Here is a 72,089-nt window from a genome sequence, read left to right on the forward strand (position 1 = left end):
TATTTTAGAATCTCGAAATTAAACTAATAGAATATATTATTTTAAGTGTAATTAAATGTTATATATCAATAAGATAGAAAATACAAGTCTTATGAAATAGTATTAATATTGTTTAACAACAATTATTGTTTTTTTTTTATTTTATAGAAATATTTTAAATACAACAGTAATACATCGTTTGATTATGATTGTTCCTAGCTCTGTGATTTGAAAATCTGATCACTCGATATATTTTTCCTTTTTTTTTATTGAAGGGAAGGGGCGACTAAATAAAAATAATTTTAAATAGTAATTATATTTATTTTTAAATATGTACAGAAATATGAAATCTTTTTACACGAGCTTTTACTTTTTATGAATCAATTATACTGAACCACTGAAATTATACCTGGAAATATTATTAATTTATTAAATTAAAAATATGGTGATTATTTATCTTAAGTGTTACCTTCTAAATGATAAAATTGACGTCACCTTGACGCTTTTTTTTCCTAATATTGACAACACTTCTAAATATCGATTTCTCTGTGAATATGAAGTGTAGCTAATTTATTCAGTTGATTCTAACTCATTGTATTTCTTAGCCATGTTTTTTTCTTTTTAAAGTGTAAAATGATATTTTCGTAGTACTAGCCAAAACATTTAATGTGTTGAAAATATTTTTAAAAGTTTATATATAATTTAAAATAGAGTATCACTACACTATATTATGTGGTAATGAATGATTTTGATAATGACATTTTTTGTACCATATAAATCAAACTCAAAAAACTACGTAATATTATGTTATATTATATTATTATATATGTAATTAAATTATATACAAATAAACTTATATTTCAAGTTAATCATTTTTTTGATATGATCATTTTAGGCACCTATAATAAAATTATAAAAATATTAGTGAATTAATTTGTTTTTTTTTTTTTTTTTTGGAGGGAGGCTTAAGTCCATTAGTCCTCTTTCATTAAGTGCGCCTTTGATATCAATGTAACGATATACATGTTATTGATGCGTTTATGCCGCACTTTGCGATTTCTGTTTAGGTCAGAAGAACGCAGAAACGTAGAGTATGAGTATATACTCATATGTATATAAAGCCTGGGCAAGTTTATGATAATTTTTAACTGAGTTAAATTGATAGAATACATTTTGAAAAGTTAAAAGTTAAAAGTTAATAGTTAATCTAATTTTTTTTTAACTCAATTAAGTTATAAGTTATATGGAAATTTTCCATTAACTTATTAACTTAAGTTAAGTTATAGTTATTATTTTTTTTTAATATATAAAATAGCCAGTAAAATAGTTTAAAATTATAAAATTCATAAATATTATTAAGCCCAAAAAATAGATTTACTATATATAAAATAACTAAATTTTGAAAATTAAAATACAGGTGGAAAGAATTAAGTAGTAGGTACTAAAAGATAAATAAAATTAAAATATAAATTTTTAATTTATTAAAACAAATTTTATACATTTTTAAACAAGTAAATGATATCAAAATGGAATTTTTTTTTTTTTTAAATTTACTTAATTTGGGTATGATTAAAAGTAACTCGTTATTTATTAAGTTAATACCAATAATAATCAGATAAGTTAAAAATTAAGTTATTGAAAATTAATTTAAAAAAAAGTTAAGTTAAAAAGTTAAAATTAACTTAACTTTAACTTTTTAACTCGTTTATGCCCAGGCTTGCAAATCATTGATATAGCTAATCAGTCGAGTTTTGTTCATGAAGTAGAAACTACAGTTATCTTTATATTTTTAAGTAGCATATTTAATTTGATTTACTATAGGTATAATAACCTACCTTATAGATAAATCATATTATATTCAATCGCTTCAACTCGTACTCTGCTATACCTGTAATCTTCAAAATACTACCCATAAGAACAGGATTACTCAGGTTATAGAGTACTGTATAGTTATATTAATGTTTAGTCATATGAATAAACCTTATAATACGTTGCTATAATATCGTTTCTATTGTGTTAGTTTATGAACGCAGGTCATACGTTTCTAGGACCTGTAAAATATAACTTAGAAAACTTTATTTGTATCAGTTCATCAACTAGGTTCTTAAGACTGGTTCGTGTAGTTGGAATAGATAACCAACTACTCCTAAATTGGATAGAATCAGATATAAATATCGGCAGCTACCTGGTTTAGGTCTAAAACTATATGACTTAGTTTTTTAGAATTTAAAAGATTTGTTTACCATATTTATAAAAATCGTTGGGTCATTTAAATTATAAAGCCCAGAACATTACTATATATATTTAATGGCAAGATAATAAAATGTATAAAAATAAAATATGCATTAATCTAAATTAATTGTTGGTGTAATATTCTTATTCACACATCACAATATACATAATCTGACTAGTTATTCATTGTATACTTGCATCAGAATCTATAATGATTAGATTATGAAAACATCGACAACATGTATTATATTTTTTTTTAATAGCATGTTTCATTAAGCTCGTGGGAGGCCGTCGACTGACCGATAAATACATTCAAAGAACTCTACCAGCTGATTCAAGGGGAGATTGTGAGCTGTATTGTGAATACGAAAAAGAATTTCGTTGCGAAGGATTTAACTTCAGGTTTTTATTTTTATATTATTACTATTTTTTTAAATAACTATTTTAATTATGATTATGTATTTTTTTTTAAATCTAAAAAGTTATTTTTGAATATACACAAAAATATTTAGTAGGAAATTAAATCAATAATATAAATATAAATTTGTATAAACTACGAATATATATATATATATAATTTAATTGAATCTAATCTTCAAATATCTTTAATGAATTATTTTTAAATATCTACGAGTACCTATATAAAATAAAATATAGTTATATAAATAGGAATAAATACAATTTTTAGTAGGATTAAATGATATATATTGTACAGTTTTTAAAAATTAAAGTATCACTAATAATTTGTTAAATAGAATATCAGTACTTAAGCAAAATAAATGATTATTGAAAAATTACATTGGTATAAACTTAAACTTTTCACATGTTTAATATATATTCATTATCCAGCATTGTGCTGTTTATAAGGGCCATTAAAACTGAATTTTTTAAAAGATAAATGTTATTACAAATTAAGGGGAGGGGGTGCACAGCTATAATAATTAAATAATAATTTTATTATATTATATAATATAGAAATTATCTGTATCGTTTTTACCACACTTTTCTTTTATTTCTCTATAGATACGACATGCACTTGGATTCTTATAGCAGTTGTCAACTATCATCCGTGCCGTCCGACAAGTTAGACTTGTCCTCGGACTTTCAGTCGGACCTGGAATACGATTTTTTCGAAAAAAACGTAAATGCTTCACCCATCTGTCGGTACACGGAGCTGCCCAATCCGTATGGGCAAAGGCGTACATGGGGTGGACCCGAACAGGACCTATGGCAAGATATCAGTTCACAATGGCCACAGGGCAACGAAGTGGCGTATGGTGGCGACAAAGTGTTCTATGATCCGTTGAAACCTGGCGTACAGGAATTTTTCAATGGTAAAGGTGGTGGGGGCGGCGGGGGCGGTGTGTCTTTAATTAGACCCCCCGACCTATACAACAACGATGTCCGATTCCTGTTCAATAACATACAACCAACGTTGACACCAACGATATTGAATCGAATTCCCACATCGATTAACGGTTAGTATGTTATAACAAAAATTAATACATAACACACCTACCTATCCCACAATCGGACAATCGCATTATTTCATTTTTGCGGGAGGGGGGCGATACGCAAGAGTGACGTTCAAATTTTGGGTTTGATCGCGAAAATTTGTGCTAAATATTAGCACAAGAATAATTCTATGTAGGTTACATACATTTGTCATATATTTATATACTAAGGTCGAAATATACACTTTGTATTTAATTCGATGTATTATAGTATATAACTATATATGTAGTATATTTGAATACATTTTATCATTTATAATTTATTAAATTATTGATCAATTAATTGATCAATATTAAATCAAAATGTTTATTTATTGAATATCTAGAATAATAAAAGCAATGTATTATTAAAAAATGTATGATCATTTTGATAATATTTGTGTCATACTTATTAGGTACCAAGTGTTAACTTAAACTTGGGGTTTATAAAAATATTTTCAAATATGTCACTTGTTAATTTGTTATAGTATTTTGTTTCTTGTAAGTATATTTATGAATCTATTAAATTTTTGTCAAAATTTATATGACCATAATTTATAAAAATTTCACGATACACATGAAAAATGATTAAACATTTTTCCGATAATTATTTATTTTTAGTTTATGTATTATATTATAATTGTCTGTTGTGCTTACAAAGTCACGTGTATTGCGTTATTTTGAATTTTTGAAATATTATAATTATTTATTGATTTATTGATGAGATGCAAATCATTTTCTATAGAATGTTTTATAAAAGCCAGAACGGGACACCATTTACAGCAAGGAAATATTATAAAATCAATTAACGCTCCGTCTCTTTACGGTTGTGAGAACATGTGTGCTAACGAACAGACATTCACTTGCAACATATTCAGTTACAGGTAAGGTAAAAACGAACTAACGTATAAACTTAAATAATACGGTTAATCGTTTTTACCTACAGATATAGTTTTACATCCTCTATGGACAATTGTCATTTGGGTGATAAAATGCTTAGGCAATTGGATATTTTTCAAGATTTAGTTCCAGATAGGGATTGCGATGTATTTGCACGAAACGAACTCAGTCAGCCCGGATGCCAACCCGCAAAAAACTGGGACACTGGTGAGATTGTCATAGATTTTTGTTTATCACTATAGTTATAATGTAAAAAGTTACATTTTTTAAGTTGGGGAAAAAAAATTAATGAAAATACAATTTGTATTTGTTAATAATAAATAATATTATAAAGAGTTCGTATTTTTTATTCAAGACAATATAAAGTCTTAGATATTTATTATCTATGTATGGATTTTAGATTGTTTTGAACGAATTCGTAACGGTTTAACGTTGGAAGTGTCCATAGTGAAATTCTCAGTGCAGACGGAGAACTTGCACGAGTGCGAGCTCATTTGCCTCCACGTAAAACACTTCACATGCCGGGTATTCAGTTTCCGGTATGTAAACGACATTGTGTGATAACACTTTAATAATGTGTTTCGTCCATCACATATATATTAATATATAATACCATTATTGTCACCATGTGACTAACTTATCTGATATATTATATTATCCATGTGCCTTGCAGCCGAGAGTCGCCCGTCACTGATAAACGGTCAGACAACTGTTACTTGACCGATTACCCAGTACCCGAAATAGACCCGGTTAAACACTTCGTCGAAGATTCTAATTGCGATGTCTACAACCGGGGTAGTTACGGTCGCGGGTGTGAATTAGACAAGGTTTTGCCACATTCCGGGTGGCCTTTGGTTCCGGGACAAGACCTGACGCCCACAGTGCTCACCACGTATAGGCCACAGTATGGAGTGCCTCCTCCGTTGACTCCGTCATTATATGGTCCAAAGTACGGTCCACCATCACCTCCACTACAATTCTTTCCCAATGTACCATCTGAGTCACCGTCACCAATACCATCGCCATCGCCATCACCATCACCGCCGTACTATCCTGTTAATCCTCATTCTTCACCTTCACCACCACCACAGTACATCCCTCCACCTACCACTCTATCACCACCCGGGTATTATCCAGTCACGCCGACTGTCTTCCATACAACCACAAGACCCATGGGTACTTACGTGCCATCCATGCCACCAACCACGTTCTTCCAAATGCCGGGAGAATATACCCCTGTGTCTGCTAGGCCGACAAATAAGGAACCCGGAGTCCCAGGAGGTGTATATAACGACTTCTTTAATCTGAATGGACAGAATCCCACCCAAGTACCAACTGTTTACGGGACGGCAAAAAAACGTAAGAAAAAAAAATAAACTTAGACATAATATAGCTAATATATTCTAGATTAATTTTTTTCACTCACATTTTCATAATCTTTGTTTTTAGTGTGTTACATTAATTTCGGAAGTACTGCCAGACTGTTACCACCAGCCATCAAAAAATCTATGACTGTCGAGTCAGAATACCAATGTAAGATGGAGTGCAACAAGGCCAGGGAAAACCAATACTTTCGGTGTTCTACACTCAGCTACTTGTAGGTACAGATTTTCTTGGTCTTAACACCATACGCTCTGGTGACTAGACTATATTATAATATAATGATGCAAGTGCATTTTTCACATAACATTTAGTATTTTACGTTATTAAATTTTGTATAGCGGAGGTCATTGCGAGTTAAGTGACATCGAAATGAGAGATTTGAAACCAAATCAACATTTTAGTCTAGATCAACAATATTTGTTGTACACATGGGATTTCAACGAAGTCCATTGTTTCAGTACACCAGCTGTAGCTAAATTCCCAAAGACCAATGGCTGTGAGAAAAAATTTTTTTTCAAAATCGTTTAACTTTTAAATACAATTTCTTTTTAATTCTATAAATAGTACCGGGTGGAGTAGAATGGACGTGGATGAGATTCACCGTTAACGGACATCCGTGTAAATCTGGTTCGTACTGCACCGAAAATGTCAACATGGGAATATGGTCTTGTCCGGTTGATCAAGGCGATTGGGATTACTGTTGTCGGCCCGATCATAAATGTGGTTATTCCGAGGGGGTCAGTTATTCGTGGTAAGTCAACAGATTTTAGATCGAAGATTATAATATTCTTTGTTTAAAGAAAGATTATATGAATAATCATGAAAATAGTAATATTTATTTTTGCGATGCGGTGAATTTTAACTTAATTTTTCTCTTACGTATATTATAGGTGTCACGTAGGGAAATCCACGGATCAATGGCGACCGTGTAGCGACAAGTATTTTCCTTCTATAGACGGGCCTCCACAAAATTGGCCTATGATTTACATCCATCACACTGGTCCACCGATCGGCCAGATCCCTTCTAGCCCCCCACCTCAACGCGGTGACAACAACAACATCAACAATTACAACGGACAAAACAACAGTACGAAAATTGAAGAAAACCACGAACAGTCACTGGTAGATAAATTTCTGTCGATATTCAAGTCCTCCTCGACGGATATCAGCGTCAACGTAGTAGCATCACCCGAACCTATCGCCGAGGCCGACACCTCCACATCGAAAATTGCCAAAAACGATCTTGACTTGCTGCCCGGTTTCCAGGTGGTAGACGTCACTGGTAAGCCACAGTCGACTAATGAACTGTACTCGTATCACGGAACTAACTATAACATCAATCGTCTTCGGAATAGATTTGTTCCGAAAAGACCTTCTGTAAACGTTTAATGCCTGCATGACAATGGTAAATGTATGATGATCACCGGCGGACACTTAAGTCTTACACAACCGTCATAAAGTCACGTCGAATTGTACATAATTTATAATTAGTATTAAACTGTCCAATAAAATACTTGCTGAAAAACGGAAAAGCCATATGGGTAGCCTTCACGCTCAAGCATTCTGCTGCATTATGTTGTACGAAGATTAAAACGTATTATTTCATTTTGTACACTACAATCTCACGTTTTCATTACTTCATCTTTATGTAACGCATTTTTCGACTTACAGCCCGTAAGTGTAATAAACTTCGGGTATGCTTAATGATTTATAGAGCTTGAAATATAAATCCCAAGTAACAATCATGACAGATTGATTTTTTTTTAATATAGTGTTTATTTATAATTGTTTTCTTTTGAAAAATCAATTACATGCAATTTTAATGTTTATATTTGAGTTACATTTGTTGATTCTTATGTGTGTTAGGGGTTAATGTTAATCAATTATTGAATTTCAAATGTCAACTTATATTTTTATATCCTTATATACCTAAAGCAAAATATTTAAAAAAAAAAAATGTTAGTATGTAAAATAGCAATGATAATAAATAGTTATTTGGAAAATCTCCGATTGAGAATAGTTAAATAATAAATATTAAATTATTATATTCATATTTAAATATATTAATTATATTCAGAAATAATGATATATTTTATATTTGTAATATTTTTACATGATTATTGTATTAAAAACCAAAATATAAACTTAACAATTTCACTAAAGATAATATATTATAAGCAGTATAAAAAAATATTCGTTACCTTTAAATACAACGATCAATTTAATTGTCGTGCTAAATCGTTAAGTTATAGTTTAATACCTCAATTTATTTGTCTATAAATTAGGTATTTATTTATTTCTTGAAATAACATAATTTTATATTTAAACATTAATATAAATGTAGGTCAGTTTTAATTCTCGCTATTACGCACCAAGTACGAAGGTATTCAAAAACGTTAACCTAGTATCAGTTATTTTTAAGTTAAATTAAAGTATTCTAAATATTTAGAGGAATCTGTCTAAAGAATTGAACTGTAAGTACTTGTTAATAATTAAATTTAAGCTTTGTAAAATTTTCACGAGTGTAAATAATCAAAATATTATAGTTGAGAATAAATTCAAATCAATACAATTATAACTTTTCATATTTGTATTTATGGTACCTTTTTATTATAAAGTCATATAATATATTAAGTTGAAAAATTGTCCAACTCTACTTTTTCAAATTACTTATATTGCAATCCAGAGCTTTTTTATGTTTTACATTTTCAATTACAGTGGATACTTGACTCATTTTCAAACAAGAATTTAAACAAAATAGTACATTGAAAATTCGAATTAAAACCAACTGTGTTTATGTATATTGATTTTAACATTTGATACATTTTGAAAATGAAATGACACATTTTATACTCATTTGATAATAGTTTTCTCTGTATATACCATAACATAATATTTTCTACATTGAATCATTACAAATGCTTGAATGTTTGATACAGATATATTATTATTCACTCTTTTCAAAACTATGATAGAGAAAACGGTTAGTATAATATTATACAATTTAAAAATAAACATTTGTGTACACAGATTTCTAAAAAAAAAAAGTTAGATATTTTAAAATTAAAGACTCTTCATTACTTGTCACCACCTGCAGTTTCTTTTATAAAGTACCATCATTTACATAGCTGTTCTATATTCGTAATTTATATGTATCTGCACACAATCAGATATAATATGTTAAATACGTTATTCAATATTTGAATTCCATTTTCACTGTTTTCAGTAATACCTATACAAATATATACATACATACATTTTATAACAAACAGAGAAAATAAGAAATTTAGATGAAAACTTGTGTGAAAAAAATAAACTCAAGAAAATATTTCAATCAAAAATAAACTAATTAAGTTTAAAGTTATTCAAGTTTTATTTAACATTGTCTGACTATTAGTCTATCTAAGAATTTAATGATTTACATATTTTTGTAAATTTCAAAAGAGTGATGTAGGATTTTGAAATTTTTATATTAGATTAAATCAAGAATTATATGTATTATATTATTACAAAAAAAAAAATAAAAAAATCATGATCTTCGATTTATTTTAGGTTTTTTTCACTAATTTAATTTAAATGATATGTATAGATAAACAATTAACTAACAAGAGATTATAGTAAATTAAACTATATTTAAAACGAATAATATGTAAATTTACTGTAATATTTAAATTTTAAATTTTACTGATCTATAGTGATAATTATGAATTTTTTATATTATACGCGTTGCTAAAAAGCTAAATAACAAATCAATGTGTACCCTTTTATGTGTAAAATAGTTATTGATTATATGATAAAATTTATTTATTTCAAATTTTTCCGTTTAATTTAGTTATGCTTATTTTTGTACGATCGTGCCTATATGGAAATCAGTCTTGTAAAGTATTTGAATACGAGTATTTACCTTTGAATTAGCATATAATACATATAAATCATAGAATTAGATACTTAAAAATAATTTACTCGTGTTATACTAAGAATAATATTCACGATTAAGATCCTTATTTCTTGTATTCGAATACCTACTATAATTTTTACCATACACCACACTTAGGGTAGATAGTACAATAATCAATTATGATACTCATAAGTGTATGTTCATATTATATTAAGCTCGAAACGATTAGGTAAACTGTATAAATATATATATATATATATATATATAGAGTTAAAAAAATGTATTTTACAATTTAACATGTATTATACACGTTTTTAGCTGAAAATGTTTAATTATTCGTAAAATAAATTTACTTACTGTAAGGAATGTATTAGTAATGTATTTTAAATATTTTTTTCATTAAAATAAAACTCTATTAACTGCAGTATAAGTACCTATCTTAAAAATACTTATAAAAGTATCTTTTACAATACGATAAGCCATGAATTGCCTACTGATGAGAAGTGAGAACGGTAAAACGAAACGAAATCATCTTATTTGGAACACATTAGAACACAAAGTTTGAACAATTTTTTAAGAAAACAACAATATGTATTACGAAAATATTGCCTCGAGCGTAATTTATTATACTATATTATGTGTATCACGTCGAATTTTACTCTTCTTATTGGCGGGTTTTACTTTGACTGAGATTTTTTTTTACGATAAGTGTTGCGAGGACGCAAGCGGTCGCTCCACAACGTCCGCGGTTGCATGCTGGCTGCGGTTTTCCAGCCTCTGCGACCGCGTTTGGCCGACTTCCGGTCGCCGCGAGACGACTGGTTCTTATCGATGCGACTGCCGCGGGCCGCTGCCGTCTTACCGACGTGGCGACCACCGGGTGCCGTCTTACTGCCATTACGATCACTGCCGCGTGCCAACTTCTGGCCACCGCGACTGCCGCCGGCCATCAATTCGTCGGACTCCTCGTCTTGGGCGATTTGCAAAACGACGGACATATCGCTGTCGTCACTCCGGCTCCGGCCACGGCGGCTCCGACTCCGACCACGGCGGCTCCGACTCTGGCTGCGACGGCTCCGGCTGCGGCTGCGACGGCTCCGGCTGCGGCTGCGACGGCGACGACGGCTACCGCTTCGTCTGCGACTGCCGCGCATGTCCACGTTCTCGGATTCGGCGTCGTCCGCCGCTGCAGACGGATTGTCGTCCGCCCCTGAACCCAACCGAACGGTGGTCACAGTCGTATCCGCCAACGGCATTTCCGATATCTCAACCAGCTCCTGCGGGAGTACAGGTTCCGACTCGGCTTCCGGTAAGTTGAGTTCCTCGTTAATCGGCTCCACCGTTTCCGGTTCATCGAATGCCAATAGTAACGGGATGGTCGTTACGACATCTCTGGATTCGTCCGCTTCGACGTTAACATCGATGGTGTTTCCTCCGTCCATGTCAGAAAACAAAAACGATAAAAACGATATAAGTAAAAATATGTAAACAAAAAAAAACCCGTGAATGAACGCGAAGCGAAAATACAGTCGTTGAGTCAAAGTTGTTTGTAACGTACTATTAGTGACATCGAACCTAGGCAGATCACCAAGGCGATGTGCCACCGTGGCGTGTGTTTATGTTTTCATTTAGGCCAAATGTATAATTATTATAGCATAGCATTTCTTTATAATACTGTGGATGGTTTCTACAAAAGATGTGCGTTTCCCTTTTCTTTAAATATTCCATATCTGCATTAAATAAGATACTAAATACGATTCTACCAAAAAAATATACTGTTAAAAATTATAATGCAGTTAAGTTATTTTAAAGACTAGGTATATAATGTTGAAAAGCAATGTGTCATACATATTATCAAAATTATTTTAGTATTATTATATTATAAAAATAATTAAGCAGTAATAACGAACCATGAGTTAGTAAAATACAACATCCTGATATAGAAAATACAATATTTAAATTAAATAAATAATAGATCAGTGTGTTGATTTTACAGTGACGATATGTGATTTTTTTTCTTGTGTGTGCATAAATACTATACCTAAGTAGTTTAAAAAATGTATCTATGCTTTCAAATTTAACGATGCTTTAATATGGCAAGTTTAATCTAGTTTGAACTTAAAACTGATAAAAATAAAGAATATACTACTAATAATCATTTATAAGCAATAAATTAATGTATATAAAAGTAATCGAGAAAAACGAAAACAAAATTAAAGAAAAATGAGAATATTATTATCGTAGATAATTTACATTTTCATCAAATTTTTATATGATTTATTTTACACATTTTAATATTTATAAATTATTATTTTGACTCTATCAAAGTTATTTATAAACATATAAAATTTTAAATATTTTTTTATTTTATTTCTGTAAATGTTGTCATGACTATTTTCATTTAAAAATTAACAAAAGATAACACATAAGTTTTTCTTAAAGTTGTAACATTTAGGTTGGTATTTTTTTAAATGTAATGGTACCGGTACATAGTTAATTATTGCTACAGAAATAATTTTATATTAAAATATACAGTTTTTCAATATTTTATGGTATTTTAAGTAAACTTACTGTAGGTATAACAGCTTTTAATATCAACGTGGTATGTATTCATAGTACCTACGAGTTGGTAGGTATCGAAGTTGTTTTGGTGAAATTGTGATTAGATATTTATTCATTTGACAGAAACGTGTATTGATTGAAAAGGGAAATGTAAACTAATTTAACCTTTTATTTTTAGTGAAAACAGTTATTGGTGAAAAAGAGAAAAGTATACTTATAGTGTGCATACTTAAAAACAGTTATTCTAATATTTTTGCACGTTTTCTAAATATGGTGTAACATGTTTTTGTCGTTGTACATTTTAAAAGCAATCTTTTTGAGAAACGATTTTTTGATTCAGATCTCAGATATTTACTTTATATACATATATGTAAATATATGGTCTAATATTTAGTTTTCGCAAGTTGTACGTGTAAACTTTTAAGTACTTTAACAAACCATGATTTTAAAATACCATATAAAATGTGCCAACAACAGTTGTGTAGACTAAATAGGCTATCTATAACGCCGCGTGGTTAAGATTGTATCATGGAAATAGAATATAAACATTATTTTAAAAACTGAGATAGATAGGAAATGTCTGTAAACATAGGAATTTGTCACAAATGACAATAGGGCAGGAAATGCACATGCTTTTTTTAGATGTTGTTCAATAACTATTATATTCGTTTTATCCAATTTAAACTTAGGATTATAAAATATCAGTATAACAATAAAAATATCAATAAAACACTGTAGTATTTTGTTCATATTATATGTATTAAAAAAAAAAAATTGTCAAACGACATAATAAATTATTATAGTATATAATGTACGTGCGCTATTTTGCATATATAATAATAACATTATCTCTAGTACCTATATTATAATATAGTATATTGTGTTGGCGTTTAAGCAACACATATTAATAATAATGTATATTATATTATGATAAAATAGTACAAAAATAATAGTAATAATAATATTAAGAAAAATATTTAGAATAATAAGTATAAAAAACAGTAATGTACAAAAATCTTATAAATATAAAAATATATAGTAGAGAGAAAAGAAACAAACAATATCTATATATACTTACCTACATTTCGTATTAAGTTACAAAAATGAAAATAAAATGTACAATTATATAAATATATAAATAAATAAACAAATAATAAATAATAATTTACAGTGATAAATTATGGCGAAATTGTATTCTGATCACTATGATAATATTTTAATTGGACGGTATACAATATACACGTAGTCGATATGATTATCACGCGCAGTAGTGGAAAATCGTCGAAAATAATCGAATCGATGAGAATTATAGTACAAGTCGTCAGCGAGGTAAATAGATGCGTTTGTCAGCTGTTATGATATTACAATCTGGTATATTTTTTATGTATTGTGTAGTATATTATTATTAGCTGTGTGTCGGTATTTTTCATTTTCAATTTGTTTCTCGTCACCCTCCCCCGCGATTTATTTTTCTGTATCCTCGAATTGACAAGAGGCTACGTACAAACCCACACACATACACACACATAATTTTATAGATTTTAAATTGAGCGTCGTGTCGTATGACGATAAACATAAATCACTTTTCAGGTACTAGCTGTAGTAACGAAATAATTTTAACGAGCTATACAGTTGATTATTGAAATGGAATCAACTTTTAAAATTAAGTCTAATTAATGCATCGTATATTACTGTTGATATATCGTTTGAGCATACACAAAATATATATGATAAACACATTTTTAATATAATCAGAGTTATATTTGAGACAGGATTTAGAAAATGACAATATTTTTAAAATATCATAAAAGAATTATCGTTTTCAAGTGCAGTCTGTAAACTCGGTATTACTGTTCATTTATCGATTTGTTTACATTTTTTATTTTCAATTATTATTCATAATTTATTGCTCTAAAGATATTTCGATAAGCGATACATATTCCGAATAAATTAAAAATCTAATCATTAGGTATATTCAAATTCAACGAAATTTTTTCTTTTTCTTTAAATTATTTATTTTAAACTAAGAACCAAATTTGTAGATAAAATTAAAAATGAAGTTTGTTTTATAATTCATTCCATTCTATTGGTAAAGTACCTACCGTAATTTTTTTGTTTTCAACATTATACCGATGATAAGTTATTTTATATGGTGACTTCTTGTCTAATGTTTAGAGTAACTTGATCCCATTACTTTTGTTAAACAACTAATTGGTCAACACTGAATGCATAATACGTGCGCGCGCGGTTGTGATCGTCGTATTAATCGATAATAATTAATATTAGGTATTGTGATTATTGTTTAAAAATATAGACGCGCGATGATGTGTGGCCTGCTGACATACGAGGAGGGATTCAGGATATTTTATTATTATTTTTTATAATAATTACTATTATAATATAGTACCTTATAGTGGTACGACCATAAAATCATAACAACAACAACTACAACAACAACAAAACAATAACAATAATAGTATTGACGATTCGGCGATGACGTGTCTACTGTACGCCCGTGATGGTCTGCAGCCACGGTTTGTAGTACGTAGTCCTCATGTAGACTCCCGGAAGATACGGTGCGGCGCACTTGATGCCGTGTGACACAGTACCGATCAGTGTCCAGCGCCCGTTGTCTTTTTCGATCATCAAAGGCCCGCCACTGTCTCCCTGCCACGAGATAAAACGCAAAAACAAGAAAAAAATAAGATTAACACGACGATTAACCAGACCCTGTGGGAGGTTCTATTATAATGTGCATATCGTTGAATTTGAATTCGTTCTATATATTATAGAGTTGTTTTGTCTATAATCTATGTGAGGGATATTACTCGTAAGCGGCACGCATAAGTTAACGGTTGTAAAATATTTGAATAGAGCTATAGTAAAATTATTATTTAAATACTTATTACACTTCTACTGTCGAGCAGTTTTATAAATATTATATTATTTCTTTTAACGATTTCGTGATTTTAAACTTCATTTTAACAAAATTAAATAAACGTGTCAATATGTTTTCGTTAAAATCATTAATTATATTACACAGGAACTTGTAAGCTGAGATCCATCAGATGAACATTTCAAATAAATATTTCACTTAAGTAGAACAATGGCCAATAATAATATGAAATAATGTACTATACAATTTTAAATTGAAATATTTCTACACTCTAAAAGTATTTGTGTAATATTTAAAATAAATCTTCGAAGTAAACATCGCAACCTTTGTTTTATAAAAGAAATTATTTTTCGTGGGTTAAATTAAAATGCGTGTTATTCAAACTTTAAATCATACAACTGTATTTTCTAAATAATTGAAATAGTGAAATTTCCTTTTTCAATATTACCTAAATAATTTTAACTCATTTCAACATAATAATTGAAACATTCCAAATATACCTAATTTCGTCTCAATTTTAGATTTTAAGTCTACTACATCATAAACTATACAAACGGAACATACTTCGCAAGAATCCCTCTGCCCGTTGGCGTAACCGGCGCACAAAAAGCTGCTTAGTATGGTCTTTGTATGTCCTGCTGTCTCAAACATGTCCTGGCATACTTGGTTTTCAATTATAGGAACTTGTACTTCTTGCAGGATACTCGGAACTCCACCTCCTGTTTGATAATAAAAATAATAATACTATTAATATTACACAATGACAACGGATAATAATAGGGTCATAAATATATTCATCGATTCAAACAGAGCTAACTTTTTAAGGGGTTATTACTAATATTTTATATTACATAATACTCTGTACTCATAACTATGAAACATCTCTACTGACGATGTCAAATTAATTTCGAAAGATATCTAATAATGTCCAATAATGTATTTGTATATGTATTTGATTGATGTCTGGTGATTTTGCGTTGCCAAGTTCACAATGGTCACTTTATTTTATTATATTGATATGTTTTTTGGTTTGTAATCGTAAATTATGGCCTTACGGGTATTCTCTATACATAATTATTATGGATACATTGGTATTTACGTGTTAAAAAAAGTAACAGCACTACATGCGGCCGAGTTAATTAAGTAGGTAAGTATTTAAAACTCTCTAGTTATTTATTTTAAAATAAAATTATTGAAAAAAAAACATTTATACATACTTATAAGCAATTTAAAACTATAAGTAACATATTAAAATTTAAAAAACTCATTTAAGTCATTTAAGCAAGTGCATAATATGTAACGCAAGTGTACGTAAGATCTACAAAAATCTACCTAATCATATGTGTAAAGACTGGCTAGATTTTAAACTTAAAATCTAATCGTTACTTCCCTTTCTCCTTTTTATATTAATACTTATGTCTAGAGCTATAGAGTAGGGGCTATGGAAATATTAAACGATGTCTATTTTGAATTCAATAAAAAACATTTTTAGGTTTTTCTATATTATTATACGAACGAGTGATTTACGAAGCATTGTAGAACACTGTTTATTGTAATATGTAAATATAAAAATATTGTTCGTAGTGAATCCTTACTGGATGTGTTGAACGATATCGTTTGACTAAAGCGTATATTATCGAAATAATTTGAAAATTGGTTTCACAATCGAATTAAGCATTTCACGTCGAGTATAATATTATATACATGTATATTATTTACTTACTAATAATATGCGATTCGTTCTCGAACGTCAAAATCAATTGAATTTTGACAGAAAGATCAATATTTTATTTAACGAAAATCAAAACATACCAAATACGTTTAAATAAAACTGTTACGTGAGAGAGATTTCAATATGCTCAATTCGATTATACCTTCCATAGACCACTTGTCAGGATAGTTATTTAGACATTAATTTTTTTATTTTATAAATTTTGTTGACTATTTTAATATTATTCTGATTTAAACATTGTATTATACAATTTATTATATGAAAAGATTATTCGTGCACATTATAATGTGTTAAGGTTTTTTTTTTTTTTGTAGTGTACAGATAATTTTTCAGTTAATTCAAAAACATCTCTTCTGTGTAAGATAAGTTCAATTGCTGCATAAAACTAAATGAGTGGTATTAAATTTAAATTTCTTTGAATAATTAATTTTTTTTAGTTTCCGTTATTTTAATGATTGCATCAAAATAAAAAAAATTGAAAATAAACTGATAAAATTGTATAACGGAAAAAATGGGTAGTTATACTGTCGAATTAATGTCGGGACTGTCACAGGATAAAATCGCCAAATTAAAAAACGGGACATTCCAGTCTTAAATCTTAATTCATATAGATTATACAATTTATATAATCTCTATTAAACAAGTATCGTTTGAAGTAATTTTTTTTATAATTATTTAAACAAGCTTTGCGTTGAGAACAAATATAAAAATAAATAAAGGCGTGTATTAATATTATTATACTTTTTTGTGGGGTTTTCTTAGCGATCGGGATAGATATATTAATTTTCAAAAATAGAAAATATGTTAAAGTATATCGATTGTTTTTTAAGACTCTCACTCTTCATATGGGGGGAGGGGAGAAAGCTTAAAATTGAATTTTAACGAATGGCATAATATGTGATAATTTTTTTGGTGAGTGATGACAACAAGTGCCCACCACCGTCAAAACGCTCGCTCACCGTATTTCAACCGTCCCCATCCCGTGACCACGGCCATGCGTCCGGTGAAGTCGTCCTCGTCGTCCGGCATGCAAATGGGAACGATGTGCTGGTCGTAGTTAACCGGCGACTCGAGCTCCAAAAGTGCTATGTCGTTCTCGAAAGTCGCCGCGTCGTACTGCCGATGGACAATGACGCGTTTTACGTTCTTGCTGATGCTCCGTTTGGATTCCACCTCGCCGCTAATGTCGTACTCACCGAACACGGCCACCAGGTTTGCTAGAAATCTGCGGACAACCGGAAACGACGAAAAGTCATTATTACGGTGACAGAAATCCGCATTCGTGCATATACCGTTGTAACAATTTATAAACAATAATAATAATTATTATTACTACACCGTGGTATGATATGTAAGATTCCATTTTGGAATTCCGACCACGACCGCAACAGGTTTATGTATACTATACTAAAGTATAAAATTAGGAATTTCAAATTAAACGGATACAAGATAATTTACGCACGTTTGTCATAGGCGAGGAAAATTTTCATGGATATAAAGACCACAAATTATTCAGGTAATTATAATACACGGGAATCTTCAACATAATGTATATGATATGTACGTATTATTTACATAATAAACGTAGCAATTCGTAAACCGTTTAAAAGCTTAATCATTATTAATTTGATGACACCAGTTTTTCTACCCACGTTTAGCGTGATATCGAAGTATGACCTATACGTTGTGAATTGTGACATAATTAAACGATTTATAGTAATATTATACCGTTTTACATAGAAAATAAAATAATATAAATACATATCTGTGATGTCCTTGATAAATACACATAGCTGACCTTATGAATTGGTTTATTCTGACCAGCCACCGCATAACTAATATAGAATGCTATATGGACGGTTTTTGGTAAGTACATACGTAAACACGTTGACACGCAACGACTATAACGGATTTTTATCATCATATCGTTGTTTTGCTACGTCAAGACACATAATATTCCGAGATGTTTAAAGTTATGAATTTGTCTTATTCTAAACGATCGAAACACTTTGTTGAAATCATATTACATTTCAGCAAAGCTCGATAATATGAGGTAATCTAAAAAATATTATCACCTTTGGGATATTTACGTTCCAAGTTTTTCACCTCTAAAATGATAAAAAAGCACAGTAACGATTAACTTCTGATCTTTATTGACAGTTTTGAGCTAATAACAGGTAAATTTGATTTCTTTATCTTACAAAAACCAAAAAAATTAATGATCAGTGGTCACCTATAAGTTACTTAAATAAATTTTAATTTAATCATAATTTACTTAGATTTTTGAATAAAATTAAATCAAAACCATTTTCAAATATATATATATACGATTATATTGAGTGTATATATATTTAATTTTTACCTTAACCAGTTTGGCGTTTTAATAATTAAATCAATGACTAGTTTAAGCGAACAATCAGATAGATAATTTATAGTGATGGGCAACGATATCGATAATTCGATACGATATCGATATCGTGACAAATTATCGACATCGATATTATTTTGTATTGTACGATATATCGTTATATCGAAAATAATATTTTTCAAGAAAAATACATGGTATTTAGTATTTACTATTTAGTATTTACTATTTAGTATTTACTATTTGTAGGTTTTAAGCTATAATAAATAATAATAGGTGTCAGCTGATAACGTTTGGTGTACACTACGCGTGTTCCAGTGAAATGTCAATTATTGTACACTATTAATAATCCATTATAATGTTATCTAAAAAGGAAACAGGTTTTTTTTATATTGCCAACAATGTTATAACTTTTATTGAATATTATATTTAGCTGGCTTTTAAGAGGAATACGGTATAGTACCACACTACCACTGGATATTCCATAATTCACAGTGTAATTTGTGTCGTCGGTGTGATGTAAACGTCCGTTATTTTTCGAACATTTCTAACATCGTATAGTGATTACTGATTAATAATCAAATTATTACGAAAAGTTTTTTTTTTAATTGTTTAGGTAAACATAAAATTATATTTTCGATACGATATCGATATCGTACAAATAACGATATCGCGATAAAATATCGGAAAAATCTGAACGATATCGATACACAAAATTATATCGTTGCCCAACACTAATAATTTATAGGTTATAATTTGACTTTTTTATTAGTTTAAAAACAATACGTCAAGTTAAAACCGTGTTATTATATCTAAACCAGTGATTAATATTTAAACATTGAATGTTTTAAATCGATCGCGATGTAAAAATACTACCATTCACGTTATAAGATTATGTAAATTAAAATAAGCCAATAAATAAAAAGTATAAATTTAATCGTTTTGTAGATGTAAACATTGAAACACGTACAATTTCCCGAAAATTATATACATATTTATACATTAAATAATACACCTAAATTACTGGACGAAATAGTTGGCTATAAGTCAAAACAAATCGAAAGTTGTACGATCACTACGCGTGATGTCGATAAGGGTGGTGCACGATTAAAAAATAAAAAATCAATCGAATTCAAAGGTTGTAGGTTCAATTTTTTCCTCCACATCAACTTTTGAACTTTTTAAGTCAAACGCGTTATATGCTGACTGTTAGTATCGGCCAATAGGAATCCGACGAAAATGCCGTTGGCGTGTAAATATTATTATCGGTAAAGCGTACGATATGATGTCCACCCGACGGCCGTTATTCTGAAGTCGATCGATTTCGATTTAAGTACAATACCCATTTTTACGATAAGACAATCGCGCGCGTCGTGCGCGACCTCTTTCCGCAAAGAGCCTCTCGGCGCTGACCCAGTTCGCGTTAACTTTCAAAGCGAACGAGCGTATCTCAACACGCGACGAGTAAAAAAATAATTGCCTTGCCCAGTAAAAGTATGTTAGAACGTAAATTGCACGACGTTACACTTTAAACGATTATATTAATAACGACGACGACGATGACGATGATAATAGTGGACAATGGTAATGATGATTATGATAATAACAATTATTATAATTACAATGCGAGTAGTTTGATCAATTGTATTCATAGTGTTGCGCACTTGCGCGGCAGCAGCAGCACGCACAATGTAGGCAATAACCGGTGTAAAATCGTTGAATTCCAAATTAATGTTGGCAAGTCTAAAGTTTTCGATTCGGTAAAATACGATTCGTTCTGAGCATTTTTGAAAAACGTGTCGGGAATAGTATAGATCATATTTTGAAAGTTTTTGGAACTGGATTTGGAATCAATCAAACAATTAAGTTTCCCCGGCCGTCTTTTTACGATCGTATGCGATTATTTAGCTACAATAATTAGTCCTTATAGTGAATATAATATAATTTTTATAGATTTCTTAAGCTTCGGAAATAAACCAAATGACGATCAGACGACGTGCGGTTTAGTAACTAGTAATTACCTAGTACCTGTATACTAGTGATATGTCTATACTAATTTGTTTATTTAATTTATTAAATAAAAAAATATGTTTGTTGTTTTTAGTTATTTTATGATTTCGTAAAATCAAAAATAAAACGGACTTATGTAATGTTTTTTATGATTATCTATTTAAGTATTTGTTACGTTACAAAACCAAAATTCTAGAAAATATTATAAAAACAATAAAATTAAATAAAAATTATTTGAAAAATATCCAAGAAAAATCTATAGTAGGTACCAGTGCATCAAAAATCTACTACCCGTAGTAGCGTAGTATTTGTTTCGATTTATTTACCCTAATTAAATTAAATAAGTGGTCTAGCAAAGTTTTGGTTCCAAATGTGTTCAGAAGCATTTAGTTTCAATCTCATAACTTGATTATTATACATTAGATGATTTCAATACTTGCCTAAAACTTCTTATGACTATATTTATTATACAATATAAATTATAATCTATGATTTAATATTTACCCGGGTTGACAGTGAGCGGCGGTTATGACGTGTCGCTGAGTGATCAACACGCCGCCGCATTTGTTTTTGGTGAATAGTCCCAGCCAGGTGGCTTCCCTGACCAATACTTGCCACGGCCATTCGCCAAATGTCGAACCCGTTCCGCCAACGATCCGACCGCCTTTTCTCACCAAAGGCCGCACTCCACACGCTAAAAGTGTGCACACAAAACATAACATGTCATAGATTAATCATAAAATCGAGCATAGTACGATAAATTATCAAATTATTTCATATAATATTTGGTAACATCTTATTAGGTACTATTACAAGTTATGCCAGTGAAAACCTGTTGTTGCACGCCTAACCTAACGATTATAATATTATTATATTATCCATCCGGTTTGGCATATCATTATTGTGTTGTACTATCCGAACCGTTATAAATCGTCATACAGAATCGAGACTATAGAAATCGCTTTATACGCCCTATACGCATGATATTATTATTTAATTTCCACTGCGAGAATGTTTGAAGCTGCCGATATCGAACATACCTACTAGGTTTGGTACAAGGCTTTGAGTTCAAAAATCGCTCAAATATTAAAACCAAATCACTTTAAATAAAACGTAAAAATTATTTGGACATTACAAAAACTAACATGGAAAATTGGTACATCTAGCATCCAATAAATATAATAATTTTGAATCGTCTCAAACATGTATATTGTATTTTGGTATGTTATGCAGTACAGAACCCTAAAGACTAAAGTATAAGATAGTTGTTTTCAATGTAGCTATAATCAAAATGCTGCGGCGTTATAACAATCGTATTATTAACATGTACTTTTAAACGCAACTATTCATAATTCAGTGACATATTATATGAAGTCAACTATAATAATATAATCTTAAAAAATATCCATGTACGTTTAGTGTGTTAGTTGTTTCCATTGAGAAAACCTATAGGTACAGCGTGATGGATTTGATTTACACAGTAAAGATTTCGAAAACTAGTTTGATAATAAAACATGACCGACCACGACGAATATCATTATACCTACACTAAAAAATCGATTTGAACGTTGTTGTAATCGTCGACGTATGATACGAACGTTATAGTAAAGCCGCCAATGTGTGTATTACGTGCTTTAGAATTTTGTAATAAATATTACCGTTAAGTTATCCGAACGAGACTCTGAAAAAACTATACAGCTATGTGTATGTATGTATGTGTGTGTGTGTTTTTAAAACATCGTCGTTATTATTTATGGGCCAAGAGGACTCAACGAAAAACATGTCTCGACAGTAAACACACATTAACGTCTTCACAGACATAAAATAATATTATGTGATTACGTAATATAGATAATTTCTGTTATCGTAGGGGTTGGAAGAATTAGGAAAAGCACTCTACTTATCGATTATTGTTCACGTCCGATGACTTCGTTTCACGACGCAGTATACAAGACTAAATACAGTTTGACTAAACACATCCATATAATATTTGTACATATACGATCTTGAAACAAACTACATACATGCTACGATACAATGTACGCGATACTTGTGTACGACAGACAAATTTTTGAACAAAAACTGGTACGCTTATTAAAATCTATAAATATTATCATATAATATCGTCGGAAACTGGAGAGCAATGTATTGCAAAAAAAACAATTATTATTGTTTCAATTCGTTATAAGTTATAACATAGTTTCGTTTTTCTAAAATGTACAAACTTAAACCTCACTGCCAATGTATATTTGGCGTATACTTAGCTTTAATTTCAAAATAAATAATTAATTTCAATCCTCCGTTTGACATAATATACGTAATTATATACTTGATATGCTATTTTATGACTTGAAAGTGATATAAAAAATATTATATTATGCTCAATACATAAATAAATATGCCGAGTACACAAGTAAACAATTAATAAGTGTGTAAATAGGGAGAAAAAAATTTAAATAAAAAAAAATGTGGTCGAAGAACCTTATCCTATTTTTCATAGTACTCATTGTGATAACAGGCGGTGCAGTGATATCGGCTGCTCAAAATGTTTGACTAACTTAACCCACACCTAAAGCTGAAATGGCACCCCCCGTATTTCGAAATTCAATCGCCTCTCTCCCACCACCAACCCGTAAATAACGTGATGACCATTGCGCGTACTTTTCCTGTAATCCGGTTCAGCGGTGGTGTGATGGTCGTGTTCGACGTTCAGTGTGTCCAGTATGACCGTCGTAGAAGGCGTCAGCTTGACGGGTAACTTTGTCGGGCGCTTGTTGTCCGTAGCGTACGTGGTAGGTTGAAAAAGCTGGACGGGGGTGAGCAACGTTGGGTACTTGACTGGACGGGACACTGTGGTCACCTCCAAGAACGGGGCAGAGTCGAGCGGCGGAGTGATCGGCGTCGGCCGGTACGTGGAAGTAGTGGTCCACTTGACGGGTTGCGGCGACGGTTTCGTGGGTTTGGCGGTGGCAGGTTTGGACGGTTTCTTCGTAGGCGTAGCGGACGTCGGCGTGGCGGTCGCCGGCTTTTTGTTCGGCCAGCCCGCCGGGTCATCGTTAGCGACGGTCACGTTAGACGACGACGATTCGCCGGACATCAGGACCTTTTCCAGGTCTTCGAAATTGCCTTGTAGCGATTGGACGACCTTTTCGACGAACAGGTGGACTTTGTCGTCTAGGTTGTCGTCGGCCGTCAGGTGCGGGTTGGGATCGGCGTCCACGTCGTAATCGCCGGACGTGTCGACGACGGTCACTTCCGGTTTTTCCTGTTGCGTTGCCGCCGTCAGGTTGACGTTTGGGTCGCGAACCGGCGGAAAAGCGAACGTGTCGGTGGAGTTGAACGGAACGGCACTCACTTCGTCGTCGGCCGTGGGCCTGTGCACTCCGTTGACCGGGTATGAAGACGACGAAGTGTGGTGCTGCAGGTGGTGGTGGTGAATCTGCTGTTGGATGTGGTGCTGCTGGAGGTGTTGAGCGTCAGAGGCGGTGATGAACACCTGCGTGGCCGGCGTTACGACGGGCGTCGGGTAATCGTCGTCGTCGGTGGCCGACGGTCTGTAACCGCCGCCGGACGACGACTGAAGCACGGCCGCCACGCCGCCGTCGTTCACCACCGGTTTGGCCGTCGTGTACGGCTTCGAGCCACCGCCGCTACCCGTGGCCGTCGGCTGGAACTTGTTGTGGTACTGATGGTTCACCGACGTGATGACCGTGGTGAAGACGTTGTTGTTGGACGTGCTGCTGACCGTCGACGGCGGCCCGGCGGTCGTGGTCGTGGTTGGCCGGTGTCCGTAGTTGGTGGAAACCAGCGGCTTGGCAGACGTGTGCACGCTACCGGTGGACGGCTGATGGTTGGCGTTGTAATATTTGTCGGCCATCGTGGTCGAGCTGACCGGCACGAAAGCCACGTCCTGCTGGTGCTGATGGTGTTGCGGCGGGTGGTGATAAGTGGCCGTAGTCGTGTACGCCGCGCTCACGGACGGTTTACCCGTCACGATGATGCTCTGCGACGGCTTGACGTGCGACGAGGGCGGTGGACGGTACGACGACGAGGAGGTCGCGTACACCGTAGACGCGGGCGTGGTGTGTTTGTTGGGGTTTTTCGAATCGTTGGCCGAGCTCAGCACTATGACGGTGGGCGCCACCGGCTCGAACGGCTTTGCCGTGGTCGTTGTCGTGGACAGCACGTGGAAGTGCGGTCCCGGCAGGTGGTGGTTGGACGTGGTGGAAGTGGTGGACGGCGTCGAGCCGTAGTAGTTGGTGGCCGGCCGGTCGTAGTGCTGTTGCGCCGACGTCGGATACGAGTGGACCGTGGACGAGGGCCTGGTGACCGGGAACGTGGACGCTCCGTAACCAGGTGACTTGGAATCGCCGCCTTCGATGGAGCCCCACGTGTACAGCGCTGGCGGTGCCGTCGGCGGCGCGCTGGTCACCTGGTGGACGACGTACGACGGCGACGCGTCCATCGTGTCCGCTTGGTGCCTGTCCGGCGCGGGCGGCGTGTAGTTGAGTATGGACAGTATGTGGTTGATGGAGTTGTTTTCCTTGACGTTGGGGTCGTTGACCGTCAGCGTGGGTATTAACACCATGTTGTCATAATAGTCGTCGGAGGCCGTTGACGTGTGTTGGTGTTTGTGGTTGTTGTGGAAATGCGCGCCGCCGTAACCCTGTTTGGACGTGGTCACCTGGACGGTAGTCGCAGACGGGGTAGTCTTCCGGATGTTGGGCACCGAGTCCGTCGACTTGGACACCGGCGACAACGACGACGACAAGTGCGGCGGCAGCTTGGCAGTGACCGCGTCTCCGTAATCGACTTTGGACGTGATCTTGTTGTCGGCGAACGACTGCGGCCGGTGCTGATAGTGATGGTTCTGGTGGTAACCGCCGTCCGTGGTGTACTGTTGCATGACGTCCGTCATGTCGGCCGCCGACGGCAACCGGTCGCGGTGGGCCTGCATGAGGGCTGTGAAGTTATCAAAAAAGTCGTCCGGCCTATAAGTGTTTTGCACGGCTGATCCGTTGTGGTGCATCAATATGGTGTCGGCCACCGGCTGTTGGAACGATAGCGGCGGCAGGTCGTTGTGGTGCGAGCCAAGCGTCGAGGCGGTGGCGGTGGCCGTAACGGCCGCGGCCGTGGACGCGCTCTGCTCGACTGCGGCGGGCACTTTTACGCCGGCCGGAAGTCGACAACAAGCGCCGAACAGGAACACGTCCACGCACGACCCGACCACCGTACCGCCTAGCCGCGTACACTCGTAGTTGAACATGCACACGCCGGTTCCGGTTCCGGTTCCCGTGGGGGTGGTGATGGATACATCGTTCTTGAACGGGTGAGTGTCGTCTTTGCACGCGCGGGGTACAATTCGGTAGCCGCCAAATTTTCTGCTACCGGCTGAAACAGATAGATCAACGTGATGGATGTTACAAAATCATTAATAAACGTATTACGTTAAGCTGTATAAATAATATAAATACATAAATATAACTAATTACTAGCGCGGGGTGGATCACAAGCGTTTTTATGCATAATCTACTCGAAAGGATGCGATTTATATGTTAATTCTAATCTGATATAAGAGGATTTCAAACAAACTTTTTTAATTTTATGAAGTCGAGTCGTTGGCTTTTTCAATGGAAAAATACCTAACTCATTTGTTTAGAACTTTGGAAGTAGGCGCTTAAAGGTCGCATTTATAAACACCAATAAAATCATTAGTGTATTAAAAATATTTTAAGGTCGTGAGACTCAATTCTTTCGAATCCAAAGGCGGTTATGCCTATATAGTGTTGCGTTGTATATGTTTACGAGTATATGAATAATTTTTATAAAAATTTATCTCTAGATTATTGAGATTTGAGTTTACTTAAGAATGACTTATTACTTATACACTATAATAATAATAAACGTATACATATTTAATGCAAACGGGACATGACATAATGACGGCAACATTAATTGAAAATATTGTCCTAACACGTTTTATTATTACTAGCTTTTGAGCATAGTAATGTTTTATATTAAGAAAAGGCAACAACCGTATATGTGTTGTTATACAAACGTACAACACAGCAAAGTTTCGTTGGGTAAAACTTATTTTTTATTGTTAGTTTTAAGATTAATTTTATTTATACACGATTAAACTTTTCTGTGTTCTTTAGTTGGTTTTTACGATATTTTAATTTTTAAATGATATGAGCAATCCTCATTAAAATAAAAATATTGACAACACTTGTAAGTATGGTATTCGCTACGGTTTATCGTATAGACAATAGGATTACCTATATAAAAATGTTGGAAAAATGACTTATTTATAAAATTATAACACATGGATATTTTATGATCCACCTTGAAGCGGTTCATATTTCGTTTATAATAGGAAAATAATATTATGTTAGTAAATTATATAGTTAAGTAAAATTATATTATAAAGAATAATGTTTAAAAAAAAAATACTATTATAATAATCAATGGCGGGCGTAGTAAAAAAATTGTAGAGAATTTATTATACATTGGATTTTACTCGTCCTGTAAACTTAAGTCGATAATCGATACTCGGTACTATCAAGTTTCAAGTTTCAGTAATTATGTGTAAAATTTTGAAATAAGAAAAACATTATGTGTAAATTAATATTAATAAAAATCGGTAAAAAATTGCTTTCGTTGTTATATTACACTACACACAACATCGACTAGGTAATGGATATATCAGATCGTGTGCACATACTTTGATAGAAAGTGGATGACTGAAACGAAGATGAAGACAACGGTTCCTTATTGTAGACGACGTTAAATGCCAAATTGCTGGACGGCAACATGAAGGTCAGCCAACAGTACGACAGCAGCCGAAGAGCAGTCAAGCAATCCTGGGACATGCTGAGGTATCATTCTGCAAAAAATTTTCCAAATGTTAACAATAATATACAGTTGTCGAATATCATAAAATTATTAAAGTAATTAGATATGGGATATACATTAGACATTAGTAATCCGATATAGGTACGATATTTTTTTTTACATTTAAAGTTGTTTTAAATACGACCAAACATTAGACCTTAAACCTATCACTCGATTGGGTACACCGTACACCTCGCAGTTTAAAATATTTTCATACGTCATCGATTGTATCCCGTTATATCGTTTTTAATTTCTTAGATTATCAATAATTATATTTTATTACTAATAAATATTTCTTAATTATTAAAAAATTAAATTGTCTTCTATTTTCAAAGATAAGTTTTAAAAACAATTACCAATTTTACAGTAAGGTTAAAAATAAATCAATAATAATAATAATTACACCGTGATTTAAATTCTAAGCGTTCTGACACTATTATTGTACCTATAGCTTACTATATTTTAAAACTTACAGACAGCTTAGTTTATTTTTAACATCTCGCGACAGTACTACATAGATCTAACGCAATTCGCAGTAGGTACTTTTCAATCGTCGAAAGTGTGAATCGTTTCTACGTCACGGGTGTGTTCGGTGTACGCAAACACCTAACTGCAACACGCGTGTATGCCTATAATAAAATGCGTACACTATATAGTGTACACAGAGGTGTAAACTTCCGTTGGTAGTTATAATGTTTATATAAGTACAATGTTCAAAAAGAATTGCGGCTGCCTTCCGTGAAACTCAAACAAAACCATCCACGCGATTTCCAATGACCAAGAATTTATAAGTTTAACACGCATGACCTGTTAAATTTCGATAATGATAAATACCTATATGGGAACAGATTGACGATCGCGATAGCCTTAGGTAACCCAACCTCGATGAAGAACATATTCTATAATAGGGCGGGAACATCGCGTAGCCGGATCTAAAAGATTTGTTGATCGGAGTAGATAAAAAACAGAAAAATGTTGAACAAACAAGAAAAACAATCAAAAGTTTATTTAACATTCCATTTATTTATTAAACACACACACACACACACGCACGCATTATATTATCATAGTCAAAAATATCAATACAATTAAAAAGTTCTAACTTTATAATATTCAAGATTTTACTGGATTTAATAAATTAGTTACTATATTCATAACCATACTAAAATTTCATGACTAATGTGATTTAAAATTGGTACGTGGTGAAAAAACTAAATACTTATACTAAACGTTGATAAAATATTAATATAAATACCATTTCTATAGTTAAGGTAAATATGTTGTTTCTATAAGTTTTCGTTCATTTTTATTGATTTTTGGTTTTAAAATTTATTTTTTACAGAGAGGAGTTAAAGCGTGGTAGCTTTAACATTTTTCCAATTGATGGCCTATTATGTATATAATTAATATCAAATCGTATTTTTAGCATAAATACGTTTTTGAGTTGGAAATAACTTTTTTTAAAGCCGATTTACGTAACGCTTTATATATAAATTTGTGTTACCATTGTTATACATTCGTACAAAAATTAAAGTTAAATATCTCCACATCTGCAAGAAAAATAATTTATAAATCATTGGTTTTCCATCTCAATAACATATATTTATGAATCGCTCTATTTCTATGGTAAAACCGTGGTTATAATTTACATGGGTTAATGAACAAATGAATATCGTACTAACCGCAATTAACCACTGTTATTATCACAATTCTAAGCAATACGGTAGTAATTGATAAATGACAACGGTAATAAACTAACAATTATAAAATACAACGATTGCATTCGCTTGTTCGCTACGTTATATTATTAAAATAAATAGTAAAAGCAATATTCGATTAGAAAAACTATGTAAATTTGAATACTATAGTATTATGCCTAAAAGATTTTCCTATCGCTATTACTGAAACTTTAAAAATTATTCTATTGGTGAAAATGTTTACTCGTATGTAAATATTAAGTGCTATTATTTTTTTCACACTGTTTTTGCTGCATTTGTTATCTTTAGGTTTATTATGTATAACTTAATGATTTTCATGAGCAATATAAGTAATCTATTTTTTATTATCTTTTAGTTCTTAATTTGCTTCTTACTATTTATATATTATTGCATGGTTTATGGAAAAAATTTAAAGCAGAAAAATGTCCATAAAATTATCTATTTTTGTATGGTACGTTTGAAAAAATAGTGGGCTAATTCTAATAAAAGTATATTATGCGATAGCCTTAGACAGTCTTCGTAGCTCTGACTATAAATATATGAACAACCTGTTTGTAGGCCGGTAATTGTTTAGGATTAAACAGAGTAACTCGCCTAGCATCCCCATTCTTTCTATCAACTAGGTATGAATCTATTCAAATTTTGAATTGTTTAGGCTACACATTCCTCCTCCACTCTAAATATTAAGAATTAGTTGTATCAATGGTTACTAAATAAATAGCCATTAACTATCGATGACAGGTAATTCAATACTTAAAAAAAATACGACCATATTTTATTATGTTGATGTAAGTGTAAAACTAAAGAGAAATAATATAATAAGCAAAATATGAGATTTAAATTATGAATGTAGGTATTAATTATTACCAATAGAAATGTAGGCGCTTGCATATTATATATAGTAGCGAGTTACCATTGCTCGTCCGGGATATTTATTATAACTACCGATTTTATTGCAGACGCGTAATGTTTTAACAACCCTAACTATTGTCACGGTCGTGTAGCGTAAAATCGGAAAGACATAATCAAACCGTGTGACTAATTGCAATAATAAGCTCCAAAACGCTCGTTTCAAACTACATTGTGTTGTGTACATGTCAATCGCTTACAATTATTCCCATTATCCAGGATCCGATGGATTAGCACGTCAAATGGGATTCGAAATGTATACTTATAAACCGTCATAGAAAATGTGCTAATAACAATCGCGGTGTACGATATTTGCAAAAAGAGATCCTATCGCCTACGCGTATGTGACAAGAAGGTACGTGAGACCGAGTTCGCCTCGTTTCACCGTTTTATTTTTATTTTTTTACGTACTCACAATAAAGTATGCGAATCTTATACAGACAAAAATCATTCATGATGCGTTTGTTAGTTTCATAAACATTCCCGGAGTGGTTTTTGAATTGAATTGGGAAATTATGTAGGTAATTATGACGTTTTATGACGAATATAAAAATCGTTTTCCCGACAAACATGCGATTAATATAGATCTACAACTGTATATTCATTTTCATTACGATAATACCAATTATTTTATAATTTAATGTTTATCATAATATGTTAAGATTAAGCCCCAGGATTCAGTTTGAAAAAACTGTGAATCTTTTTTAGAATTTTGAATTATTTCTTAAACTACTCAAGAAATAACTAAAAAATAGGTGATGAGTGCACCGAATTATCAAATGTCGATAACAATCATTACAATAAAAATAAATTTAAATAGCCATATTTTTAAGACTTCTTTGAAAATGTATTTCAATTAGATATTTAAATACTTAAACTTTGAATGATAATATATATTTAAATATTTTTTTATGACAATTTTAACACAAAAATAAATACATTTAAAAAATAATTTAAATATTATTAATTATTAACTTATCTGTAAAAGCTCTTGAAAACTGATATTTATCAATACAATATTTTTTAGAGAATACATTGCTTATTTAATGATTTTTTTTTCATATTTAATGGAGATAAAGTTAAAAAAATTAGTATAAATCAGTACTTTTTATTTGTCACCCTAGTTATTATTTTTAGATTTTCTGTTTAACTATAAAATTATAAAGAAGGTGTTTATAAATTAGATTATTGATAACTGTGATAACAATATAATATAGCGTTTAAACTAAACTGTAAGTTTTGAATTATTTTAAAATATTAAATCAGGAAGCAACTATCATTAATTCTATTTAATTGGATACGATTCATGTATGATTATTTACTAACCTTCTGCAAATTATTCGATCATTAGTATATAGATTATAGATATACAACAAAAACAAACAGTTTATGGTTCAGAATGTATCTATCTATTATACTGTTGTTATAATTTCGCATACCAGAGTTTATATTGTTTTACTGTTATAGAAGAGGTAGTTTTACGCTAAATTCACAAATGATGCAAGCTTGAAAATGAATTTAATTCAATTGACCTTTGTTAATTCGAAACTGTTCGTATTTATACGATAAATTAATTTACAACTAAATAAATACACAATATTGAACTTGAGCTACCTATTAATTTAATTTTGAAACTAGGGCAATACTAATAACACGGTGTATAATTATCATTAAAAAAAATATACTTTGCTAAGACGTATTTTTTTTTCTTTTACCAACTCTTCTGGGAAAAATTATCGATCTATATAACAAGGCCGGAAATCAAAATAGATTTTTTTTACCTATAGTTAAAGTTTCATAATAATTGTATTTTATTAATTTTAATCATTAAGAATTAGACCTATTCACTTGATTAATGTTTTAGTGATTATTACATTTTAACTGTAACTACGTCGTGTAGGTACTGTAATTCATATTTTAGATACATTTTAATGTTTTACATAGTTATTGAAAATAATTATTGGCGAAATGAACCGAAGATCAATTAGAAAAATCATTGTATTACAAAAAGATTTTATACAATTTTCAGAAAATTTTTGATGATCGTTAATAGTTTTTATTTTAGAAAAATTATTAAGAAAGTCGAAAAATAACTAGTTCTAAGTAATTTTCAATCTTGTCATCCGGTACATAAAAATGCTAAATTATATTTTTTAACACTCCTTCTACCCAAAAAAGTATTCACAGTAAAAGATAATAATAATAATAACTACGAAAAAAAATACAATAGTTAAACCAATACATTTAATGATTTAATGGTGTTTGGAGTCTAGACTCGAGACATTACAATTAATTCGTATAAAAATTATTATTGCATGAATTGCGTGAATTACCACTGACCTAAATCGTTTATTATGTATACGTTGTACCTATTTTTAAAAACCATAGAAATTGTAACATAATTAAATACATTTAAGTCCTAATTTCAGTGTTCTTAACATTCTCATTACTTTTTAAAACCATCGAGAAAAACCAATAAACATGCTAAAAATGTGAAACTGTACGCATAGCAAGTTTTTGACAAAATCTATTTATTTTTACTTATGTTGTAATTATCACAAAAATTATAACCATATAGAGACGAAATTTCAATAAATATTTGTATTACTGTTTCATAAACATTTGAATTTTTTTCTATTTATTTTAGTAAAAAATTGTATGTTTTATCAATAACATAATTTAAGAATGATGTATCATAAATTTGATAATTACAGGATATTAATTATACCATACGCATATTCAAAACGTAACGATTACGATATACGGTATTGACTCATGATTTAAGAACGATATTAAATGATATAATATTATAATAATAATAATTAATAATAGTATAATATAATGTATGTAATAATTTGGGTAAAATGAATTCAACATGCCATACTATTATTATAAAAATAAATTTCTCGTGGCAATACAAATAAATTCTGAGATAGAGGATTAGTGACATACCGCCTCTACTCAAAATATATTTTGGTATGGATTGATTTATCATTAAATTTAAATTAAATATGTCAAACATTACTGACTCACTCAACAAAGAGGCACAATCGAAATTTACCAAACAGCAGAGTGACTTCCCTAGTTTGTTTTTTTTATATAATTTAAAATTATGGTTTACGTAGTGTACGTACAACACTATTAAATAGTAATGTTTTGTTTGTTAATTAAAATAAAATAAACACATCGAAATTTCATCAAACGTATGCTTAAATGTATTAATATAAAACTAAAATATTTTGAAAGAATTACTTATAATTATAAAAAAATTGTATTGAAGTTATGTTTAATCTTTAATCTATCATTTTTTGATTTTTCAGTTTTAAAAAATTAAGCAAATATTACTTTAAAGGTATTTTTTTCTTTACATTTTAAAAGTCATCTATTTAACTAATTCAATTTTCTATATTACATTTAATGTAACACTGTGTAGAACGATGCATCATAATTGTTTTAAAAAATTTTCAACTATATTATTAAATCCTTGATTGAAGTAAAACGAAATTGATCTGACTTTAATACATATGAAATTCAGATAAAAAATCTTTATACAATAAATTACTCTTTCTTAATTTAATTTAAATAAAATAATAAAGTTTAAACATTTTCGTATATACTCGTATTTTTTCATCATAAAATGTATAAATACAAATAATAAATTATATCCTCTGGATACTGCATAACAATAAGGTAGTGTCGTATTTATTTTTCTTATTGCACCCTTGCGGAGAATGCATTAATTTTCAAAGTTGAAATTAGCTTTGTTTTTAGAAGTAGTTAATGAAATATTCTAGATTCCTAGTGTTATATTATAACACGCTTAATACGGATAAGCTTTGCCATGTATATATAGGTACATGATTAGGGGAAAATTTTGTAAAAAAAAAAACAGATCATATTGATCATATAACAACCAATAAAATTTAAACTATGATATTATCTGATATACATAAGAAACCCTAAATTATTTAATGCAATTTAAAAATAGAGAACTAATTAAGAAAAATTATACATAACTAATAACCTACTTAATCAGAGCTTATTTTAAAGTAAAAAAAAAACTTTTATAAAATAATTACCATTTTTAAAATGAATCCCTCTTATCTCATACCTCTTCTCTAAGTCTTCACTTCTATTTAATTGTATCGAGTTTTGGGTATATAATTTTAAACTTTAATATTTAATTTGTAAAATTTTGCGTTAAAAAAGTTGCCATTCAGTAATACCCGAAATAATAAAATAACATCGTGATAATTGCATTAGTTAAACAAAAACAAGGTACGACTTCCAATTAAGCGTGTATCGTAATGATTTGACAATTTTACATTTTATTCGTTGTACATTATGTTACTAATGCGTTCCAAATCGATAATATAATAATTAATAACTAACTTCCGTACTTTGCCGGAAGCCGCACACCATGACCATAGACATTATTTAACTACGTTGACAACTTACGTTTGACAATTTATTTTTTATACTTCAAATTATAATATTATCATATGAATCGATTATACTGCAAGACTATAATGGACCTGAATAAATCTAAGTTATCATGATATTTTTTACGCTTAATGAATACTGTGCACGCGTGTGGACTAATATAATGCGGTCCGAGCGGTTTATTTTTTTTTTCAGATACTCGGTGCGCGGCACTAGTAGGTACCTACTTGTTCGAACTGCATCCTACCGGTAATATGTTTTCGGATAAGACGTATGTACGCGTTATTATTACCATCCGTCTAGTGGGCACGGAATTTCGTTAAAATCGGCGTAGCCAATGAATCGCCAACGACAGTATAACTGTAATAATTCTCGATTGCTGACTCACGTGCTGATCGGTGTGATTTCTTCGTGGAACATTCCTACAGATGCAGTTGTGTAACATAATAAAGGTATACGTTTTAAATATTAAACATTTTAGTTTTGTCGAAAGGCATTGTTAAAATTTTGTCAGCGATACTTATTTATCTATATTATTATATTATTGTTGGTATGTCATCAAACGAAGGTGAACCTTGAAAGTGACATTATATAATTATTTACCTCTTTTATACTAAGACTAAATTTCTTATGAACGTTTGAATATTTCAGTTCTCCAGACAGAGAGACGTCACATCGAAAATCTGTTGAATTCCTAATTTCACAATAAGTAATAGAAGTAATAATAGCGTCTTAAAGTGCGCGAACGATATAATCGAATTATGACGACAGATATAATAGTTTTTTAAGACGCGCCGATTAGCTAACCGTAACAATATTAAAAACAACTGCGACCATGTATACTTCCTACGTTTATAAGAGACATCTGCCGATGTTTTATAAATCGAATTTTGGTTTTAACTCAATCAGATAGGAAAATAAATCGGTAAAACTGGTTACAACATTAAAAACATTAATAAAAAACTACCGTATGGATAATCATCATGGTATTCGTGTTTAGATAAATACGCGCAAATCATACAAGAAACATAATATTGGTAATAAACCAAACTAGATCGTTATCATAATCTTATGTTTTAAAATAAATTTTTATAATATAATATTAAACTGTTATCATTGAAGCATTTTTTTTTTCAAGTTGCACGATGCATCATATTTTATCTCTTACAGATATTTTACAGCACTAGTTCCACTCACGCATCGCTTTCATTATTAATATTAAGCTATTGACATTTCTTATACTGATATACGACACATAGTACACTCTAATAAATACTGCGCCTCCAAATGTTGGTTTTTACAGGTATTATAATATTGTTAAATTAAGATCGACTTGCGCCTTATAAAATAAATAAAATTCACACTTAATTATTTTTGAATAGCACTTGGATACGGCTTTATTATTAGAAGATAGGTAATGTAAAATCAAAACTAAAAATACAAATTCATGTCAGCCATTGTAAGACTGTCTAAACACGTGCCATTACAAAACTATAAAGTCATAGTTAGTGGATTTACATAATACTTTATTTTGTGATTTTACATTATTTCACATTCACATATAACACAATATCCACCATGACGGTTTGAAAAAAATATAAATAAATTCTCTATTATTATATCGCTTGCCACGTAGAAAATTGGAATTCTATAGTAACGCGATAGTACGGGTTTAAATCTTCTTGACGTAATGTACACGAATAGCCTCTCAAATCTGAACAAATAGATTTTCTATTCGAATTTCCTCCAATATCATACTAATATTATAAATTAATATTTTTATTTATTTTAACATAATATACTATTAAACTGTCGAGTTTCACAATACGTACGATTGTACGAATGAAAATTATGAAAATTAGAATACAACTTTTTTATTAATTTTATTTACTTGAGTAAGATAGTTGTGTTACATAATATGATTTATCAAAGTATTTTTGTCTGATATTATATTTATATAGATGTTGCAAATAAATTTGAACCTACTTTGAAATTTCGATTTCTAATAAAACAATTTTTTTTTTACAAGAATACGTATGTACTGTAGTCAATTTGAGTAGCCTTAAAAAAAATAAATAAATAAAAACTTTGAAGGCTGGTGTGAATCATGATTACGACAACTCGTGGTTGTGGTGCGATTATATGTAATAACGTTTTGATGCAAATCGATACCTGGTTTAATTGTTTGATCTGGTGTTAAACTAGTAACGTCATCGTGCTATAATGCATTTACTTAAATGTATATACCTACACCATAAACATGCCTAGTAAATACCTATAGGTATATATTACACATATAACACATTACATTATAGTATACCTACGTAGATGGTTCTATTACGCGTACATGATATGCATTGCATTTAATATGTAACTCACCGACGATTAACTGGTACCTACATGGAAAAAATAAAACAGTTAAGTAATGATATACCTGATATTATAATATACGCAACAACTAGAAGACACGGAGAAATGATCAAATCTCCATAATTTGTACGGTGATAATATTTATCTAATTATCATAATTTGTCAATAATGCACGCGGTTGGTCGATAAATATTTATAAATACTTAACATTTTTTAATCGTATTTTTTTAATACGATTGAATTGAAAACGGTTAATATAAAATGTTAGGTACCTACAAAGTGTAGAATCTAGCACATAAAAAATATCTTATCGGCATTCTATAAAATACCAAAAATTAGCAGTAAAAGAATACATAACTAGAAATTATATAGTTTCCTCAAGTAGAAAATGTACAGAATTGATATAACATTAAATATTACTAAATTAGTGTACTTTTGAAAGACCTACGGTGATATCGATAACCATATTATTATATAGTCACACGTGAAATGTGTTATCGTCATTATTATGTCATAATATTTTATTTCTCCTGTGCACGGGAAAATTAAATATAAAACTTTATTGTATTTTCACTCTTGCAATGTTTGTCGTTGTGTCAATAGTGTTAATGCAAATATCGGAACGTTTTTATACCAAGTTAAGTATGAAAGTCAAAAGATTCTATTTTTTAAGTAAATTTGATCTGATTGATTTACAGTTAATCTAAGATAAAAAATAATATACATTACGTATACTATTATACCAAGGTCACCTTACTAAATTTATAATTCTTAGAATACTTGAATGTAAGCGAATAGATGCAGTAACATTCAACCTATAGATGTTGTACCCTTATCAATCTTACACGCTGATAACAGATGCGAATTTTCAAATAAAATTGTTTTAAATTTGAAATATATGTATTTAACTTGAACTTAAAATTGTTCACAGTATAGCCAAAGTCAATGTATCATGTTAAAAAAAACAAATCAAAACGTCAAAATATTTTAGCTGTTATTATTATAAAGGTAAACATAAAATAATACATAATATAATTAATTAATTATTTTGTTGTTTTTTCAACTAATAATTGGTAGGTATAATCGTTTAGGGACCAAGAAAAGTTTTTTGAGTCTAAATGTCAAACCAAAAGATGTTTGTGATTAAAAAATAATATTTTATGCAGTTCAAAATATCACACATCTCATCTGTACGCTGCAATAAATATAAATAATTGATATAATTAAGTAATAGGTATAAAAATTTTAAAATAATTTAAAATATTATTATCATGTACTAATTAACTATTTAACCTTACTTAACATAGTATTCGTGTCCTACGAGTTGTATAGATGTCTTGGGCTAATTTAGAATAACAAAATATGTAATACATTGTAAAATAATATAAGAGATTCTATAGAATGTCTACAATATTTTTTCCAGTAACATATAAGTATACATCAATAATAATTAAAAATTAATATAGACTTTGGAAAATCAGTTAATATTTTATGTCGAAGTGCCTAATTTTTTTTTTTTTTTTTATGTATTTGAAATCTGAACATTTTTTTACATTCAAGTACTTTACTAGACAGTTTATTGTATACTAATACAAATGTATAGCCGTTTATTACTATTCGTTAGTTTTATTACAGTCCTTACCAATATTTATTAATACCTAACATCGTCGTTGTTGATATCGAACAGCAAAAACGCGCCGGACGCTATGGTCATTACATCGGGAATCGCCGTGGCGAGACCGACAAATGACGATTGGCGACGGCGTACAATAGTATATTAAGCATGTATAGGTATATACATTGGTACTATTATATTTAACGATGTTGATGTATATATAATTTGCCGACGCATAATTTAGGTACTACACAGACGCAGACGTAAAGTTATTATTTATTCCGATGGCGATCGCTGTGTTTGGCACACTGACATATTAAAAATACGACATTACAATATAATGTATTTGGATGAAACTCGTACAGGCCGGTACGAGTTGTTTTACCTACAAATGATACGAAAAGATATATTTTATGATAATATTATTATCGTAGATTTATATTGCGACTGTTCCTATGCATCATAATATTATGTATAACACAGAGTGTTCGTATCATAGAACAACTCCGGCAATAGATTTTTTTCTTTTAAATACATCTTTTAATGCGCAATTTAGAGAAATTGTAATTGAAGGGTCCGGTGCAATAACAAGGTATCTCCACTTTTTGAAATTGTTCAGGAGACATAAAAAATGTTTTTACTGACCCACCTTTCATCATGTTACTGTTTCCAAAACTGATTTTTATGCTTTGGATGTATATATAACATTCCATAAAGCCTTATTACTTTTAAATAAATTTGAATAATTTTAATTAATTAATTCAAGTTTAATTTAGTGGAGATATATGGGTTCTTGCCCCAAAATTAAAATCCATGTTTTTTGTTTTTTTTTTATCTCAGAAATTCTTTCATCATATGTATTGAATAATCTCAAAAAACATTTATAATGTGTAATTTATACCTATAATCAAAATCATCCAACCTATCACAACCTTTTATAATGATTAAATTGAGTAACTATGTGTTTTAAGGAGATACCTGGTTTTTTGACCCAAAATATAAGTAAAACTTTGGTCTATGCATTCATTAATGTAGCTTTGATATCCTTTACGACTAAAAAAATACTTAACAAAACTACTTTGGTAGGATATTTCATTTTAGAATATAATCATGAGCATATTAGTACCTATTAATGAGCACATAATAAATAAATAGAAAATATATCTTTACAACTTTCGGAGCATAAACAAGGTATCTCCGGAGATATCCGGTTCTTGCCCAGAAAATGCTTAAAGTACAGTGTTGCTATCTTTCTGAGCATAAACAAGGTATCTCCGGAGATACCTGGTTCTTGCCCAGAACATTTAAAACCAGATATCTCCTTTTGTATGATATTAGCGTATTTAATAGTCGGAGATATATCGTTATTGCACCGAAATGTAGACAAATTTTTCCACTATTAGAATATGTTAAAACATGCATTTCGAAAAAAAGTGGAGATACCTTGTTATTGCACCGGACCCTTCAATTTAACTGAGGATGTTTAATATTAAACATTTGAAATGTTTATATTTTATTTTATTTTTAGGTTTACTAGCTGAACTCGAAATAAATAAATGTAATTAAAATTGACGTTTCCTTAGTTTTTATTACAATATTATGAGAACCAGTCTATAAATTTAATTTAGGTGAATATTTATTTCAGAAGCTCAATAATTTATTTCCAGTAAGCATTCAAATATTTATGCACTATTCTCCATTTAGGTACGAGGTGGGTAGAGACATTTGCCTAGTCCACTTGTGGGTGTATAAAACAAATACGGTACAGTCTTATTTAATCGTATTTTTCTATCAGAAATTGGCAAAAAAGTACCTCAAATTATTTGAAATAGGATGTTCAATAGCTAGTACGTCATAATAAATTTCAATAATTTTTACAGACCAGAAGGTAGCCAAGAAAACGTCTCTAACGTCTCTAACGTCTCTTCCCGCCCACAACCGTGTTTATTTATTACAGTTTTCATAAATTAATATTAGTATATTTATAAGTATAAATAAAGTAAATTTTATTTTTTCAACCAATCGTATTTTTTTGATATCTCTAGTCCCTGCCCTTTAAATTTCTACACACCCGCTATAAGCGATTTGAGTTATTGAAATAATTTTGAAAAAACAGCTCGAGTAATTAAAAACATAAAATATATGATATGTACTTTAATTTTTAATTACTTTAGTAAATCATTCGAGATCGATCAATGCTCAGAATCATTTCACGACATATTACAACCAGTCACTCGTTTGATAGTTTCAGGCACAGTTATATTACGACATATTTTGTTTTGTGTGGCGTTTAACAACAACAGGAAATTAAATCATAATATTTTTAATTATAATAAATAAAATCGTTATCGAGCCCGTCGTCACCCTGCGGGAGATTTTAAGAGTTAATGTTTGAAGTTCATCGAAATACTTTCATAAGTAAAAGTCGGTACATACGTCATTCATTCGTTCAGCCCCGTGCACATATCATATAACAACGATTCGACGGTTTAAGATCACTCTACGGTAATACGATCATAATATTATTATCGCACCGTGATTAAAAGACATCCGATTGAGACGGTGTTCGACGGACAACAAATCACGCTCGCGTAAAAACAGAAATACTTACGTACGCAACACGACGACGAATGCTTAGCGATCGATTTCAAACACACGGCGTCGTACAGCAAATAGCGACACAATCCTGACGATCGCCGACCCGGATCGCAGTGAGGTTCGTCGCGTTCCGATCTCGCCGTGAAAACAATAATGTATACGTATTACCATTGAGTATATAATATATATAGTATATAACTATATATACTCAACGGTATTACATAATATATCCTATTATCACGTAGAAGCGGAAGCAGTGAGCTACGACGGAACGCGTATAATCGGAAATTTAATATAGACCCGTCACGAGTCTCGCTCGTCTATTTTCCCAGATCTGACTTAATGGGTGTCACTACTTTTTTCCTCATCGTTATTCGGAAGTCGGTGTGTGCAGTCGAGTGACGCGTGCAGTGTTCATAATGTCTTTTATTATCTAGCACGCTGTGAGTAGTAGTTGCACTCCACAGGTCGCGAGGTCGTCTGCGTATAAGAGTAGGCATTAATTATCGATATGATATAATAAAAATAATAATAAAAACGTGTAAACGTCCAGCCTCGCGTTCCCTCGTCCCAGTAGATTCGTTTAATTGTTATTATTTGTCTTCTCGTTTTAAATGACATTGTGCGTAAGATAATATATACCTACATTATGCGCATGCGTCTAATTCGCGAACATACAATACTGTACATTATTAATTTCGTGACTTCCGACGACAGAAGTACCTACCTACTTACTTTCTATTCGATTAGAATTTAGAATCCGCGCAGTGGTTTCCCTTGTTGACCTCAACACGCGATATTATTGTAGAGTTTCACTTTGTTGGTAATTATTATTCATTGGACCGTTTAGCCTACATGTACAATGCAAATGAACGTTCATCCAGGTCAGTACAGTTCCGGCAGTGAATGTGTTTTAGGCGGTCGATGGCGACAATGACGACTACGATTCTTCTCCACCTCCACCGAGCTCCTATTACTATTACTCGTTCTCCACCTCTACCACCACCTCATACTAATTACTCGTCATCTTCTTCCTCTTTCGCGGATCATTCTGCATCGTTGTGATTCAAAAGAATTTAAATCGTGTGTCGATCAATATTATTTATTATTATATTACAATATACATATGAACTTACGTCGACATAATATTGCGTAAAATATAGACACGCGCGTTAGACTTTTTCGTATAATATTATAATTTAGATGTAACGTAAACATTTACTGTTCATAGGATTTGTAAAAATTGTTTTCACTCTGAGACGTGAATATCTTAACAACTGTAATAAATAATACGAGCGGATCAGAGTAGCGTATAATGTGTTACATTATACAGACAAATAATAATAAATTAATCTAGGTACACGACAAATTCCATCCAAAAACGAGCTTTTTATTTAAAATGTTTCTACCATAATATCGATATGTATTTTATATCGTCAAACAGGAAGTCTCTAAATTCTAGTTCAAGGGCTTCGGGACCAACGACCCAGACGTCGTGTTTTGGCCTACGGTCTGTTCCGCGGCGGTGGACGGTCCTACCACTGTATCGTATGTAAACACATATAATTATTATTTTTTAATAATACTATAACAATCATTATTAATTCGATTTCACCTTTAACACGCTCGCCATCTATAAAGTTATAATAATAAGAATAATAATAATAACAATAGGTATTTTTGTAGATCTATGTACGTTTATAATATATATACGGTATATCTATGTATCTAATTCCTATTCCTGCGGACACGAAATAGTTATTGTAATCGTGAATATTCGATAGTATTTGTTCCCTTAATATTGATATACTATTTACTTATCAGTGATAAGTTATCACCAATGTTCCTATACATTTTTGTACTGTTTAGCGTTAGTTTTTATCGTATTATTATAAGTGGGTAAATATTAAATACATTACACATCTCCAAGATTTTCAACATTTCCGCCGTCAACGACGATGCTATTAAAAAACAATCGATAATAGGTAAATAGTTGTATCAAAATATCAAATTCTGTGATGATATGTTAATGAAATATTTTATACGTCAAACGTTTACGCTTTATAACTTTTTTGAAGGTTAACAGTTTGAATCAAATTATTATTACAGGTAAAGACCAGAAAACTTTAATTATCATAGTCGGAATGTATAGTGAATATTTAGTTTCTCAATTGCCGATAGTCTATTCTTTGGGAAAAATAATTGGCCATTTTTTAACAATAGTAAACAATATAAATTGTGTGCAAACCAATTCACGGTATTACCATTATGAAATAAAATAATAATTGACTTTAAAACTATACCAACAATGTCTACTGAAGTGAAGATATTTTAATTTTTAAATCAATAAAACATAATTTTATTTATTAGAAATGAAATTTTTAAACGTAATTCAAAATACTAAAATATTTTTTTTCCTTATTATTCAATTCCCACAATCCCGACACGTTAAACCGTCGTATATTCAAGCTCAATGCGAAGCATTCCTAAACGTTCCTATTTTAAGTTATTTATACATTTTAACCAGTGCATATTTTTTTTTTATAAATAATAATTGGAAATAGATATTGACATACGTTTAAGTAAGAAAGATTTTATTCGTACTACATTATTCAAACTATTTTCGTTTACCTACTTATACATCATACTAGTTTTATTGATTTATATTAGATTCTCACAAAAATAATATCATATTTTTCTCGCTCTCTCGTTTGTTTTTACCACACCATAGGCCATAATATATGCATTGTTTTATCTAAGAATAAAATATTTTTTTTTTATATATATAATATCATATACTACTAAAATGAATTTTAATGGAAGAATATATTTATAATTTTTTATATATTGATGTTTGAACATTTTTTTGAATTCAAAAATCAATACTACTATATTATTACTTCTATTGTTCAATGAAATACATTTAATTTCTACATGGAAAAATATATTAAGAAAAAACAATTTCAATATTTTCACTCGATTCTAAAAAATTATAAATTACTGCAACTAGGTAAGTAGTTGAAATTTATATGAGCAGATGTTATTGAAGTTAGTACAATAGAATAGATATGTTTAATAGTTTTTTAATCACCGGAGTACTGACATTCTTAAATATACATACGTGATAATTCATTTCATATTGAAATAATATATTAAAATATTATATTATTGTTTATAAAGTACTAGTTATTGTATGGTTATATTAAATATAAAATATTAGTAAACAATAAATCAGCATGTGATCAGCTGTATGATACAATCCATAAACTGTGTAAGAATATTTTCAATTAGCTTATTAAAACAAGGCATGGTGTTATAGAAGCACATATCATTAGAATATCAATTTATTTGTTAAATTGTTTTTATTTTAGTAACATTAAAAAGAGTAAAATTATTTATTATAATTTATCATTTATTTTACAATAATTAAAGATGAACAAACATTGTTGTCCAACTGTATAGGCGCCTAGACGAAAATTTCAAACTGACCTAGTCAAATTATATCTACTTACATTTTATTGTTATTTAATAAAGAACAAAATATATTTCCGATATTTAAAAAAAAGAAATAATCAACTGTAAATAAATTAAACCTCTATTAAGTAAATTATTAATTTGAAAATGTATTGTGGTTTTTAATTATGATTCTTATTCTATTCTTTCTATTATTCTGCAACAGTAAATACGCGCGTATTTTGTAAAAAAAAATAATATGTTTCGTGGAATACGAATCAGTGTCAGAAAATTACTGGCCGGTAAGTAAATCACAAAATAATAGAAGAATGGTAGGCCATATATAGATACGTCATCTATTAAAATTGTATAGAAAATTCAATAATATAATTACTTATCAGTTTTAATAATTTGTCAAAAAAATATAACACAATGACCTCAAATCGTAACAATCATTAAATTATTATAATTGCATAATCTTAATAACTTTTCCTTATAGCTACCTATTACGATAATAAATTAGAATCTGAAAAATGTTATTATAATTTATTTATATTAACTATTATTGGAAATTATCATATTATAAATATGAATCTAATTACCTATTAATTAATTTTTTTATTATTATATAGTACTTTAAAATCTCACTAAACAATTTTTATAATTATTAAACGACTTTTTAGAAAAAATTTCAAAGAATATAATATGAGATTTTGAATTAGGTTATCGATCAGCTGCTATTTGTAAATATTAAATACTAATCCAACTGTTGCTGTATACCTACACTTAAATATATACTATTCGTATATTATATGCTTTAAAAAATTTCACCCCAATCTGGCTGCAACACATAAATTAATACAAGTTAAATTAGTGATTGATTGGTATAAAATTTAATTTAAGTTACAGCAAGACAAACGCTGATAAACTAGAAATATTATCTATAAGTCAAATAACCATGATTTGTCGTCAAATTCTGTAATGTGTCGTTAAAAATTGGTATCAATATGCGATTAACTGTAATGCTAAAACCATTGACTCTACTCTTCTTTATCTGTGTTTTAAGTATAGTATATAAATACATGACTTTGAGTTACTATATTAAATCTATGAATTCTTTTAAAATTACGATAATATTAACTGTAAAACGCATAATTATAACACACTTTGTTACACGAATATTTAAATGTATAATTATAATATTATTTAACTGTTTTGATTATAATATATGAAATTCAGTTCAATGACGCACTGAGAAATTTTATTTAGTCTTCTGCAACTTGTATGATATGGCAAAGATAAGTGATGACACATACTTACGCCAATGTAAGAATGGAAATATGTATGATATTTCTTTTTGTACTGTACAGATTTCATTACAAATGATTATATTTCATTGTATACAGAAAAGGGAAAATCGTTCTCATATGTGACAATTTTAATTAGATACTTTCAAATTTGGGACTGGTGTTGACATCACATAAAAAAAATGGGAACTACATTAAAAATACATTAAAATATGTTCATTTTTTTTTATTTTTAACGTTTAATATACATAACACACTATTGTTGTATCGGTTTTACTCGTGTCTTATTAATATTTATTAATCCTAACATGACCCGTTTTTATTACTACCAAGTATTATCGACCAGTTTAACAATTTTATTATAAAAATAAATCTTTTTATCTAAAAAATAATGAAATTACTTGTTGAGACAAAAATTGCATCTTAAAATATATCCTCATACTAGATCTTCGGATTACCTAATTACTTGTCTATATAACAACAAAATATTTAACACATTTAATCAAATATATCTTGAAATAAAAAAAATAATAATAACCAAAAATAAGTTTGTAAAAACGTGAATTATACAGATATACGTAGTATATATTATTATTTTATTTATATATTTCATGACTTAGATACCTACTTCTTTTTAATTAATAACTTGTCATTGAAGAGTTATCACCATTTACATTTAATTAAGTCATTCCTTCTTTACCAGTGCCTCTCAAATAAATATATATATATGTTATAATATAATACCAACACACTATTTGTTTTTCTGTATAAAAAAATTATGAGACACGACCATACATCAACTATAATATTATTAACTACGATATATTGTAGTATGAACGATGAAATTCATTCGTTTAATCTATAGTCATTCCAAAACTAGAATAAATATTATTGTACGTTAATTATAGAGTTAAATTAAATAGATATCAATTATTGTAAAAATTATAGAACAAGTACCAAATTTTACAAGAAGTATTTCACTACTGGTATCTGTAGAATTTGATTCTACCGTAGTGTCACTTGAGTTTTAATTATACTAAGAAGTAATAACAATATCCTACCATTTTCTATGAATCTGCCAAATATTTAAAAAACCACGTAACTATGTTAGTTAAATACTAATTTCATTGCTATTATTATAAATCATATATAAAACCTAAAAAAAGCATACAAAACGAATATAATATTATATAGCAATTGTCAATCCCCACTCCTCCATCAAATGCCAACTTATGATCTTTATGGATTTATGTGATTTGTTATACGTAAAATATTGTACTACAATACAAATATGCATAAATATATTTATAATATACATATAATGGAGTTTTTTACGGTATACAATCCACCGAGATAACCTTAAAAGGCGACTTATCAATAGAACGTATCATTAAAGGTAAACCGAAGAATGCAACAACACTGCATGCGACCAACTTAGATATGATGTGTAAAAATCTTTCTACTGTTATTTTCACTGAAATCCGTTGTAAAATTTAAAATATATGTTTTTTGTAATTATTATTTTTTTTTCCAATCAAAGAGAATTCCGAGTCATATAACAATATTGTTTTATAATAACAGAAATAATTAAGACTTAGTTAATGAAAAATGTTATTCGTAAATATTACAAGAGTTGGTTTTGTATTTAAAAAAAAATAATGACTGATGTGCAAAATAAAATAAGATTGTCATTACTAGGACTGTATACATATACATTAAATTACGTATTATAAATTTAGCGAACCTTCTAAAACTAACTGTAATAGTTTTTGCAGCAAGTAACAATCTAATGATAATTTAATGCCTTATAAGTCATGATATTAATTTTATATTATTAAATCTTTGTGAGTTGCATTAATGTTACTCAAATTAAAGTGATTTTATTATTATTATTTTTTTTCTTCTTCATGACTATATAACCTCTCAGGTGAGTACCCAAACACACATATTTCCCATATTGTGTGTTATTATTATTAAGTTAACGCCATATTAACTGAAGAGAAAATAGAAAGGTAACATCACAAACATGAAATCATAAATGTTTCCGGCCATCGAAGAACGCGTAACCTACTTCAAAACGTACAATGATATATTAAACATAAATAAAAAATTTAATATTCTATTATATTTTCAATCTCGAAAACGCGCAGGAATACGAAGAATAGGAAAATTAGTAATTTTATTTTTATTAATCGAACGGGTTTTCAAGAATAAACCGTAACCGATTGACAACGAGTAAACACATTACGATGTGTATGTGTGTATTATATATATATATATGTATATGTATTATATAAATGTGTATATAAAATGTTATGTATAGGTATACACTGATGTGCATTATAATAATGTTCACATGGAATGAAAACCGTGAAAGTAAAATATAATATAGGTTTAATATCAGATGCATAAGTATAATATTGTTCGTAATTTATTATTTTTTCTTCTCTTAAAATGTATTGGCAAATGCGCACATATTTTCGGTTAAACTAATGTACCTATATGTGTATAATACATGTGTTAATGTATATCCATGCATATATATATATTATTAAGTATTATAGGTATATGGTTTTCGAATGAGCGAAAGTGAAACAGATCAAGAATAAAAAAAAAAAAAAAAAAAAAAGATAACAATCATTTATATATTAATAATAAACCACGTTTTAAAACATTGTGATTTTTACTAAATTATTCGTAACAATGTTTTGACATTTTTGCGGTTTTGTTTTCAGTAGACATGCAATTATCCACATTGTACAAAAGTATTATATTATTACATACCGACTTGACCGATGATAATATGGTTCATACTTTTTTTCGTTATTGTCATTATAAAATCAGCTCAATATTTTTTTAAATTTTTTTTTTTTGCATTTTTCCGTGTGCTACCTGCATTAGACAGCAATATCGTATATGTGACTGAATAAATTATATCGACAACGGTGACAAAATAATAATAATAATTAGACACATCGGTTTTAATGGAATTGGAAAGACAATAACGATCAATTTATCATGGTGCGTTACTCGCTTTTACTTTACCCTCGTCGATTTCCAACATTCACAATAATTAAAAGAAAAATCAATCTCGACATTAAATTATAATTTATAGAGATTTCCGTTACCTATGCGAGTATATAGTAGTGTGTGTGTGTACAGGCGCACGTAGATTTGAGTCTTATGATTTTGTGAAAAAGAAATAAAGGATAAATATTATTTAATTTTTTTTTATTTACTCATATGTGTACACATACAGACAATAATTGATCAATTTTCATTCAAGAACGAATTACACGAATTTGAATAAATTAATTATCTTAGTTCTTATTTTTAACTAATTTTTAAACTCGAAATATAAAGAAAAAAACTACTCAAGAATATATATATTCTTCTGTACGAATTCGATTATATATTATGAAAATTTGTTCTAATATTAACTTTGAACAAAATGTAGTAAAAATCCGGTACATAGATTTACCATGTTACGCGTGACAAAGATATTATTACATAGGTACTATTTTAGATGTTTCATTAAAATAATTTGCAATGAAATATAGTTTTATAATTAACGATAAATGACTGAAACTTGAACTAAATTGTATTTTGAAATTTTTTACCGTTATTTCTTTAGAACCCCTTTTGAACTTTAACAATATTATTATACTTTTTTCATCAAAAATATTGATACATCATTATCATAATTTACCTTAGTTATTACTTATTTTAGCATTAATTTTACTTTTTATTATTTATTTGTTTAAAGCTTTCGTCAAAACTCTAAAAATATGTTGCATTTTCATATATTTTATTTACGTTTATAAAAAACATTTCAAATCTGTTTGAAAAGCTATTTCATCTATGTCATTGAACAATAAACATATATTTTTTGCACAGTAATAATTTTATTATTTTGTATACAGATATTATACGTACAGAAATTAATTATCATAACTTCTATTTACTCAAAGTCATGATTTAGGAGTATACTGAACAATTCTTTATTCAAGCACACTATTCTTAAGCTAATTAGTAATTAATTTTAAATGCATGACCGATAATAATTATATTATTTGACGTGTTGATTGTGATATGATTAAATTAAATTAAAAAGAATAATTGTGTGTGGACTTCATATTTATAAATTAATAACTACTAAATTATGATACTTGAATTTATATATTTCTACAATGTAATTTAATATTAGTTATATGAATATGATCAAAATTTACCACAATAGTTTTGTATTAATAAAAGTAGACATTATAATATCCGATGACTATGTATAAAATATAGCACGTAAAATAACTTTGAAACAAATCACTCGTTTACTGATTTATTGTACTACTTGCAGCAAAGGCACAATATCAAGTTCTATCAAATTCATCTTAATAAATGTTTACAATTGTAATTATTATTGTGCATATCCGTTTATGTGTTTACAATACATTACAAACCAATATATTTGGTTCAATACAAAATAAACGTATTTATAATATTACAATTTACATTAATAAAATTATTCATTGAATAAATAGTCTATGAATTGAACTGTGACTAATTATTTATTAATTAAAATGTGTAATAACAAGGAGTTATTAAAACAATAAATAATACAATAGGTATGTATCTGAAAATCTTCATTAGCTTAATTGCAGTCTATCTACTATTTCCTACTGTGTACAGTGCAAGCTATCTCTATTATTAAACTCATTTAATTAATATTTAAATAATGTTGTAACCATAATGTTTTATTTGAAAATAAAAAAATACACTTAGATGCCTATATTGATTTATATATCTAAGGTGTTACATAATTCAAAACAATAAAATTATAATCGTTTTTAAATCATTTGCGCGAACAGAATATTATTGTTTAAGTGATCTGCATTTGTTTGCTCTGCCTTCGATATGGTGGTGTGTACGTATAATGCTTATCACTATTATTAATATCGTTTTGGTTGATTTGTTTACTACTGTAATTTCTCTTTTATATCCAGAACGTTTGGTATTACAACCTGCAAATCTATTCGTTTTCCCCAGTTCTTACAAAAAAAAAATAAAAATAATGTTTTGTATTTGATGAACCGGCAACGTATAATAATATTATGTTTATACCAATTTTCACTTATGTTATAGATAATATCACTAATCACACCGCATCCATCATCTCTCTTTACCACAGCACTCGAATAGTAACTATATTATATGAGTATATGGATACACTATGCGGCACACACGTTCTATGCGCAGCTACAATAGCAATAGTAAAATCATAGTCGATCATTTCAATACCGGTTTGTCCGGCGTATAATAATATGACATATTATTATCTTGTGCTCGCAGTAATTAATCATAATAATAGGTAATACTTGTTTAGTTACTCCGTTATAATATCAAAATGTATAGTGTATCAGAAATACACATGTATGTGTATAATCATAATTGCAGTTAGAGTGTTTTTTTTTGTTGTCGACGATTTATCGCAAGTTCAGTCAACTCAACTGTCACACGTCCATCTATACGATACGACAACGATATATATATATATTATATATAAACATTAAACGAATAATATTAACGAAAAAAAATCCAAATCGTTCTATACGTAAACAAGATTATTACGAATCGGCATTTTTTATTCGTTAATAGGTTACAAAGAATATTCTTAAATGATGTATATATAAAACAGTTTACCTAATTTAAAACAGTTCAATTGCTGTGACAATTATACATAAATATTATATTATGCGTATGTACACTTACGCGTATGTACAATGCACATTATATACAATATACATATACCTTGTAATCATACAGTACTGTGTACTCGATTTAATTCACGTGTTTATACATATACCTATCGGGTTACTGCGCAGTATATATTATAATTTATAACGAAGAATTTAATTATATTATTGTCGTGCCCGTATGGTTTTATGAGGGGAATTCAATGCAGGTATATATAATGTTACAATAATAATAAGCGACGCGTGCCCTTAATAAACATAATAACACTATTGCATGGCACGCGCCACGCTAAGTAAACGACATAAAAAAATAATAATAATATTATGTCACATCCGACATCCATAATATCATGCTAAGATTTGTCAATCCGTGTAGTTCTTCGACCCCCTCAATACACCTATCGTTTGGTATACTACTTTATTATTATAGTATTCGAGCAGGTAAAAGTACTGTACACGGAAACCTTGGAAAGTTCATTTAAAATATGAAGTTCATTAACTTGTTTGGTTTATCTGAACGACCTTATACGTAAATAGGATAAAAATATAACTAATACAACAATGAGGAATTAGTGTTAAAGTTTTAGTACATCTTTTTTTTATTATTTAATTTAATTTTTAATTTTTACATGTTTACATAACCACAACTATAAGGTCCCAATTAAAATAATACATTTTGATTTCTTACTTTTTATTATTTACTAATTATTTTAATTATTCTTAATGTAATTAATTAATTTTTGTTGACCTATATTCCTGTTTAAACTGCATGTTAACTCCGAATCAACTAAAACTCATAATATAAAGTTTAAGTTTGTCAACACCGTAAACAATACAATTTTTACTTTGAACAACTATGAACGATAGACGATAGTAAGTACCTACATTTAAACTTGTTCAAGGTCTGGGTCTCTGACGATAGCGTAAGGTATCTATACAATGATATTGTGAGTTTTATAGTTATAATCGAATCATTTTTTTCAATACGAGAACTCGTAATTAGGACGTTCTTGCAGGTCGTATCGTATTGTATAACAAACAAAACCGCCGTTAACGTTTCTATTTTCCCAGCGAAGACGATGACCAATGACGATAGGTATAATACAATGACAAAAATACATGTAAGTAATATGTTTGGGACCCGACCTATCAGTTTATTTTATATGATTTTTTAACGTTAGAAAAAATAAAACGGGATCAACTGCTCGACAGTTGTCGTCACTCGTCACTCTCCGTCGGAACGGATCAAGGACAGGATGGGTGACTATATTTGATGAGTACCTAGTACCTACGCACGTGCAGACGACGGTAAATGACAGGATGATGACCGTTCACTATATTTATACAGTTAGGGAACAGTCCAACAAAACACAAATTTATCCCACCCCTTCTTATAAATTATTTTTGCACTTGTAAAAGCTTGCTAGGGAATAGTTGTATTTTATTTTTTATAAAATGTACAATATTTTATCATTCCGTAGCTCGCATTAATTGTTCGTTATGACTACAGCCGTCCCCAGTATGTCGACAAAAACTGAACCTAATACGCCATGTATACGCGCGTTTCCAAAAGGACGACGAAGACAAAGCTTACACAGCCACCATTGCCATTATCATCGTCGTCGTCGTTGTTCATCGTATGTCCATCACACACGCACACGATAATAATGCCGCGAGGACGACGCGTACACGCACAAACGAACACACGCTCTCACACGCGTGTACATAAACGGGTAACGTGCGGACGTCGACCGTAAAGCCACACGAATACATTTTCTGATAATATATGGGACACTGTGTTTATAACATAATGATCGTAATGATAATAATCATGAGATGCCATTTGAATGTTTTTATTATTATTTTTTTTTTTTTAACGCGTGCTCGAGTATGCGTACAATCGTTATGAATGTACAACAGGTATTATGTACATAAATATCTGTTAAGACAGTTTTTAAGTCACCCGGTCAATATAAGGAAGGTACTTCCAATACGTATGTATATCGCTGGATACTTTATACACATACGTTTACGAGTATCAATCGTCGGATCCAGTTTTATCAGATTTGAGGTGAATACAAAATAAAATACATGGGCGAGACCACGTCATTCACACCTTCTGCGCAAACACTTACTAAACGTATAACTATAACATATTATATGATGATATGACTAACGGCATCGCGAATATCCGCCTGGATCCTTTCACGTAGTTGTCATCCGATTCTGTTGTGTATGCGTCTTACAACGCTCGACTTACGTCCACTCCCATCAAACCACCCACTTGCACATAAGATACAGGACTAATTTTAACAACAGACTGAATTATTATTGTATTATTATTTTTGTTAAACACTGCATGATACCTGGATGCTGCTGGATAATGAATAGGTTAAGACGTTAATATTTGTTTTTTTTTTTTTTAAGATACATATAAAATTCCTGAATTTTTTTTTACAATAATTACAGTTATTACTAAAAAAGTTATGAAATGAAAGGTCTTGTAATAAACATGTTTCGATTGATACCTATTAAAATATTAAAATTATATAATACCTAAATGTTTTTATTGAAGAATAAGAACAATTTAAACGGATTTATTATGTTAAACGATTTAAAGAAAAAATTTGACAACTAAAATTTAAAAATTATATTTTTATTTTTAAATATCTCCCTAACTATTATTTAAATTCCACAACTATCTGTTTTACGAATTTGTGTGCGAAGCGTAGACGGCTTAATTATGAATTAACTAAGGTAATTTACTTAACGAAGTCACTAATCAAGATATTAAAAATACTAAAATATTTACATTAAAATTGTTGTTTCGTAGCAATATCTATGAACAAATAATATTATAAAATAATGTAGCTACGTGAAAACATAAAATACTTTATATAAGATACTTCTGTTATTTAAAAATCATGCTATAATAGAAAATTATTACATTTTTTTAACAATGCTTATTTGAAATTCGTCACTTTTTAATGAGTCTATTATTATCAAACATATTTAACTACTGAGTGTTAAAAAAAAATATTTTATTGGATAAAGGCTTTCATAAGTATTCCAATTTTACGGTATAGGTACCAATGTGATTTCATTGAAAATATGAATAGACGAAAAATGTATGTACAGTTATTATTATTTTGACGTGTCAATGGCTAGACCTAAAGATTCTTGAAAGGACGGACGTAAATTATTATTATACAATTGTACTACATAGATTTCAATTTATATTTCAGCTACCATCAACGAATAACGATTATATTATGTTTCAAATAATCTACTAAAATAGTTATATTTTAAAAATATCAAAAATGCACGTGTTTAAAAAATTACGCTGTTATTAGGTATTCTATGTTAATATTTTATTATTAATTGTTATTATTCATTGATCACATATTATTGTTAATATTCACAAATAAAAATTTATTTTTTTAGTAAAAAATTAATACGAAATTAAAAGTGATGGCTTTTATATGTATCATACTTTATATTATGTACTTTTATGAGTATATCTATACATAACCACCTACCTGGTACTTTTAATATTATACTGCATTAATCGTAATTTAGGAATTATTTATTTAAAGATACATACAACATCAAATTAAAAAAACTATTTTAATTTATATGTAAAGTAATAATTTAGTTAATTGTATAATATTATTTAGCAGTTATCTATAGATTATTTTTTAAATACCTACGAGTAGTCTCTTTTTTGGCAAAATTTACAATTGCCTATTCGGCCAGTTCAGTTTTCTTTAAAAATTATAAGCTTAACAATTTTTAAATTTAATTTTAGTAATATTAATAAATATTATATCACAAGTAATAGCTCTGGTTTATCTTTATTTTCAAAAAAAAAAAAAAAAAACCCAACTATAAACTAAACGAAATTAAACTTATATTTAAGACAATAAAAAAAAATAATGAAATTTGTCAAATAAAAATTAATTTCTAATTTAACTAGGATAATATATTAGAAAAAAATGTATTGCAAATTATTTTATTTTTAAACATAACTTTGCTAAAAAAATATTGAATAGTTATAAAAAAAAACTTAATCTTAATTTTTGACATTTTTGAAGGAATATTTTTTCAAACAGTTGGATGTAATACGTGTATAATAATAATTAAAAGTCGCATTTATGAACATGATCATATTTAATTAAATATAAAAATTATTAAGTTCTGTGATAACAACTATAAATTTCAAAGAAAACTGTACTGGTCAAAAAGGTTGACGCTTCTGTTTACCTATACCAACAACAATTTTGATATAACTAAAACATTTATTAATAAACCAAAAAATAGTATTTAATTATATTAATTATAAATATAATTATTTTTGAAAATAAAAACTGTATTAAAATATATAGGTATCTAATCTTATAATTTGAAAAATATAAATTAAAACTGTAGTTGATAAAGAACCTTTCTATCAAAAGTAATAATGTAGGGCAATATTAATTATATAATAATATAGCTGATTCTATTACAAATAAAGTACCACTACATTAGTTTTAAGTTTTATGTTTAAATTTTACACTGTAATTATTATAAATTAAAACACAATTTTAATGTCATATTCATGTATATTCATGTACCCCATAAGTTTACCTATAATTTAAAATAAAATAACTTGATGATTGTATTCTAGTTTAGTTCATGTTTTGAACAATTATTAACAAAGAAATAACAATTGTATTAACTACAAGCGTCTTTATAAAAATATTCAAATTTATTCGTTTAAATTAAGTTTTAGACATTTAAATAATAATAATATAAACGATTGAAATATGATAAAAAATTGTGGTACCTATATAGTAATTTAAGAGAAAATAACGTTAGATTAGATATTTACGTCATAGATCTTTTTGAAGAAAATATTTAGGAGATGTTTATTAAGTAATTTAAATTAATTTCAGTATTCTGTATTACTAAATAACAGAATAATTATATAAACATCATATTGTTATCTATATTACTACAATATTGTGAACTATAGTAACATAACAAAATAAGCTGTTTCGAATTTAAAAAAATATTATATTTTAAAAAGATTGGGAGTAGAAAAATGTATTTAAATATATACTTATGTTGTTAAGTATTTAGGTACCTACTATTTAATATTTGTTTCCTTAATAATTGACTATATACTCGTACAACATTACCGTGTATGTTGTTATATTATATGAACCATAATTATTTTTACTTGTATTCTTATAATATAGTTATTAAATGTTAAATGTTTGATCGACTTATCAAACTTTCTCGTATTAAGTAATATGGCAATTGCTTAGTTTAGCCGAAAAACATACAGTCCATTGCAGATTTTACTTTGGCAAATAATTCAATTTAATTGACTATTGGATTTCTTTGTTAAACTTTTAACGAATAAGACTCAACGTGTTAATCCGCCAACTATACAAGCCGTAATAAGTGTAAACACGTTATTGAACAGCAATCAATTTACCAACGCGGCAATGTGCATCGTAAATGTTAAATATTATACCAGTTAAAGAATAGATGAGATGACGTTATGCAGTGCGATTGAAATTTTATACACAAACAATATAATTACACATGTATATTATTGTATTTTAGATAAAGGTACACGTATTGTAATCGTTTGGCGTGACGCTATAATGATATAATATGCTCATGTCGCTACACTGAGACAGGAGAATAATATTTAAAATTACAAATTCTAATTATATTATAAAAAGAAAAAAAAATGAAATAAATAAAAAATAATAAATAGGTATAATAAATGTCTAGTTTTGATTTTGGTTTCTTACCAGTCACCGTGCTCCAATTTGTAAACGATCAGAAGGAATCGACTGCACGAGGATCAGCGATCTAATTGCAGTGCGTCGGGTGATATCACGTGATTTTGTTCATGTTTTCCCGTCGTTCACAGACGATTTTCTCTTGACGATTCCGAGCGACGACGATACGAGGCGGTGCGCTCTGACTGTCGCCGCCGCAGTGTTTATCAATGTCGGGAACGCTGATCGACCGGCGAGGAAGTGTCAACGGCGGCGGTGTGATTGAGAGAGGCAAAAATTCTGGGGAAGGAAACGTAAATGAAAAAAAAAAAAAATGAACGATTGAACGAATCGACTCGACGGCGCCGGGGGGGTATTCGGAGCCGACCGAAACGCAAGACTCGAAAGATCGGAGGACTGCAACTCGCGTTCTCAGCTCACAGTGCTGTGTACTGATATAATATAATGTATTATATTGTAGTTTTATTATAATACTATCATGAATGAATATTTACGCGTCCGGAGCGGATCGGAGCGCGGATCGTACAACGGCCGGCCGGCTAGTGACGATGAGAGAATAAAAAAGCCGACGACGGGCGATGACGATTTTTCCGGGGGGAGGAGCCGACCACCGTGATATTATATTATTAGGTATAGGAGGCAGTAGGGCGGGCGGTTTACGAGGCACGCGTATAATATTATTATTTTTTTATATTATATATAAATATATACGTATAATATGTATACGCGTTGAACTCTCCGAAATGGGAAACCTTGAACTGAACCGCGCCGCCGAGTGTAACCGGTCTGCGCACGCGATTGCCCTACTGACTCAGTCCGACGAAATCCGAACGGAATGCACGATGCGGCGGCGGCGGCGGCAGCGCGACGGGCAGCCACCGCGGGGAGGGGAACCCACGGGGCCCGGCGGTGGGGGTACCGGTCGATGCGCGGAAGAATTTTTCTTTTTTCGCTCGATCGGTCGGATGGAGGATGACTGTTGGCGGCGTTTTCTCCCGCTCGGGCACACGTAAAATAATTTATTATACATTATATTATTATTATTATGGTATTTTATACTCCTCATATATACATATAAATATTGGTACGCTCCCGCGCATACAGGGCGATTCGGAAAGTGCATTTTGAAAATTGTTTTTCCACCAGTGTGTGTTTACGATTCCAAAATGTCTAATATAATTTTCACCTATAGGTATAAAAATAAATCTATATAGAGACTGGAATATTGTAATATGCATATTATTTGACTCCGTTCACTGCAAGATCAGTGATCACCACTGGAAGTTGTAGTTATTTTCATTTATAGCCCGTAGGGTTTAATCATGTATAATGCGTATATATACACACATTTGATATATTTTATAATTTATATAGATACCCTAACAATATATGATATTATAAAATTGATTTACCACTTAGATTATTAATTCTCATAATTATTAATTATTATCCAAGATACAACATCGATATTGATAATCTTGTTTGTATTCTTTGATTTGTATACGACTTACACATACTTATAACTAGAGTGCGGATTCTTATGTAATAAAAATGCTAAAATATGTAAATATATATGTTTTTTGTTTTTGCTAAAATATTTATTAAAAAACATGAAATACCTATTTAACAAAAAAAAAAAAATTTGTCGATTGATTTATTACATAAATTTTTTTTTTAATTTTATTAAATAAATTCATCATCATTGTTTTCTTATGGAATCAATTGAAGCTGATACAACATACACTTGGAGATTTTCAAATTTAAATGTACGATGGTTAGATCTCAAAATTGATTTGTAGCAGCTGAAAGAGCGTTCAACGTAATAAAAATAAGTGAAAATATATAAAATAAAAAAGTGTTATTTTATTTAGGGTGTTATAAAACGTAGGTATTTATTTTTAATCAGAATTAAGAAAACTTCATTCAATAAAATTATTTACTTACATAAAAATCTGTGTCCTACTTATAACGGTTGAGATCTAAAAAAAGGTGAGTAATGTTCTAAGAATGGACAAAATTCACTAAAAAATAAACTTTTGACCATCACGCCATAAGCATTTTCATTTTTACTTTATCACAAAAATTAATTTCATATATATTTTAATATTAAAAATTATAATAATTCTAAGATTTAAAATATATGAAAAAATCGGAAATAACGATAAGCGATTGTAGTTGTCGAAAACCATATTATCTTAAATCTGTATTATTCATTCTTAAAAAAAAAAAATAATAATAATAATGTAAGGCTATAATTATAATAAATTAAATTAACTATCAAATCTTCATCAAAAACTCAATAAATATATATATTATATATATGCTCTAAAAATTAATAAAATGACCTAAAAAATCAAAGTAAAAGTTTCACTTTTTGACTATCTATTACATGAACTGTATGATGTATTTGAAATCGCATTGTTCTAGAAATCTAAAACATAAAAAAATGTACTTTACATTGAAATCTGACCTAACAAAAACTGTTCATAAGTAGTAAAAATATATAAGTTTTCATTTCTATATTTCAAAATTTCAATAAACGCCGATCTATATAAGTGGTTGCTTTTTCGATTTTTTTTATTTTTAACCAGGTGTGGTATTTGGGATTATAGTGAATAGTATATAGATCCATTGTATGCTAATTAAACCTTTTTTAATTTATTTGGCTGGTGATTTTAATAACTGTATTTTATAAATTTCTATGATAAAAATAAACACAGTTTTGCATTAGTAAATTATTGGTTATAGAAAATATTCTGCTTGGTCTTTTACAACTTATTACCAAAATGCCCATTGATGATTAAATAATAGATATAAAATAAGCCATACTTATACAGGAAGCTGGCTATGCTAAATGTTGCCGGAGCTCTGTAATCGGAATGACGGCGCTAACGAGCCAAATGAGGCGACTATCATTCTATCTACCGTAGTTATAATACTATACCGACTACCATGTTTTGAAAATTCACCTCAGCTTCTTATAATTTTACATTTCAGTTAAAAACGTGTAGCTAATGTCCTATTCATTTTTTTATTACTTATTTTCTTTAAAATTAGTTTTTACTGTATGTAATATATATGTGAACATCATGTCTAGAACGTTCACTAATCTAATCCTACTACAGTATATATATATATATATATATATATATATATATATATATAGCCATATAGGTATCTAGATACTGCAGTGGTTTCCAAATATTATTATTCTATTTTTTACTTTCGTCTATAAAGATTTAGTATGCAGATCTCACAATAATACAATTTATATTACGTATATATATATTGTTTATTGGTATAAAAAATTAATACAAATCTAAATATATATCTAATTGATTTAAAATTATATTCGTACAACCTAAAATCTTGTACTTTTCATGAAAATTGTATTGGTCACTCGTGGTTATCGGGTCTTTTACTCGTGTCTAAAACCATTTTTTGATAAGATTTCAAGTTCATAGCATTTATCGTTAAGGCTATAATTTCTGAATTCGATCACTCTGTATATGCACATACGGGACGAGCATACTTGCACACCCATTAACACACAGTACACACAAACTCCATAACGGGAACTACCTGTTTGATTCAGATACGTATACTGTATTTAACGACTGCTTTAATATGTTGACTATTCGGTAAACATCTATTATATGGCACAGATGAAACATAACCAACTAAATAAATATTTATCCTAGCATTAAGTATTAACCAATTGAATATTGAGGTAGGAGATTATAGACGTTTGAGATTTATTTCCGAAAAATAATTTGCCATGTTGTACAATTATGTTTTATGTGCGAAATTGTATGTATTATATATATTATTCAAATTAATTTTGATTTTTATAGTAATTTTCTTTTAATATAGGTACTTATGTTAGGTATAATAAGGATCTATAATCAAGTATTAATAACAATATTTTTAACGATATCCACTGCCGTTAATCATACTGAATACTTGATTTTAATCATAAAATTCCACAATAACTAATATGAAAAACCTAGCGAAATTTCTCTAAAATGCAGTATAGTAGGTTTTTAGTGTACCATGTCTTTGAGTAAGTTACTTATAAGTAGAACTAGAATTTAAATGCAATAAAAAATTGTAAAATATGTATTTGATTTATTAAAAATATGCAAAAATATGCCTTATGAATCTATAACAAAAGTTAAATGAAAATACTTTTTGGCATCAATTTATTTATGTCCATAAAATCTGTTCCAAATTATCATAATTATTGGTCTATGGCGTCTAATTTACATGATAGTTTTAATTCGTTACTATAATGACTGCTAATCGTTTTTATTGGCTATTGGCCACACAAGTCGCTTACATTTCAATGAAAAAACGGAAATTATAACCATGACAAGTTGTATAAAATAGTCCATTATTAACACGATTAAATGAAACGTTTGAGAATTTCTATAAGCCACATCAAACTGTCGCTGTTAATGAATCCATGATATTAAAATAGCAACATATTAAAATTGTATTGATTTTTAGTTTATATTTTAGTTAGAGTAAGTCATTGCATGGTAGTTTGTTACACTAATCACCATATTTTTATCGGTTAAATAAAAATGGAGTGTAATAAAAAAAAAAGTATCCAATAAAAAGGTTACTTTGATTTGCCACCTTTAACCACAAAGAGCTAATTGTAAAATGTAAATATGAAGGTGTAGTACTAATTCTAAACTTTATAATATATAAACAATAAACATAATATATTAAATGAACAATATTTAAACTTATCGTACGCGTGTCTAAAGTGACATAATTTACGTTTCATTTTTTACTTTTTAGTTTGTATATTGTAATATTCCAAAGTATAATAAAGTAATTTCTATATTACTTATTCAGGTTATTATCATATATGATTGATTTTGTATGTGAATAAATATGATTTTTTTTTTAATACTTTTATTGTTCGTTACTATTAACGTTATTCAATAATAATTTCGTTAACAGTATACATAATATTTATACTATATAAGGTATTTAAAATGTCTTGTCAAGGAATATTGTATTAGTATATTTCTTTCTGATAATTATATTTTATATTAAAACTTATAATCATATACCTAATTTCAGATTTAATATTTGTTATACGTGGCATAAAATCTTGTTTAAATCAAGTAATGATGTATAATATTATAATATCCAGAAAGTAACAAGGTGGGAAATAGGGCGACACAAAATCTCTCATGTAAGATAATGACAATTATTATTAATATAATTAAAATTAGAAAAGTTTTTCATTTAAAAAATATCTCATTACGTTTTGAATACAAAAAATATGATTTTAATAGTTCACACTGATATTTTAAATAGTATTGAATAAATAAATATTATAATATAATAATATTAGTTTATACTAATTCAACAGTGTGTAAGTTTAATATAAATCTTATGTTCTGATATTATTGCAATTCTGCTATAAAAATTAAAAATAAACATGAAAATATCATCCTACATTCCTACCACATCTATAGTATGAAAAAGGGGAAAAAATGGAATTTAAATACCAGATTATGTATAGCTTTACATAGAAACTGGCATTTGTTTCGAATGTATTATAATTATAATGTATAAATATATATAATGAAATTAACCATTTAATTCGTAACAAATATTCGCCAGTCTAGGCGATTAGTATCACTTGGAAATAAATAAAATAAAACTGCACAAAATAATAATGTATGCAGATAGATTATTTTATGAAAATAATCATCTTACGATAATATTATGTACCTATAATTAATAAAACAGAGATACATGACTAATGACTATAGTGTTAAATACAATTTTATATTTTTATTTATTGATTAAAGTGTAACATGTGTTTGTTAACCAAAGTTTATAAACACGGTCACAAAATATATTGTTTTTGTTTTTATAATGACAATTATATATATATTATATACATTATACATAATAAGTATAAATGATAAATAAGAGTAAGTAGGTATTTAGATTAATCTACTTTTTTTTTAATAGTTTATTTGGACCATTGGACAATTTCGGTGTTTTCGAGTATGTAAATTACCTTCAAACTCTAAAAAAGCTATTGAAATATTATAAATATACATTTTTTTGAATGAAAAAATAAAATAATAGCATTTGAATGTGAAGAATTGAAAACTATTATAGTAAATAAATGTATTTAAAGTCTTTTAAAATAGATAAAAATCATTCAAGCTTTAAAATTTCCATTTTATCATCAAATTATTCTCAGATTTAGCAACTATGTTCTTTGCTGTAAAAATATTAAAAATCAATTTTTAATTTAAAAAAATGATGATATAGTTATGATAAAAAAAAACTTATAAAATTAATATGAATAATTTGGTTAAATTATCTGTATTTATTAAGTATAAATGATTTATTTAAATTACTAGTGTCAAGTAAGCTATAGGCATTTTTTCGTTAATACATGTACCTAATGTATCTGAACATCATGAAATTATTGTAAATAATATTAAATTTGTTAGTTTGTTTCATTTGTAAATAAAGTAATTATTTTATTATACCATAACTAACATTATATCTTGTAGTCTTATATCAATTATATTTTATTTTATTACAAATTAATACTTCTAGATTTTTATGTATGTTTGTTTTATTGGTATTTTACCAATAAATAATATTTTATATATTGCATTATTTTTTCATATTACTTGTACAATTTTTTTTTTATTCCATTTGATGATAAGTATAAAAATATAATATTATTTTTTAATATGTGTATAAATAATGTGAGTTATTTAATTAATGTTATGAAATTTGTGTTTATTATTAAATATATACTTTTGAAAACTTTATATTATTTTTAATTTATTACTATATCTAGTTGAATAGGATTTTTAAAAGAAAACAGAATTTATATATTTTCTACTTAATCTTTATAAGTTCTTTGCAGTTTTATGGGTATACCCATAAAATTGTAAAAAAAAAAAAAAAATATATGACAATAATATAACACTTTAATCTATATGCTAAAAATAAATCATAACTGGAACATTTTTTTTAGTAATATTAATACTATGTTCTTGATTATTATAAATGGATTTATGAAGTACAAAAACGTTAAAATTAATAAATAAAATCATAAATAAAAGATAAACATAATGTAGGTACAATTCATTGTTTTAAACAACACGATATATTGCGTTATTGGAATGTTTTTGAAACTCTAATGGAAGTTCCTATGGAACGTTTCAAAGTTTCATAGGAATATTCCTTTAATTTAGTTGTATCTGTTTTTTTGCATGGTGGGTTACTATATTTTTAATAACAATTTTTACATATTATGTTCATAATATTTTGGTCAACAGGTAAAAAACGTTTAAATATTTGATGACATAAAAAGTGGTATCGAGTATTACAGAAACTTTGTCAAAAATGTAAATTTTAATATTACTTAAGCACCTATATATTTTGAATTGTTTATACATATAAATCAGAAGTTCGGTTTCATTTCTATTTTATACTTACAGGTAATATAATTAGGTAGCTACTAACTAATATAAAATGTATGACTATATTTAGATGGGATTAAATATATTATTATAGTGACAACAATTAAACAATGAATAATATTATAATAATATTGCTACTTTTATAATATTTATAGCTTACGCCAAATACATTTTCGATGATTTTCTATACAATGTCTTGGAGAACAGAATTATTACCATCCATTTAACCCTCCGAGTTAAAATCACGGTCATGTTATAATACGTTTAATATATACGTAATGCGTTAGGCACATACAACAATCATTATTTAACAGATTTTAGAAATATGTTTAATTTACATTTCGGTTGAAATATATGCTGTTTAATTTCTATCATATATATTTTAGCTAGGTTAAGTAAAGATATTTTAGGAAGTTATACATCAATCGAATTCTCAAAATATTATCATTAAGTGTTTTTCCGATTTGGGAATATTTAAACTTCAAAAGTTAATTAAAAGACTATTTAAAAATAGTTAGCTACTATTATAGATATAAATAAATATATATAAAATTTCCCAAATTTATTATGTCTTAAACAAGTTAAACAAATGTATGAAATTAATCTTCTTCCCCACTATAAAAAAAACCCATTTCCAAAATACTTTTAACCTTATTTTTTAAATTTGGAATGACACATTTGCGTTGAACATTCACCAATTCCGAGTACTAATTGTTTTCTCGATTACAGGCTAGCGACCCCCCCCCTCAAAACATACACATAAGTAAAACCTAAAAAAAAGTAAGACATACCGTATATTGTTTTACTTAATTTATAACTATATTTTGTTACCGACTTTTTAAAAATTGTAATCTCACAATTTTTATGGTATTATGATATTGATTACTTTAAAATACTCGTATAACTCATACAGTCATACCTACGGCAAAAACATTATTAGATTTATTTATAACATAATAATGTTAAATATTTTTTACTAACTTTATTAGTTAATGTACTTTACTAATAAATTTGTATAATATGAAAATATTTTAAATCGGGAAAATTTTTTTTTAAATTAATTAGTCAGTAACTTTCTAAATCAATTAATTATTATATTACCAAATAATTATCATTAGATACAATATTTTTTTTATCTTTATCAGTACTATTTTTAAATAATTTAAAAAAAAATTACGGAAAATCAAGAACATTTAACCAACACTAGGTTTTAACAGAATAAAAATTTCTTTTTTGTTGTAGTTTAAAAATTAATAACTATTTACATTTTTCATTAAGTATTTATATTAGCATTTTCAAAACATAATTTTCAGAAAATATTGGCTTTTTAAACTATTTAATGACATTAATTGTGCTTTTTAAGTTTAAATGCTTGTTAATATTATTCAAAATTCCTCATAAGTTGTTTTTACAGAAATTTAAAAACATCGAAATTACAAAAATATATTTTTTCTGCTTTAAATAATAAAGTTCAATATTTGGTGAAATCGGAAATATTTTAGATGTAAGGTTAGGTTTTTATTTAATTACTTTTAGTTGTTTTATTTTAACTCAATTAGGTACCTAATATAATTTGTAAATATTTGAAACAATTCTCAACACCATCTCTGTCAGTATCGCTTATTGTATTACATAAATAATAATAATAATAATCTATACATTTTATTGCGTATTGGTACAAAGCATGACAGTTATAATAATATATAGGTCATATTATATCATTTAAACGAATATGCAATTATATTTTGTAACTTGTAAGTGATTGAAAATGTACTTAATAGGCTTTTAGTGTGAAATGTGTGCCTATTGCTAATGGCTTTAATCCTTTTATACATCTAGTCAGGACTTGACACTTGCGGTGATACGCAGTCGCCTCTTGAACACGTTTCGGAACGACTCGACTGCGCAACCGGTCGCCGGTGTAATACCTGCTGTACCGATGAACACTGGTCTACTGAATTCGGTTACCATGTAGTATAACGTCGTGTAACACGTTTATAAAACGGCTTAGTGCTTACCCGTATTAATACATATAGTTACTCCGCGCTAGCCGGTCGATTTTCTGTCAATGACTCGATAGATACCACGAAGATGGATTCGGTCACGGGTTCTGTACTATATAATATTATGTATATATTATACAGAATGAAGTGGGGCAATTGAAATCAATTGATATGCTAAAAACAAATTTAATATTATTTTATATATGTATTTTATAGTTTTTTCTTAATTTATTGTTTATGCTTCATTGAGTGAGGTTTTTCAATTATAAATTCTAGACTAATTATTATTTTTAATCAAAATTTACAACTATCCCATAAGAAAAATTTACCACTAAATATATCTATACGTTGTTTTGAACAGATGGAATTGATTTCAGTAGGAACGCATATAATTTATATACACAATAATGATCATTACAAAAAAACAACTAAATATTATACTAATTTTGTTTTAAGGAATATAACTGCTTTATTTATCGATAAAAGATCAAAAATTAAAATAATGCATTATTATTAAAGGTAAAATTGTATAATATTATTGTTTTTTATCAATATTTTAATATTGCACAATCACAAAATACGTTTATTTTTTCATATTTAATGATAATAATAATTATATATATATATTAATTTGAATATTTCTTACAAGTTAAAACTGTCCCAATTTTAAATACTTAATGAATTGGTATAATTGTATAGAATATCATTTCTACATTGGCATTTACTAGACATTAATAAGCATATATCTCATGTATACTTATCTCTATATTAACGTATTTTCAGAGCCAGAATAAGGATTAGCATTACTTTAAAGAGCAAAATATTCTAGTCATATCTATACTATACTCTTAAAAAATGTAAAATAATTTTGTGGGCACATAAAAAACAAATATTTTTGTCTGTATATTGATTACACAAAATAATTAAATATAATTTTAAACCTGTATTTTGTATTTGATAAAAATCATCCAAATTAATGTGCAAAAATTGTGTAATTTACACTTAACGGAGTTTAAAAAGTGGTAATTTCATGAGCATTTAATTTGTCACAGGCAACGTAATAGCTATATAGTATTAGTTAGTTTAAAATATAATCATGTACAAAAAGGTTTCAAATCCCCTAAGAATAATATTTTTTAATTTTAACAAAATAACTAAAATTTATATTCTTCGTATAACTTATAGTTAATTCGTTTAATTTTTCCAAAATTTGAACTCCATACATTTATAAAAAAAAATTAAATATGTATTTTTAATATTCTATGTGGCTATAACTCCTATATGAGCAACTTACGTGGAATCTTGTATCATGCAAAAATTCGAATTTTCTAAATACCTATAAGTATAGCTTATAAATAGTCTAAAATCTAAAAATTTTGAAATTTTATTGAATATAAAAAATCAAATCTTATAAGTTACAGAAGAATATTTTAAGTTTCTAAAATTAATACAAGCGATTTACCGTGAAGCCTTATACTTATAATATTTATGTGTAATTAAGTTATAAAAATACAAAACGTTAAGAAAAAATTTCTCATGAATATGAGAGTTATACATACAGTATTACAGTAATTATTTAAATTATCAGCAGTTCATAAGCACTTCAACTTAATTTTTATACATTTCAAGTTCTAATTTTGAAAAAAATGAATATCTACTTAAACGACAAATGTTTTCACAAACGATTGTTGAATTAAATTGTAATTAATACTATAAATGCATAAAGATTTCAAACTTTTTGTCATAACTCATAACGTATTTATACCAAACTATATTTTATAGGTACTACATAAAGAAATTTAAAAAAACATTTAGACTAATTTTAAACTATTTATATCACAAATCTATTCTCATCATTCTACGACACTTCGTGACATTCGATTTTTAAGTTGATGAATAATAACAAAAATAAACCTATACCATAATAAATGGTATAATATTAAAAAATATACACTAAATTTAAAAAAAATACCATAGGTACTACTAATATGAAAATAAATTACTAATAGTACCTAACATAAATATATTTTAAAATATTCTTATTAGAAATAAAAGTTGACACATCCACTCAGATTCGTTTTTTGTATGCAATTATTTATAATAGGCCCATTACAGTTATGTACTTACCTACTCAATAATAATATATATTCAGCAAGCAACTTTACAATTAAAAAAATGAATAATATTTTCTAATAGTTTTCTAACTAGTTTAAAAAAATATGATCTACGAAAAAATATTTATCAAAAAAATTGTCCCCCTCAGTTTTATTTTTAAAATGTTGCTGCTCAGTAAGATCCTTTAGCATTAATAATGTTGACCGCAATGTTTTATTTTTAAAATTATTTTTGGTATCTACTAACTAATTTTTAGATAACTATTAAATTATAGTGATGGTAATTTTTATCCATAAACTATAAAAACAATTATTAATACCCATAACTTGTATAAAACTCAGAAATGGTTCATTTAAAAATTTTTTAAATAGCATTATTTTTTTTTAATGTAAAATGTTTTAATACTATCTACCAATAGCTTAATAATAACCTGAAGCTTTTAAGTAGTCGATTTCATATACTATAAATGTCTCAAATAAGTTTTTAATTTAATTAAAAATGTCATTAATAATTACAATCGTGAACCATTTATTGTATATATAATATATATTATATTATAATTTCCAACTAAACTCGATTCGTTCGTAAAAATAAGTTTTATAAAAATGTACCTTTAGATATTACATGGAAATTCATGAGTAAAAAAAAAAAAAGAAAATGAAATTTTATCATGTTTATGTTAATTTATGAAACGGTGTATATTTCAGGGAGTGGGATCATTATTATAATAATTAGATAGGTATCAGTTGTGGGTGCGACTAATGTAATTCGTCTGTTATTTGCCCGTGTTTATATAGTGTCACCACAAATGTAGTGAAATGTATATCGGTATTACTAGGACATATAATATTATTTAGATCTACTTTTTAATTATAATAACACCACGCCAGCCGAACCGAAGTCATTATAAAACATTCTACTGCACTGATGGTTGAAAGCAGTTTTTAAATTGTATTATAATAATTCAAATTATAATATAATATGTAGTATAAGTAGGTGTTTATAGTGTATTTTTTATGTACCTACCTGCTATACGGTTTTTGTTTTGTAATTCAAATATTGTTTAACTATCGTTATACATCAACACATCAACTTGTGAATTGTGACCATCATATACGTTAGTTATTAATATATTTTTTTTTTTTTTTAGTTTTCTCTGTACTATCTACTTATTATATACTTATAATTTGAATGTATTGGTTGTATTATATTATACTATTCATGTGTCAACTGAAAATCGAGAGAGTTAGTGGTCAGTAGCTATATTTTTTTCGCCCGAAAATGCGCATGTGATCATTACTACTTTCTTGGCTTAAATAAATTGGTTGAATAATTTAGTCTCCAAAATATCTAACTCGTCACATAGCCCAAACCATATAATTACATGTTCTTAGTGAGAATTTCATTTCACGAGAATGTATTTTGCTATTATCTGACAATCTGTGAAAACAAATATTTTTTTTTTTTTTAAATTAGACGTGCACAAATCCAGAATAAAGGAGTATAATAATATGTATATTGTACATATGTATAAATAAAGAAAGTAGTCTTACTGTGTAAGTAGATATTTATTTCAAATATTGAGGTTCTTAAAAAATAAACGTTTTACAACTGAAAGTTAAAAACTTAATATATCATGATTGAAATAATTGGCACAATAGCTTGTTGATCTGATAAACTCAAGAGTCAGGATCCATACAAGAATTTTATAGAGACATTGAAAATATATCAATTCGGTTTAAATACACATAATGCTGTAGCAGAATTTCTTATCGTTTCTGGTGTAATAGGTACTGACGTACTGTCCACATATATACACTACAAAATAATAAGTAAAGCCATTAAATTTTTATTTACTTATGTATTTATATTATAGTATGTATATAGTATATGATAGATAAATGATACATATTGCAATATAGGTATACAACAAATGTCAGCATTGTACAATAATAATAATTTAGATTTACCTTAAATATATACTTATTTATAAAACAAAATAAATTTGTAGTATTTCTTATGGAAATAAGTGGGCTCTCTTAAATTATCAAACCAACCCATTTGAAATTCAACATCGCCATTCGTTAGGATCATAACTGAAATCGCATCATATTTACGCTATCCTCGAGAAACATTCTAAACGATCTAAACCATCAATAGTCTTGGACAAATTCATTAAATT

The 72,089-nt window shown here is 28.9% G+C and overlaps 3 protein-coding genes across 3 annotated transcripts in view; 1 reads left to right on the forward strand and 2 right to left on the reverse strand.

Annotated features, from left to right (window-relative positions):
* LOC112596589 overlaps positions 1-7,785 on the forward strand; it is a 16,575-nt gene extending 8,790 nt beyond the window's left edge. Inside the window, exons 4-13 of the mRNA XM_025342348.1 lie at positions 2,475-2,613; positions 3,235-3,689; positions 4,450-4,588; positions 4,651-4,811; positions 5,005-5,143; positions 5,278-5,963; positions 6,054-6,201; positions 6,326-6,483; positions 6,552-6,738; positions 6,878-7,785. Coding sequence (XP_025198133.1) covers positions 2,475-2,613; positions 3,235-3,689; positions 4,450-4,588; positions 4,651-4,811; positions 5,005-5,143; positions 5,278-5,963; positions 6,054-6,201; positions 6,326-6,483; positions 6,552-6,738; positions 6,878-7,376 — 2,711 coding nt within the window. The 3' untranslated portion in view covers positions 7,377-7,785. The remainder of the gene's footprint in view (positions 1-2,474; positions 2,614-3,234; positions 3,690-4,449; positions 4,589-4,650; positions 4,812-5,004; positions 5,144-5,277; positions 5,964-6,053; positions 6,202-6,325; positions 6,484-6,551; positions 6,739-6,877) is intronic.
* A 2,777-nt stretch (positions 7,786-10,562) lies between these two features.
* LOC112596628 (U1 small nuclear ribonucleoprotein 70 kDa-like) lies at positions 10,563-11,327 on the reverse strand. Its single transcript, XM_025342391.1, has one exon. It carries the CDS (start codon positions 11,325-11,327, stop codon positions 10,563-10,565), a length of 765 nt encoding a protein of 254 aa, XP_025198176.1.
* Positions 11,328-14,117: 2,790 nt separating this feature from the next.
* On the reverse strand, positions 14,118-59,074 carry LOC112596590 (mucin-17-like). The gene is made up of 7 exons (XM_025342350.1): positions 58,315-59,074; positions 28,175-28,336; positions 24,112-26,841; positions 21,955-22,144; positions 18,035-18,300; positions 15,908-16,062; positions 14,118-15,114 (listed from the first exon to the last, which is right to left on the reverse strand). The coding sequence occupies exons 2-7, from the start codon at positions 28,320-28,322 to the stop codon at positions 14,950-14,952; spliced, it is 3,654 nt and encodes a 1,217-aa protein (XP_025198135.1). The 5' UTR covers positions 28,323-28,336; positions 58,315-59,074; the 3' UTR covers positions 14,118-14,949.
* Positions 59,075-72,089: the final 13,015 nt, after the last annotated feature.

Source organism: Melanaphis sacchari, unplaced genomic scaffold, assembly GCF_002803265.2.
Source record: "Melanaphis sacchari strain LSU unplaced genomic scaffold, SCAv2.0 Contig32_pilon_pilon, whole genome shotgun sequence".
NCBI classification, from domain to species: Eukaryota; Metazoa; Arthropoda; class Insecta; order Hemiptera; family Aphididae; genus Melanaphis; species Melanaphis sacchari.

Excerpts from the sequence above, each read along its gene's own strand:
- LOC112596590 (XM_025342350.1), bottom strand. The coding sequence starts at position 28,322 with ATGTCCCAGGATTGCTTGACTGCTCTTCGGCTGCTGTCGTACTGTTGG. Across the intron at positions 26,842-28,174 it reads GTCATCCACTTTCTATCAAA|CCGGTAGCAGAAAATTTGGC; the intron begins GTATGTGCACAC and ends TATCTGTTTCAG. Across the intron at positions 16,063-18,034 it reads ATGGGGACGGTTGAAATACG|GAGGTGGAGTTCCGAGTATC; the intron begins GTGAGCGAGCGT and ends ATTATCAAACAG.
- LOC112596628 (XM_025342391.1), bottom strand. The coding sequence starts at position 11,327 with ATGGACGGAGGAAACACCATCGATGTTAACGTCGAAGCGGACGAATCC.